The sequence below is a fragment of the Trachypithecus francoisi genome, unplaced genomic scaffold (genome assembly GCF_009764315.1).
Source record: "Trachypithecus francoisi isolate TF-2019V2 unplaced genomic scaffold, Tfra_2.0 Lachesis_group15, whole genome shotgun sequence".
Taxonomy (NCBI): Eukaryota; Metazoa; Chordata; class Mammalia; order Primates; family Cercopithecidae; genus Trachypithecus; species Trachypithecus francoisi.
In genome coordinates this window covers 46,357,634-46,429,722 of record NW_022681460.1, presented here as the reverse complement: position 1 = coordinate 46,429,722, position 72,089 = coordinate 46,357,634, and positions in this window count along the sequence as shown.

Genomic DNA, 72,089 nt, shown 5'->3' with positions numbered 1-72,089 from the left:
GAGTCAGCCTCATATTAAAATAATTAGATTCTTCCTCAAGTACCAGATTTCTTAGTTTAATATCCTTGGAGGTTTTTAGGTGAATTTGATTTGTGTTAGACGAATCATAGTTTAGCACAGTTTTAATTAATAAAGCAGGAAAATATTATTTGTCTGTAATAGAGTAATAGGGATCATGGCCAAATACAATTACTGAATTTAACCATCCAGAAACACTCACACACACACACGCGCATGCACAAAGGGACACATATATATCTAAGTAGTGAGATGTTTTATTTAAAAAACTAACAAATCTTCAAATTATGTAATAGAAAATAGCTGTATATTATTTTCTCTACATATATAATTGTTATCACTATATGTAAACTGTATTGAATTAATATGTAAGAATATGATATATTTATTATTGTAATAGGTTAGTATGCACACAGCTTGTTTCTATGATAAATCTGTGTAATGTATTAATATAATTTTTCTGAAACAGACAATTCTAATTGCAATGCTTTGCCTTGTAATACTTCTTTGTAAGTTTTTTTCTTAACTCCTTAATATTGGAGTTGTGCTAGATAATATTCAGTAAAGCTCATTTCATTATTAATATATTGATATATAACAATCTATCTAATTATCATTTTGCATTTTTTCCTGTTTTTACAATTGTGAATTTTGCCTTTCTTTTTGACTCACTTCAGTGTTCAGAAACTATATATTTTGATACTTTTTCTTTGACCAAGGTATAGATATGCCTCAGTTCTACAATTTTCTTTCCCATATTCAATTACAGACATCAATATTGTATCATTGGTTGATACAGTGATATGGGTATCCCTGCATGGCAGATACTATATGGGGGCCTGTAGTTACAGTAGTGAAAAATTGATTAAGCTTCTGCTCTCATGGAGCACATTTTCTAGTATGAGAAACAGACTGAAAACAAAGACATGTGCTCATCTTTTTACTTAAGCCTAATTAATATAGAGATCATTTTTAATCATGCAAACTCTGAAATATGATTTATAGTAAACAATACAAGTCTCTGTTAATAATCCATGGTGGTGTAGTATGAATAGTGTGAGGGGCATTTATATAGATGGCATGGTTACCAAAAGCCTCTCTGAGGTTTTGACAACTAGCAGTTGGGAAGGGTGACTCATGCTGAGAAATGGAGAAAAAACATTGATATTATAAAGGAACGGAGGAACTGCAGCTTAGAGAGTTGTGGCGATTTGCATGCTTATTATTAGTTTGAAAAAAACTGTTTTGAAAGTGCCACTGCAGTGCAACGCTGGGCGCGGTGGCTCACACCTGTAATCACAGCACTTTGGGAGGCTGAGGCAGGCCAATCACAAGGTCAGGAGTTCAAGACCAGCCTGGCTGATATGGTGAAACCTCGTCTCTACTGAAAATACAAAAATTAGCCAGGCGTGGTGGTGGGCACCTGTAGTCCCAGCTACTTGGGGGGCTGAGACAAGAGAATAGCTTGAACCCTGGAGGCAGAGGTTGCAGTGAGCCGAGATCGTGCCACTGCACTCCAGCCTGGGCAAAAGAGTGAGACTCTGTCTCAAAAAAAAAAAAAAAAAAAAGAAGAAAGAAAGAAAAGAAAGTGACTTGATTGAATTGATTGACTTGATGCGCACTCTATAGATTTCATTTCAAACTTTTTCCCAACAATATCTTTATTTTCCTTTTTCAAATTTTCTGCTCCCCATTTTCACCCATAAAATTTGGATAGGTTTGACTTCTGGAGTGTAACATGAATGTCTTAAACCAACTATTTAATTCTATTATCTTGTTCACAGTGATTGGTTTAGGAAAGGTATTACCTGGTTCTGGTAAATGAGAGAGAATCTCACAATATCATGGGTACTAGAGGAAGAAATTTGTTTTATCCTTAGATAATGGTTACTGTCTTGTGAGAGACCACAGAACTGCAGCAAATCTAGAAGGGGTGGATGGAGACTTACTTAGAAGAGCCATAATACCTTTTGAAAAGAAAATTATCTTTATATTGAGCGTAATATACCTTAGTGTTTTATACAGATTTTTGTTTATATGGATTATCCTTATGGTTTATTTATATTGATTATATGGACGTTACAAAATACTATAGCAGAATGGACTTTCACATAATTATTTGTTTAGCCTATCTGTTTAATTTCAATTTTTAATTTTGTAGATACATAATAGTTGTATAAATTTGTGGGATAGATGATATATTTTGATACAGGCATACAATGCATAATAATCATATCAGGGTAAGTGAAGAATTTATCACCTCAAGAATATATCCTTTCTTTGTGTTACAAACAATCCACTTATATTTGTTTAGTTACCTTATTTTATTTATTTCATTTTATTTTGATACAGTGTTTCGCTCTGTCACTCAGGCTGGAGTGACACAAACATGGCTCACTTTAGCCTTAATGTCCTGGGCTCAAGTTATACTCCCACCTCAGCCTCCTGAGTAGCTGGGACCACAGGTATGTGCCACCATATCTGGCTAATTAAAAAAAAAAAAATTGTAGAGACAAGGTCTCATCATGTTGCCCAGGCTGATCTCAAACTCCTGACCACAAGCAATTCTCCTGCCTTGGACTCCCAATATTCTGGGATTACAGGCATGAGTTACCACACCTGGACTTTTAAAGATATTTTAAATGTACAATAAATTATTGTTGACTAGAATCATCCTGTTGTGCTGTCCAATCCTGGATCTGATTCATTCCACTCTTCCCCTCAATATTCTTTCCAGTCTCTTGTAACCATAGTTCCACTATCTCCGAGGGTTCAATCATTTTAATTTTTAACTCCCACAAATAAATGAGAACATGTGATGTTTTCTTTCTGTGCCTGGCTTATTTCATTTAACATAATGACCTCCAGTTCCACCTATATTGTTGCAAATGGCATGATCTCATTTGCTTGTATGGTGAAATACTATTTCATTGTACATATGTACTATATTTTGTTTGTTCATTCATCAGTTGATGGACAGTTAGGTTGCTTCCAAATACTTACTATTATATTAATTTCCTTTCTTTGTGGTATATAACTAGCAGAGGGATTGCTGGATTACAAGACAGCTCCATTTTTAGTTTTTTTCGGGAGCCTCCAAACTGTTCTGCATACTGGTTGTGCTAATTTACATTCCCACCAACAGCATATGAGGGATCCCTTTTCTCCACAACCTGGCTAGCATTTGTTGTTGCCTGTCTTTTGGATAAAAGTCATTTTAACCGAGGTGAAGTGGTAGTTTTGATTTTCATTTCTCTGATAATCAATGATGTTGAGCACCTTTTCATATGCTTGTTTGCCATTTGTATGTCTTCTTTTGAGAAATGTCTATTAGGATCCTTTGCCTAATTTTTTATCAGGTTATTAGATTTTTTCCTGTACAATTGTTTGAGATCTTTATATATTCTGATGATTAATTCCTTGTCAGATGGACAGTTTGGAAATATTTTCTCTCATTCTGTGGGCTGTCCCTTCACTTTGTTAATTGATTCCTTTGCTGTGCAGAAGTTCTGAACTTCATGTGTGATCCCATTTGTCCATTTTTGCTTTGGTTGCCTGTGCTTTTGGGATATTGCTCAAGAAATGTTTGCGCAGTTCAATGCCCTGAATATTTTCCCACAAGCTTTCTTTTAGTAGTTTTGCAGTTTGAGGTTTTGGATTTAAATCTTTAATCCATTTTGATTCTACTTTTGTATATGTCAGGAGATAGGGGTCAAGTTTTATTCTGCACGTGGATATACTGTGTTCCCAGCAACATTTACCGAAGAGACTATCTTTTCCCCAGTGTATGTTCCCTAAAACTTTGCTGAAAAGGAGTTCACTGCAGATGGATAGATTTATTTCAAAATTCTCTATTCTGTTACATTGGTCTGTATGTCTGATTTTATGCCAGTAACATGCTGTTTTGGTCTCTAGCTTTGTAGTACAAAGTGAAGTAAGGTAATCTGATCCCTCCAGTTTTGCTCCTTATGCTTCAAAGAGCTTGTACCATTCTGAGTCCCTTGTGGTTCCACATAAATTTCAGGATTTTTTTTTCTATTTCTGTGAAGAATGGTATTGGTATTTTGATAGGGATTGCATTAAATCTGTAGATTGTTTGGGATACCATGGACATTTTAACAATATCTATTCTTCCAATCTATTAACATAGAATATATTTTTTAAATTTTTTTGGTCTCCTCTTCAATTCCTTTCATCAATGCTTTAAAGCTTTTATTACAGAGATCCTTTACATTTTTTATTAATTCCTATTTTATTTATTTACAGCTATTGTAAATAGGAATCCTTCAATTTTTTTTACAGATTGTTCACTGTTAGCATATAGAAATGTTGCTGATTTTTGTATGTTGATTTTTTTTATCCTGCAAATTTACTGAGTTTATTTATTTGTTCCAATAGTTTTCTTCTGGATTCTTTAGGTTTTTTCAAATACGAGATTATATCTGCAAACACACATATAATTTGATTTCTTCCTTTTCAATTTGGATGCACTTTACTTCTATCTCTTGTCTGATTGCTCTAGCCAGGACTACCAGTATTATGTTGAATAACAGTGGTGAAAGTGGGCTTCATTGTCCTGTTCTAGATCTTAGGGGTAAGGCTTTCAGTTTTTCTTTGTTGAGTATGATACTAGCTATGGTTCTGTAATATATGACTTTTTTTGTATTGACATATGTTCCTTCTATACTCAGTTGATTTGATGATTTTTACCATGAAGGGATATTGAACTTTATCAAATTTTTTAAATTATTGATTGAAATTATCATATGGTTTTTCTCTTTCATTCTGTTTAATAGATTGATTTGTGTGTGTTGCATCATCCTTGCATGCCTGTGATGAATCCCACTTGGTCATACTGAATAGTCTTTTTAATGTGTGAAATTTGATTTGCTAATAATTTGTTGAGGATATTTGGAAGTTCATAAGGAATATAGATATGTAGTTTGCTTTATAAATGTATTTTTATCTGGGTTTGATATCAGGGTAATATCAGCCTGATAATGTGAGTTTGGAAGTGTTCCCTCACCCTCTTCTTTTCACTGAGTGGAACTGGTAGTTCTTAAAATGCTTGGTACAATTCAGCAGTGAAGCCAAGGATCTCAGCCTTTGCTTTATGGGACGATTTTTACTATGGCTTCTATCTTGTTAGTTGTTGTTGATCTTTTCAGGTTTTGGATTTATTCCTGTTGAGTCTTGGTAGGTTGCATGTTTCTAGGAATTTATCAATTTCTTCTGGGTTTTCCAATTTATTGGCATGTAATTGCTGATAGTCTATATTGAGTCTTTGAATTTCTGTGGCATTAGTTGTAATGTACCCTTTTGTGTTTCCGATCGCATTAATTTGGGTCTCTTCTCTTTCTTCTTTATTCGGGCTAAAAGTTTATCAATTTAATTTATATTTTCAAAAAAAATAACTTTTCATTTTATTGATCTTTTGTCCTGTTTACATTTATTTCTGCTCTGCTCTTTATCATGTATTATTTTCTACTTCAGTTCTTTAGTTTGATTTGCTCTTTCTATTCTACTTATTTAAGATGAATTGTTAGGCTATTTATTTGAAGTGTTCTTACTTTTTTGATGTAGGTATTTATAACTATAACTCTCTTCTTTGTACTGCTTTTACTGTATTTCATAGGTTTTGGCATATTTCCATTATCTTTGTTTCAAGATAAAATTTCCTTCCTAATTTCCTCGTTGACCCACTGGTCATTCAGGAGCATATTGATTAATATCCACATATTCATATAGTTTCCAAAATTATTTGTGTTATTGATTTCTAGTTTTATTCCATGTGGTAAGAGAAGATTCTTGATATGATTTCATTTTTTTGAATTTTTAAAGACTTATTTGTGACCTACAATTTGATCCGTTCTTGAGAGTGATCCATGTGCTGGGCAGAAGAATGCATATTCTGAACCTATTGAACTAAATTTTCTGGAAATTTTACTCTACTAGGCCCATTTGGTCTATAGTGGAGATTAAGTTAGAAGTTTCTTTTTCGATTTTCTGTCTGGATGATTTGCCCAATGCAGAACGTGAGGTGTTGAATTCTCCAGCTATTATTGTATCAGAATCTCTCTCTCTTTACCTCTAAGAATAAGAATCATTTTTATTTCAACATTTGCTTTGTCTTATCTAAGTATTGCTTCTGCTGCTTTTATGGTTTCCATTTCATGGAATATCTTTCCATCACTATATTGTCAGTCTATGCATGTCTTTATAGGTGTAGTGTATTTTGTGTAGGCAATGAATGTTTGGGTCTTGTATTTCTATTCATTCAGCTATTCTATGTCCTTTGATTGGAGAACTTAGTTGCTTATATTTAATGGTATTATAGCTAAGTCAATAGTTACTCCTGCCATGTTGTTATCTGTTTTCTGGTTGTTTTGTGATCAACTGTTCCTTATTTCTTTTCTTCCTGTCTTCCTTTTAGTGAAATAATTTAAATTTCACTATTGTGGTGGAATATTTTAAATTTTGCTTTTTATTTTTTGTGCATTCATCGTATGTTTTTATATTTGATGTTACCATGAGGCTTACATATATTATAACCCATTATTTAATACAGATAAACACTTACCACTGATTGCATAATCAAACAAAAAATCTAAACAAGAAGCAAAAGAAACTAATAAATACTGTACAGTTTAACTTGTCTTCCTGCTTTTTAACTTTTTGTTGTTTCTATTTATATCTTATTTTACTATCTGCATCTTCAAAAGTTGCCATTGTTATCATTTTTGATTAGGTCATCTTTTATTTTTCTACTTTGCATATGAATAGTTTACAAACCGAAATAACAGTGTTATAATATTATGTGTTATTCTATGTACTTACTATTGCCAGTGAGTTTTATATTTTTAGATGATTTCTTATTGTTTTTCTTAATATATTTTTCTTTCAGATTGAGTAACTCCTTCTGGCATTTCTTGTATGACACATCTGGAGTTCAGAAATTCCTGACCTTTTCTTTGTCTGGGAAAGTCTTCATTTCTTCTTCATGTTTGCAGGGTATTTTCACAGGATATAATATCCTACTATAAGTTTTCTTTTTCCATTTACACTACAATATGTCATGTCACTCTCTCCTGGACCCATAAGGTTTCTACTGAAAATCTGCTGACATATATGTTGGCACTCCATTGTATGCTATTTTTTCTTTTATCATGTTGCTTTTTAGAATTTATTTTTATACTTTACCTTTGAGAGTTTCACCATTAAATGCTTTGAGTTAGTCTTGGTTTATATCTTCTTAGTGTTCTATAACTGTCTTTTACTTGCTTATTGATATCTTTCTCTAGGTTTAGGAATTTCTCTGTTATTATCTCTTTGAATAAACTTTCTACCTCTATCTATCTGTCTCTTCTTTAATGCCAATAACTCTTAGATTTGTCCTTTTGTGGTTATTTTCTAGAGCTTGTAGTCATGCATTTTTCTTTTAATGATTTTTCTTCAATGTCCTCTGTGTATTTTGAAATAGCATACTTTCAAACTCACTAATACTTTCTTCTGATTGATCAATTATGGTATTAAGAAATTCTGATGCATTCCTCAGTATGTCAGTTGCCTTTGTTAGCCCAGAACTTCTGCTTGATTCTTTATAATTTGTTCAATCTCCTTTTTAAATTTATCTGATAGAATTATAAATTCATTCTCTGTATTATCTTGAATTTCTTTGAGTTTCCCCAAAACGGGTGTTTTGAAGTCTCTGTCTGAAAATCCTCATATCCCTGTCTCTCCAGGTTTTGTACCTTCTGCATTATTTATTTCATTTGGTGAGATGATGTTTTCCTGAATGATCCTGATGCCTGTGGGTATTAGTTTGTGTCTAAGCATTAAATATTTCAGCTTTTATTGTTATCTTCAGTCTGGACTTGTTTGTCCTCATCCTTCCTGGGAAGGTTTTCAGGTATTTTGAAGGGACTTGAGTATTAAAATGTAAGTTTTTGGTCACTGTAGCCATATCTGCATTAGGGGTACCTCAAGGCTAGTAGCACTGTTCTTCTTGCAGACTTGTAAGGATTGCACCTTGGTGGTCTTGAATAAAATCCAAAATAGCTCTCTGGATTGCCAGGTAGAGACTCTTATTCTCCTCCCTTACTTTCTCTCAAAGTAGCAGAGTCTAACTCTCTCTGTGCTGTGCTTCCTGGAGCTGAGGGAAGTATGACACAAGCACTTTTCTGTCTACTACCAGTGGGACTGCACTGGGTCCCACCTGAAGCCTGAAGCCAGCAGAGCACTGGGTCTCCCCCAAGGCCCTTATTAACCACTACCTGGCTACCACCTGTGTTTACTCAAGGCTCCAGGACTCTACAATTAGCAGATGGTGAAGCTAACCAGTCTTACGCCCTTTTGTATTAGTCTGTTTTCACACTGCTATAAAGAAACTACTTAAGATGGGATAATTCATAAACAAAACAAGTTTAATTGATTCACAGTTCCACATGACTGGGGAGGCCTTGGGAAATTTATGGTCAGGTGGAAGGCAAAGGAGAAGCAAGGCACATCTTGTATGGTGGCAGGAGAGAGAGTGAGAGACAGAGGAAATGCCACCCTTCTAAATCATCAGGTCTCCTGAGAACTTACTATCATGAGAACAGCTTGGGGGAAACTGCCCCCTAATCCAATTACCTCCCACCAGGTCCCTCCCTCAACATGTGAGGATTCCAATTTTAGATGAGATTTGAGTGGAAACACAGAGCCAAAACATATTATCTTCTCTTTACAGTGTCAAGTTTCCCGTTACCCTGGGCCCCAAGCAGATCCAGAGACGGTGTCTGGGAGCCGTGATGGGGAGCTGGAAACTTTAGAAATCTACCTGGTACTCTTCTGCTTCACCTGAGCTGACACTGAAACCACAAGACAAAGTTCTATCCACTCTTCCCTCCCCTTTTCACAAGCAAAGGAGTCTCTCCCTTTGCCCACCATCACCACAGGTCCACAGTGAGTATTGCCAGGATACTGCCAATATTCACTTATGATCCAAAGGCTTTTCAGTCAGCTTGAGTTGAACGCTTCCCATCCTCTGGTTCATGCTTCAGGACAGTGGGTTCTCATCTGGCTTAGGGTTGGTTCAGAAATGTCATCCAAGAGCCAAGTCCTGCAAAAGGGGAACCCAAAAACCCAGTTGGTGCTCTTTCCCACTGTGATCGAGCTAGTATTTAACCTGCAAGACACAGTCCTGTTAACTTTTTAATTGCTTTTTCTCAATTGGAAGGAAGGAGACTTTTCAACAGTTTCTAGCTACATTCCCTGGGGTTGGGAGAGTGGTGTCACAAGCACCCTCTTGGCCACCCAGGCTGGTTTGTCACCACTTTGCATGCACTGCAAGTCCCCTGCGTCTGAGTCCAGCACAACTCTGGGACTTGCTGAGTAGTTGCACTTCTTATGGCCTAGACTGCCTTTAAAGTTTATTTAGAACCCCAGAGCCCCTTAGCCTGTGGTGGCGAGGCTTGTCAGAATGTAAGTTCCAACTGCTGGGGTGGGCAATTCCTCTCTGACTAGGGATGGTCTAAATGTTCCCTATGTGGGTGTTAGCTGATTTCTGCCAAGTGTTGCTTTCTGTCATGACAGGGCAGCACTGAGTTCAGTGCAAGTCCCACAGTACCCTTTTTCCCTGAGGTGAACAGATTCTCTCTCCAAGCCATGTAGCTGCTGCTGGGATATAGGAGTGAGGTGGCATCAGCAATACAAGATTGACTTTCTTACCCTCTTCAGTGCCTCTTTCTGTGATCTGAAGATAAAACCAAGTACTGTGATCACTCATTAGATTTTTGGTTCTTATACAGGTTCATTGTTGTGTGGATAGTTTTTCAATTTGATGTTCCTATTGGCAGGGGCATGGTTGGAAAAAGGCTTCTACTTCGTCATATTGTTTTACCTGCTTTCAATCTATCTGTCTTTAATACTTAGTGTGGTTGATGTAATTTTTAACCTAGTATCATTTATGTTTTTATTTGCTAACTTATTTTTTATTTTGTATTTATTTTTTAATTCATGCATTATAATTACACATATTTATAGGGTACAATGTGATGTTACTTTACATATCCATGTTGTATAATGATCCAATCAGGGTTGTTAGTGTAACTGTTACCTCATGCATTTATCATCTTTTGGTGGTTGGAACATTCAAATTCCTCTCTTCTAGCTATTTTGTAAAATACAATATTTTACTGTTAACCATAGTCACCCTAGCATGCAATATAACACTAGAAATTATCTATCTGACTGTAATTTTGTACCTTTTGACCCACCTCTCCCCATCATTCCCTCCATCCTCCACTCCTAATCTCTGGTAACCATTGCTTTTATTGTGAAACACATTTTTAAGTTTTATTTATAGATTTTCACATACAAGTAAGTGTTTCTGTCTCCGGTTTATTTCATTTAACATTATGTTCTCAAGGTTTAGCCATATTTTCACAAATGACGAGATTTCATTCTTTTATATGGCTGAATGGTATTCCATTGTGTATACATACACCGTATTTTGTACCCATTAATCAATTGTTGGATACTTAGAATGATTCCATTTACTGACTCATTTTTAATTGAATCAATCAAGTGTACAATTTACAGGTTGGACTATAATTATTGTAATAATATGCCTAGGTATCTACCTTAATATCCTTCTATATATAATTCTAAACTTTAGTATGCACAATCTAATGCAAATAAAAAGCAAACATTTCATCAGTTTATCAGTAGAAAAAAATGGCTTCCTTATTAAAAGCTATCTTCTTCAAACTTATAGCACCAATGATACTAAAAGTTGAGACATTAAATGTATTTGCAGTTCAAACAAAGAAGACAGTATTTACTATTATGGTTCAGTACTGAACTAAAGGTTCAGGAGTAAAAAGACAAAATAAGTAAAATGTAAGAAAAAAATAATATCAAAAGCTATAAAAACTAATGAAAATTAACTCAAATGTAGTAAAATCTTACTCATGAATACTATTATAAAAATAATAAACAACCTATAATCCAGTGAATCCAAATAGTGCTTTAAAGTACATATCACATCCAAAGTTTAACCTAGCAATGTTTCAAGGTTAATTAGATCACTTACAGTGTAACTGGATAACTTATTCTCTATTTGCCACTTCAGAATCTTTTCTTCCCTTCTGTGCCATATCCTAGATCCTGGAAATCTGACCTTCATTGATTGCATGACTTGCTCCTTGCACTGTGGCTTCAAGTTGAGTTTGTCTAATCAAAGCAGGTGACAAGGGAACAAGTGTGCTTATTTCCCCAATTCTTTTCTCTACAGTTATGGTTTTAGCAGGCTTTATTCCTCTTTAAATGACTGCAGCTCTCAGCAAGGAGTCAATTTCCTAGACTTGAATTTCTTCCCTGGTTCTAGTAACATCATTCCTTCTGCTTTTCACCTAGGAGAGGTAATGGAGTCCCTTGATTTCTAGTCTTTGGAGGCTTCACTGACCTTTGTTGCTTCTGTTAATCCTAACCACAAATCTATGTATTGAATAGTTTTAACAATTCTTATGAATGCTGTTATAAATTATTAGTGTATTAATGTACTTTATTCTTGAGGATTATTTTTGCTGAATTTAGTCATTTTATTCTATCTTAACATTTCATTTATTTTGTAATTTTAACTTTTATTTTAGATTCAGGGGTACATGTGCAAGTTTTTTACTTGAATGTACTTTATGATACTGAAGTTTGGGACACCCATGATCCTGTCATGCAGGTAGTGAGCATAGTAACCAACAGTTAGTTTATTTCCATGTTTTCACTCCCCTCCACTCCCCTTCTAGACGTCGTCGGTGTCTTTTGTTGCCATCTTTATGTCCACGAGTAGCCAACACTTTGCTCACTTATGCATGAGAACATATGGTATTTGGTTTTCTGCCCCTGCATTAATTTACTTAAGATACGGCCTCCAGTTTCATCCTTGTTGCTACAAAGAAGATGATCTTGGGCTTTTTAATGGCTATGTAGTATTTCATGATCTATTTGTACCACATTATTTTTATCAAATCCACCATGGATGGACACCTAGGTTGATGTCCTATCTTTGTTACTGTGGATAATGCTGCACTAAACATATAAGTGCATATTTATTTTTGGTAGAATAATTTGTTTTCTTTTAGATATATACCTTTTAAAGAGGTTGCTAGGTAGAATGATAATTCTGTTTAAAATTCTTCGGGAAATGTCCAAACTGCTTTACACAGTGGCTGAACTAATTTACAGTTCTCCTGACATGATTGGCTGTGTTCCCACCCAAATCTCACCTTGAATTGCAGCTCCCACAATTCTCATATGTTGTGGGAGGGACCCAGTGGAAGGTAACTGAATCATGGGGGTGGGTCTTTCCTATGCTAGTCTTGCAATAGGGAATAAGTCTCATGAGATGTGATGGTTTTATAAAGGGGAGTTTCCCTGCACAAGCTCTCTTTTTGCCTGCTGCCATTCATGTAAGACATAACTTGCTCCCCCTTGCCTTCCACCACGATTGTAAGGTCTCCACAGTTATTTGGAACTGTGAGTCTAGCAAACTTCTTTATTTTATAAGTTGCCCAGTCTTCGGTATGTCTTTATCAGCAGCGTGAAAATATACTAATACAGTTCCCAACAGTGTATAAGCATTCCCTTTGCTCTACAGTGTAGCCAGAATCTGTTGCTTTTTGACTTTTTAATAATAGCTATTCTGACTAGTGTGAGATTATACCTTATTATGGGTTCAATTTGCATTTCTCTGATTGTTGGTGATGAGCATTTTTTGTATGTTCATTCATCACTTGTATGTCTGTTTTTTTTTTTTTTTTTTTTTTTGTTGTTGTTGTTTTTGTTTTTTTTTTTTTTGAGACGGAGTCTCGCTCTGTCACCCAGGCTGTAGTGCAGTGGCCGGATCTCAGCTCACTGCAAGCTCCGCCTCCCGGGTTTCCGCCATTCTCCTGCCTCAGCCTCCCGAGTAGCTGGGACTACAGGCGCCCGCCACCTCGCCCGGCTAGTTTTTTGTATTTTTTAGTAGAGACGGGGTTTCACCATGTTAGCCAGGATGGTCTCGATCTCCTGACCTCGTGATCCGCCCGTCTCGGCCTCCCAAAGTGCTGGGATTACAGGCTTGAGCCACCGCGCCCGGCCTGTATGTCTGTTTTTGAGAATTGTCTATTTATGTCTTTTGCCCACTTTTTAATAGACTTATTTGTTTTCATTTGCTGAATAGTTTAAGTTTCTTATACATTCTAGATATTAGGCCCTTGTTGCATGCAGTGTTTGTGAATATTTTCTACCATTATACAGATCATCAGATTACTTTGTTGATCTTTTTTTTTTTTTTTTTTATAGTTCAGAAGCTCTTTAGTTTAATTAGGTCACATGTCAATTTTTCTTTTTACTGCAATTTCTTTTGAGGACTAGTCATAAATTCTTTCCCAAAGTTGATGTCCAGAGTGGTGTTTCTTAGGTTTTCTTCTAGGATTCTTATAGTTTGTGATCTTGCATTTAATTTTTTTCATTAAGTAATATTTATTTTTTAAATTTTTATAGGTAAATCATAGGTATATATATTTATGGGGTACATGAGATGTTTCGATTAAGACATGCAATGCAGAAGAAGCATATTATGGAGAATGGTGTATTCATGCCCTCAAGCATTTATTCTTTAAGTTACAAACAATACAATTACACTTTTCAAGTTATTATAAAATGTACCATTAAGTTATTGCTGACTTGAGTCACCCTGTTGTGCTATAACATAGTAGGTCTCATCCATTCTTTCTATTTGTTCTTGTATAAATTAACCATCCCCACCTCCCACTGCACCCCTCACTACCCTTCTCAGCCTCTAGTAGCCATCCTTTCACTCTTTCTGTCCATTAGTTTAATTATTTTCATTTTTAGATCTTAAAATAAGTGAGAACATGTGATGTTTGTCTTTCTGGGTATAGCTTATTTTATTTTACATAATGGTTTCCAGTTCCATTTATTTTGTTGGAAATGACTAGATTGCAATATTTTTTATGGTTGAATACTACTCCATTGTGAATATGTACCATATGGTATCACATTTTCTTTATCCATTCATCTGCTGGTGGACATTTACGTTGCTTCCAAATCAGCAGTGATGCAACAAACATCAGAGCGCAGATACATCTTCAATATACTGTATAATTTCTTTGGGTTATACACCCAGCCAGGAAATTGCTGAATCATATGGTAATTCAATTTTTAGATTTTTGAGGAACCTCCAAATGGTTTTCCAAACTCACCTCCTTTGATTAGTTTGTCTAATCTATTAGTTTGTCTAATCTAATCACGATTCTCCATAGTGGTTGCACTAATTTACATTTCTACCAACAGTGCATAAAGGTATTTTGCCTCCACATTCTCTCCAGAATTTGTTATTGTTTGTCTTTTGGATAAAGGGCATTTGAAATGGGGTGAAAATAATATCCTCTTGTTGAACTGACCTCTTTATCATTATGTAAACCACTTTGTCTCTTTTTATAGTTTTAGTATTGAAATCAATTTTTTCTGATACAAGAATAATTATTTCTGCCCTCTTTTGGTTTCTGTTGGTCTGGAATATCTTTCTCCATCCCTTTATGTTCAGTCTATGCGTGTCTTTATATTTGAAGTGTGTTTCTTGTAGGCAATAGACCAATGGATCTTGTTTATTGATCCATTCAGCCAGCATGTATCTTTTGATTGGAGGCTTTAATCCATTTACATCATTGCTATTATTGATAAGTAAAGGCTTACATTTTGTTATTTGTTGTCTGGTCTTTACTTTTTTGTTTTATTTCTTTTTATATTCCTCTAGTGAAGGTGATTTTCTCCGGTGATATTGTTTGCTTCTTGCTTCTTATTTTTTGTGTATCCATTGTATTTTTTTGTTTCAGGTTACCATGAAGCTTGCAAATAATATCTTATTATCCATTATTTTAAGATCATAACAACTTTTAATGCTATTTACATAAACAAGCAAAAATAAAACTAATAAGGGCCCTATGCTTAACTTCATTCCTCCAATTTTTAACTTTTGTTGTTTCTATTTATATCTTATTTTATTGCCTAGGTCTTGAAAAGTTGTTGTAGTTATTATTTTTGGTCGGTTCATTGTTTAATATTTCCACTTAAGATAACAGTAGCTAACACACTACAGCAACAGTGTTACAGTATTCTGTGTTTCTCCGTGTACTTATTACTACCAATGAGTTTTATACCTTCAGATAATTATTTATTGCTCATTAATGTCCTTTCCTTTCTGACCAAAGTACTCTCTTTAACATCTCTTGTAAGATAGGTCTGGTATTGATGAACTCCTTCAGCTTATCTGGAAAAGTCTTTATTTCTTCATTTATGTTTCAAGAATATTTTCACGGGATATACTATTCTAGAGTAAGGTTGTTTTTCCCCCTTTCACACTTTAAGTACGTTATGCCATTTTTTCCTGGTCTGTAAGGTCTCCACTGAAAAGAATGCTGTCAAATGTATTGGAACTCCATTGTATGTTATTTATTTCTTTTCTCTTGCTGCTTTTAGAATCATTTCTTTATCCTTAATCTTTGAGAGTCTGCTATGTCTTTGGTTTTTTTTCTTGCTTTTTCTTTTTCTTTTTTTTTTTTTTTTGAGATGGAGTCTAGCTCAGTCACCCAGGCTGGAGTGCAGTGGCGCGATCTTGGCTCACAGCAAGCTCCGCCTCCCAGGTTCACACCATTCTCCTGACTCAGCCTCCTGAGTAGCTGGGACTACAGGTGCCCGCCACCACGTCCAGCTATTTTTTTTTTTATATTTTTAGTAGAGACGGGGTTTCACGGTGTTAGCCAAGATGGTCTCGATCTCCTGACCTCGTGATCTGCCCTCCTCGACCTCCCATAGTGCAGGGATTACAGGCATGAGCCACCATTTTTTCTTGTTTTTAAGAGCACATATTTTATTTAAAAAAATTTTTTATTATATTTTAAGTTCTGGGATACATGTGTAGGTTACGCAGGTTTGTTACATAGGTAAATGTGTGCCATGGTGGTTTGCTGCACCTATTAATCCATCACCTAGATATTAATCCCCACATACATTAGCTATTTATACTGATTCTCTCCCTCCCCCTGCATCCCCTTCCACTGACGGGCCTTAACGTGTGTTGATCCCCTCCCTGTGTCCACATGTTCTCATTGTTCAGCTCCCACTTACAAATGAGAACATTTGGTGCTTGTTTTTTTTTTCTGTTTCTACGTTAGTTTGCTAAGGATAATGACTTTGAGTTCTATCTATGTCCCTGCAAAGAAAATGATTTTATCATTTTTTGTGGCTGCCTAGTATTCCATAATGTATATGTACCACATTTTCTTTATCCAGTCTGTCACTGATGGGCATTTGGGTTGATTCAATGTCTTTGCTATTGTGAATAGTGCTGCAATGACATATATGTGCATGTATATTTATAATAGAATAATTTATATGCCTTAAGATGTATACTTAGTAATGGGTTTGCTTGGTCAAATGGTATTTCTAGTTCTGGTCTTTGAGGAATCACCAAACTGTCTTCCGCAATGACTGAACTAATTTACAACTGTGTAAAAGTGTTCCTATTTCTTTACAGCCTTGCCAGCATCTGTTGCTTCTTGACTTTTTAATAATTGCCATTCTGACTGGCTTAAGATGGTATCTCAATGTGGTTTTTATTTGCATTTCTCTAATAATTAGGAATGCTGAAGTTTTTTTTTTTTTTTTCATGTTTTTTGGCCATATAACTGTTTTCTTTTGAGAGAAATGTCTGTTCTTGTCTTTTTTTCCCTACTTTTTAATGGGGTTGGGTTTTTGGTTTTTTTTTTTCTTTGTAAATTTGTTTAAGTTTCTTATAGATACTGGATATTAGATCAACTTCAAACTATACTACAAGACTACAGTAACCAAAACAGCATAGTACGGGTACCAAAACAGACATATAGATCAATGGAATAGAATACAGATCTCAGAAATAAGACCACACATCTACAACCACCTGATCTTTGACAAACCTGACAAAAATAGCAATGGAGTAAGGATTCCCTTTTTAATAAATGGTGTGGGGACAACTGGCTAGCCATATGCAGAAAGTTGAAACTGGACTTCTTTCTTACATCTTATACAAAAATTAACTCAAGATGGATTACAGACTTAAGTGTAAAATCCAAAACTATAAAAAAGCCTACAAGAATGTCTAGGCATAGGTACACACAATGATTTTATAATGAAAATGTCCAAAGGAATTGCCACAGAAGCAAAAATTGACAAATTGTATCTGATTAGGCTAAAGAGATTGATTTTTGAATGCCTTGAGGTAGTCTTCTTTGGGTTAAATCTACTTGATGTTCTATAACCTTCTTGTACTTTAATATTGATATATTTCTCTATGTTTCAGAAGTTATCTGTTATAAACTTTGAATAAACGTTCTACCCCTGTATCTTGATCTATCTCTTTTTTAAAGCAAATAACTCCTAGATTTGCCCTTTTGAGTCCATTTTGTAGATCATATTAGTATGACTTTTAAAAATTATTTTGTTTTCTCTGACTGTGTATTTCAAATAGCTTGTCTTAAAGCTTACTATTTCTTCATTTTGCTTGATCAAGTCTGCTATTAAAGAACTCTGACGTATTCTTCAGTATGCCAATTGCATCTTCCAGCTCCAGTATTTCTGACTGTTTTTTCTCATATATTCTTTTCATCTCTTTGTTAAATTTATCTGATAAAATTCCGAATTTATTCTCAGGGTTATCTTAAATATCTTTGAGTTTCCTCAACACTGATATTTTGAATTGTCTGTCTGAAAGGTCACTTATCTCCATTTCTCCTGGATTGGTCCCTGGTCGCTTATCTAGTTCATTTGGTGAGGTCATGTTTTTCTGGATGCTGTTGATGTTAATAGATGTCTGGGTATTGAAGGATTAGGTATTTATTGCAGTCTACAAATATTGCAGGTATTTGCAGCCATCCTTTTGGGAAGGCTTTCCAGATACTTAAAGGTACTTGGGTGCTGTGATCTAAACTGTATATGCTTAGGGGGCACCCCAAGCCTAATAATGTTGTCATTTTTGCAGTGGCATAGAGGTACAACCTTGATAGTCTTGGACACAATCTGGGAGAATTATCTGGGTTACCAGGCAAAGACTCTTGTTCTTACTTTACTTTCTTCAAAACATACAGAGTCTCTCTCTCTCTCTTTCTCTCGGTTCTGTGTCACATAATTCTGGGAATGAATTAACACAAGAACTCCTGTGGTCATCACCACTATGACTGTGCTGCATCAGACCTGAAGCCAGCACAGTACTGGGTCTTGCCCAAGGCCTGCTGTAACCACTCTCTGGCTACTGCCTATGTTTGCCCAAGGCTCTGGGGCTCCACAGTCAGTGGTGACAAAGCCATCCATGTCTGTGTCCTTCTTTTTAGTGTAGTAAGGTCCCCCAGTTCCTAGGTGGGTCCAGAGTACTGTTTGGGAGTCAGGTAATAGATTTAGTAACCAAGAAGTTTACTTGGTGTTCTATTGTACTGTGGCTGAGCTTGCACTCAAACCACAAGACGCTGTTCTTCCCACTGTTTCCTCCCCTTTCCAAAGTCAGAGGACTCTCACCTCATAGCCATCATCATCCCAACCCATGAGGAGTGCTGTCAGACTGTGGCCATGGTTCCATGAAGGCCTACGGTCTCTTAAGTCAGCTTGTGGTGAATGCTGTATGGCCTGGGACTCACTCTTCAGAGAGGTGGGCTCCCCTTTGTCCATGTCAGGTTCAGAAATTCCATCCAAGGGTCAAGTCCTAGAATCAGAGGCCCCAAGAACCTGCTTGGCGCTTTACCCCATTATGGCCATGCTAGTATGTAAGGTGAAAAACAAAGTCTCCTTTACTCCTTCCTCTGCTTTTCTCAAGCAGATGGTGCTTTGTCCCATAGCTACTACAGCTGGTAATGTGTTGAGTCTAACCTGAAACCAGCAAGTCTCGGAGGCTCAATCAGGGCTCTCACTGTAGTACCTGGGTAAGTTGCTTGTTACTCAGTACCCAAGAGCTCTTCAGTTAGCAGGTGATAAATGCTGCCAGGAATGGATTCTTTTCTTCAAGCCATCAGGTTCCCTTCTGGGTCAGTGTGTCCAGATGTTTTATCTGGGAGCTAGGGCCTTGAATAGGGGTCTCAGGACTCTGGCTGGTGTCTAATTCTGCTATGGCTGAGCTCATATTCTAGATGCAAGAAAAATTTCTCCCCCTGTTCCATCTTCTCTTCCAAGAAGAAAGAAGGAGTCTTTTAGGGGGTAGTGAGCTATGCATCCTGGAGTTAGGGGAGGGATGATTCTAGCACTCCCTTGGCGGCCCAGCTGGTGTCTCAGTGTGCCATATGACCCCCAAAGTCCACTGTCTTTGGGCTTAGTTGATTATTAGGGCTCAATAAGAGTTGGAATCCTTATGGCCTAGATTGCTTTTGCAGGGACCATTGAAAACAATATGCTAAGAATGGATAAGGCTCAAGGACAGTATCTCTAGCTAGTTGCACTTTTAATGAACTCCAGTAGTCAAGGATACTATCTCTAGTTGAACTTTTTAATGAACTCTAGTAGGCGCCAAGAAGGCAGACAAAATAAGAAAGAACTTAGAGACAAAGAACTAAGCAGAAGGTTATATCTGGGTGCAGAAAGTTTGTTTTGCATTGTGTTATTGCTGCTGACGTGGGATTTATGGAGTATAAATAAAGTGAGGCGGAGGCTCTAGGCGCGGCCGCCATGTTCTCTGTTTGTCTTTGTCTCTTGTGTCTGTTCATTCTCCACCACCCCCGGCCGGGCCCCAAGAAGTGGCGCATCGAGCAGGGTGCACAGGGTGAGTAGTGGGGAACAAGAAGGGGAACCCCCTAGGAGCGGGTAAAACCCGGGAATTGTTAAGGGGAACCTTCTTAAGCTTTCATTATGGGGAATTCCACTTCCTTGGCCTCAGAATATTTAAGATTATTACAAGGGCTTCTACTTTCGATTGGGGTTGATGCAAAAGAGAGAACTTTGCGGAAATTGTTTGCTCATGTGGAACAACATTGCTCTTGGTTTCAATATCAAACTGAAGTACAATTAAATAAGCGAGAGTGGCAACAGGTTGTTAAGACCCTTCGTCAAGCGCATCAGCACGGCGATGTAATGTCAGCACCTTTGTGGGCCTTTGTGCCTCTATTACTCAGGCTTTGGAGCTCTTAGAGACAGACTCTGAAAAGGGAGAAGGCAGGAATGAGGAGTTTTTGAAGTCTCCGATAGCCGTTTCCCCTCCTTTAGATAATTCTGTAACTGAAGGAGAAGGTCCTTTGTGTGATAATGTGTCTCATGAAAAGGAATCAGAAATTCAAAAGGAGCTTCAGTGGGTTGTTCAATTGTTACAACAAATTTTACAATTGCAGTTATCTCTCCCTCAGCCTTCTCCTCCACCCACTCCTGTTTTTACTTTTCCCGTGGTTCATCCACCCCCATCAGTACCTAAGGCGGAGGAGGAGGACAGTTTTCCCCTACTGCCACCGCCACCGCCACCACCGGTGGAAATGCTGCCTCCTTTAGGCACAGTGTTTGCTGTTCCCACTTCTACTGCCAAAGCTGTAATTAAAGTATTGGATTCTCAAGAGGATGAGGATCCTCTACAATTGTTCCCCATTATTAGGCAACCTTTTGGTCCTAATGACCAATTTCCTCAAGGGGTATAAATGTGCAGTATAATGTTCTTCAATTTAAATTTCTTAAAGAAATGAAGGCAGCTGTTGCTAATTATGGCCCTCAATCTCCTTTTGTCATGGGGCTTCTAGATTCTTTCTCCTCTGATAATTTGTTTTTGCCTCTTGCTTGGGAGACTTTGGGGAAGGCCGTTTTGGACGGCTCTCAGTGGCTTCAGCTATGCAGTTGGTGGCTGGAAAATGCCAAAGAACAGGCCCGCCGTATTGCTGCTAAAAATCCTCCAGGGCCAACAGAGGAGCAATTAACAGATACTGGTCAGTTTGCTACCGTAAGGGCTCAATCTGGACTCGATGATATGGCATTAGCACAAGTTAAAGGACTGTTTTTAAAGGGTTGGTGTAAAGTAGAATCATCGGGGAAAGCTGCCTTGTCTTTTGTTAAGGTTTTGCAGAGTGCCAATAAACTTCATCTTGATTTTGTTGCTCGGCTCCAAGATGCTGTAATAAAGACTGCGGGTAACGGGGCAGCAGGCAAAATCCTGGTAACCACACTAGCTTTTGAGAATGCTAATCAGGAATGTCAGAGGTTGTTGTGTCCTCTAAAAGCTGCTGGAAACTTACAAATAGAAGATATTATTAGAGCCTGTGCAGGAGTGGGAGGGGCTGCCTACAACGCTCAGTTGTTTGCTGGAGCTTTATCTAAGGCATTCATGGGAAAAAAGGAAGTTTGCTTCCAATGTGGAAAGACCGGTCATTTTAAAAAAAAGGAGTGCCGTAAGTTATCTAATAGGAGTGACTCCTCCAAAGTAGAATTTTAAAAGCTTCCTACTGAGCCCTGTCGTCGTTGCGGCAAAGGGCGACACTGGACTAATGAATGTCACTCTAAAGTGGACAAAAACGGTAATTCTCTCACCTCCGGATCAGGAAACTTGCAAAGAGGCCCTTCAGCTTGGGGCAACAACAACAATACAAGCCCTCTTCATTTGCAATTTCCAGTCAGCTCGGGGGTCCAGCATCAGCAAGCCATTCAATCAATGTTAACTCCCAATTTTTAGTAGCTCAGCTTTTTTCTGCTACTTCTGGTAGTGCTGCTGCTGATGTTGTTACTTTGCAGGCCATTGAACTCACACCAGAAATGGGGATTGTTAAATTGGCTACAGGTGTTTTTGGGCCATTACCTCCACATACTGTTGGATTGCTTATAGGACGCAGTAGTAGCATTTTACAGGGTTTACAAGTTCATTTGGGTGTTATAGATTCTGATTATAAAGGGGAAATTCAAATTATGGCTCAGGCTCATAAACCTATATCCCTGAAAGAGAGGCAGCGAATTGCACAACTCCATGTACTACCCTATTTTCAGTTTCCTTCACGGAGGCAAGAAAGAACCGGAGGTTTTGGAAGCACGGGTAAACATATTTTTTGGGAAACTTTAGTAACTCAACAAAAACCCTTATTTCCCCTCGAAGTAGAGGGACAAATTTTTCAGGGCTTGGTCGACACTGGAGCTGACGTTTCCATTATTGCTTCTGATCAATGGCCTTTGCAGTGGCCTAAACAGCCTGTTGCTGTTTCTCTTACAGCATTAGGATCCGCCTCTGAGGTTTATCAAAGTTCTCAATCCTTAAATTGCCGAGGGACGGATGGCCAAGTGGCCCAAGTTCAGTTTTATATTGTTCCTATTGCCCTAAATTTATGGGGGTGAGATTTATTGCAACAATTTGGAGCTTTTGTTTCCATTCCTCATGTCTCTAATTCTGCCAAGAATATGATGTTCTGCATGGGCTACAATCCCCTTGAAAAATCTTTAAACATGTAAACACTGTTCAGCAGCCTCAAGCCCTTCCCTTGACATGGAAAACTAATATTCCTGTATGGGTTGAACAGTGGCCTTTAACACGTGAGAAGCTGGAGGCCTTGGAAAACTTGGTTCAGGAACAATTATCCCTAGGTCAGATAGAACCTAGTACTTCTCCATGGAATTCCCCTGTCTTTGTGATTAACAACAAAAAAAAAAACACACACACACACAAACAAACAAAAAACCACAAACAAACAAACAAAAGAAACGGTAAATGGAGACTATTGACAGATCTTCGTGCTACTAATGCATGTATTCAACCCATGGGATCCTTACAACCTGGCCTTCCTAACCCTTTTATGATTCCTCAAGATTAGTTACTCATGGTTATTAATATAAAGGATTGTTTTTTCTCTATTCCTTTGGATCAAAAGGATTGTGAGTGTTTTGCCTTCTCTGTCCCTGTTTTTAATAATTTTCAGCCACTTTCTCGATATCAGTGGGAGGTTTTACCTCAAGGTATGTTAAACAGCCCTACCTTGTGTCAAGAATTTGTCCATCGGGCTCTGGATCCTGTTCAAAAGTGTCACCCTTCTGTTCTTTTATATAATTATATGGATGACATTCTTCTTGCTCCCGATATATTATTGCTTGTGTCCAAAAGCCTTACCTATTGTTAGCAGGGAATTTAACATGGGATAATGATACGGGGATTGTTAATTGTAAAGATACGTGTACATTTTTGTCTTGCCTCAATCATTCCTGGTGGCGCAGTTTTCCAGGGGATATTTATATCCTCAGGGCTCGTAAGGAAATTTGGCTACCTGGTGTCCCGACCTGCAGGACAGTCGAACGGGCCCTGGAAGGGGGAGTGGGAATGGAGGAGACAAGAAAACACAAGAAATGGAGACAAGACAAGTAGCCTGATCAAGTCTCGTTTATTGAATGCAGGGTCATGCCTTATATAGGCTGGCAGAGGAAGAGGTTGGGCCAGGGCGGTGACGGGGGGCCGGGTCTTCTCAAATTACAATCGCGCATGCGCCGTGGGTTTGTACTTTTCCCGGGCGCGGGATCGCGCCTGCGCCCTAGGCTGCATATCTTCCTGGGCGGGAAAATGTTTCCGCGCGCGCGGGAACAGTTTGGGCGCACGCGGGAACAGTTTGGGCGGCGCGGGAAAAACTTAGGCGCGCACGGGAAAAGCTTTGGGCGCGCGCGGCAACAGTTTTGGCGCGCGCGGGAAAACTTAGGCGCGCGCGGGAAGGGTTTGTAAATAAAGAACCCGGGAATGTGCCGTCCTGTCTCCGCTTTGCGGAGATCAAGCAACAGAGGTCGGCTAATTCCGGGCCTCATGGCTCCGGACAGGGGCGCCCAACGTGGGGCTCGAACCCACGACCCTGGGATTAAGAGTCCCATGCTCTACCGACTGAGTGTATGGCTGTAGCCACATATTTTTGACACAAGGTGGGACTGTTGGCCATACCTTGAGGTAACACTTTCCATTGGTATCGCTTCATTGGTTCTTTGAAATTTATAGATGGTAAGCTAAAGGCGAATCTTTTTTGGTCAGTAGGATGAAGGGGAATTGTAAAAAAGCAATCCTTAAGGTCTATGATAATTTTAAAATATCCTTGAGGGATTGCTACCGGAGAGGGTAGCCCTGGCTGCAGAGCACCCATAAGTATCATAGTAGCATTTACTGCTCTTAAATCTTGTAAGAGTCTCCACTTTCCGGATTTCTTTTTTATGACAATATGGGGGTGTTCCAAGGAGAGTTGCTTTCTATAATGTGTCCTGCCTCTAATTGTTCCTGCACTAGCTGTTGGGCAGCGGCAAGCTTCTCATTGGTTAGTGGCCATTGATCAACCCAAACGGGTTCATCTGACTTCCAAGTGATTGGATCAGCAAATTTTTGGGGTGCAGGCATGTCAATGGCCACGGTTAAAAATTTCCAAGCCCCCTTTTATCTAATTTTCCTATGGCTGGGATTGGCTGCAAAATGCCATCTTCTCTTCTTCCTAACCCTTTCCCAGGGTGGTAGCCCTGAGCCAACATTTGTGCAGTGACTATATCATTTGGGCTACCCATCATGACCCTCATTTGGGAGAGAAGATCTCTACCCCAAAGGTTTACAGGCAAATCAGGGATAACAAATGGCTTAATGAGACCGGAGTTACTTTCTTGATCTCTCCAGGTGAGATATTTGGAACTTTGTCTAGGGTTATTACTTTGCCCGATTCCTCGTAAATTTGTTAAGGTCTCTGAAGTGGGCCAACTGGAGGGCCAATCTTGTTGTTTAATAATTGTTACATCAGCCCCTGTGTCTATCAGTCCTGTAAATAACTTTCCGTCTAGCCACAAGGTGAGAGAGGGTTTTTGATTAGTAATGGGCTGTACCCAGTAGATGTCTGAGGATCCGAATCCTCGCTTTCCCCTTAGGGGCGATTGGACTTTATTAGCTGTTTTTAGCAATGGTAACAGGAGTAACTGCGCTATTCTATCCCCTTGAGGAATGATAATGATGTTGTCAATAGCCTTGGCCATGATTTTGATCTCTCCTATATAATCACTATCAACTATTCCCGGAAAGACCTGTAGGCCTCTCATGGTGACGCTGCTCTTCCCTAGGATTAATCCAAACATGTTTGAGGGTAGGGGCCCATATATACCCGTACTTAGGGCCTGGGGTCCCATTTCACGGGTTAATACTGTGTGGGAGGTGGAACAGAGGTCCAATCCTGCGCTTCCTGGGGTTGCTCTATTAAGCTGTGAAATGGATTGTGGTTGGTTGGTACAAAACTGACCGCCCCATAAGCTTGTTTTGGGGCCTGGGGCTGGCCCCTCAGTCCGTTTCCCTGTTGAGGTGTTAGGGGATTTCCTTGATTGTCAGTTTTAGATTTACATTCGTTGGACCAATGTTTTCCTCTTTTACACCTAGGGCAGAGGCCTGGAGCTTTTGCCTCTAAGGTCTTAGCTAGTTCTCCCTTACAATCCCTAGCGAAGTGTCCCATTTTTCCACACTTAAAGCACCCCCTGCTATTCTTATTCTTACTAGCGAGGAAGTCTTTTACGGTTTGTCCACTAAAGGCAGCAGCCATAGCCAAGCCCTGCTGATATGAGGGCCCTATGTCTGAACAGAGGCGGATGTAGCCTGTTAAGTCTGTTTTCTTTCTATAAGGTCTGATTGCTGCCTGACAAGCTGGGTTAGCGTTTTCGTAAGCTAGCTGTTTTACATAATCCACCCCTGCCTCGGCATTTCCAAATATTCTGCTGGCCGTGGTTAAAAGTCTATGTACAAAGTCTGCAAATGGCTCATCAGGTCCTTGTTTGACCCCCGTGAGCGAGGCTCCTGGATCCCCCTTAACAGGAAGTTTTCTCCAGGCTTTGGTAGCCGCTGCTTGAATTTGAGAAAACAGTCCAGGATCATACTGCATCTGAGCATCGGTTTCTGTGTAATTACCCAAGCCAGTTAGCATATCAAAATCCCAACCATTTCCGGCTTGTTGGTTTCTCTTGGCCGTATCTCTACAATTCTCATAAAATTCTGACTTCCAAATCAGATGGTCGCCTCCGGAAAGAACTGCTCTAACTAAGGTATTCCAATCTATGGGAGTGAGCCAATTTTCAGCCACAGATTCGACTATGGCCAGGGTGTACGGGGCAGTAGCTCCGTATTGCGAGACAGCAGTTTTTAGTTCTTTTATTACAGTAAATTCAAACCCATTGTGGTGTCTCCAGGCTCGGCCCTGCGCATCTGTAGTTTCTGTTACCGGAAAAACATCTCGAGGAGAGGAATCCTCCCTATCCCTACTACCAAGTGACCTTCCTTTTGGGACATGCTGTCCGGGTCTCTGAGGGTGAGAGTGTTTCTCTATTCCTTTAGGGTATTGAACGCTCTCACTTCCTGTCCTTAATTTCTGCAATCTAGTGATTAAAGACTGATGTAGTTCTTCGAGCTTTATTTGCTCTTCAAGTTGTGCAATTTTTTCTCTAAGCTCCTCTTTTGGGTCTATTACTGCCATAACTGTGGAGGCAGAAGCCTTATTATAGGGAGGGGGATAAGTAAGAGTTTGTGGCCAGTCAGAATTATGATATTTTGCTGCCTCTTCCTCAAAATTATCCCAGTTTACTTCTGAAGGGTTAAGGTTATTTTTACTTTTGCTTTCATTAGTTGTAGGTAAAACTGGGTATTTTTTAGCCTTTTCCTTATTTGATGTTTCTATGTTTGTTATTGAGGGGACCCCAGCCTCTTCCTCGTCGCTTTGTAGCGATATAAGGTCTGTTTCTTTATTAGGTATGGATTTTTTGAGGTCGGTTTGGGAACTGCCTCTTAATATTTCCTCAGTCTGAGTAACCACCGCCATTACCTCAGGATCTTTTTCTTTTTCCTTTTTATCTATTATATCTTTGATTAAGTTCCAATAGGAAAAGGCTGTCACCGGGACCTTCTCTGGTCCAAAAGTACTATAATAATCCTGAAAACAATCTCCCACTCTACGCCACCTCTTTACGTCAGTGGTCCCCTCTTGTGGAAACCAAGGGCAGGTTTCTTTTACAAAATCAAAGAACTTAAACAAATCATTACTTTTAACCTTTACTCCTCGTGTTTTTAAAGCCTCTTTTAATTGCCCTACATAAATCTGATGCTGGCTTAATTCTTGTCCCATAATCAGACACTATTACTCACCTCTGGTTCCAACGCGGCAGGCTCCCGCGACGTCCTGAGGAATTTCTTCCACTTTCACTTTCGGCCGACTTTAGTGCCTTCTTCCTCACTATTTCCCCCATGTCCAGGTCCCTGTTCGGGCGCCAGGTGTCCCGACCTGCAGGACAGTCGAACGGGCCCTGGAAGGGGGAGTGGGAATGGAGGAGACAAGAAAACACAAGAAATGGAGACAAGACAAGTAGCCTGATCAAGTCTCGTTTATTGAATGCAGGGTCATGCCTTATATAGGCTGGCAGAGGAAGAGGTTGGGCCAGGGCGGTGACGGGGGGCCGGGTCTTCTCAAATTACAATCGCGCATGCGCCGTGGGTTTGTACTTTTCCCGGGCGCGGGATCGCGCCTGCGCCCTAGGCTGCATATCTTCCTGGGCGGGAAAATGTTTACGCGCGCGCGGGAACAGTTTGGGCGAGCGCGCGCGGGAAAAACTTAGGCGCGCGCGGGAAAAGCTTTGGGGGCGCGCGGCAACAGTTTTGGCGCGCACGGGAAAACTTAGGCGCGCGCGGGAAGGGTTTGTAAATAAAGAACCCGGGAATGTGCCGTCCTGTCTCCGCTTTGCGGAGATCAAGCAACAGAGGTCGGCTAATTCCGGGCCTCATGGCTCCGGACAACCTGTCAACCTTACTCGACCGTGGGGGGCATCATCTCTTGAGACTTATATTTGGACTTCCCTTCAGCGGACCCGTCGTGCCCTTGGACTTATAATTGCCTTGGTGATGAGCCTTGTTGCCATTGCCTCCACTGCAGCTGTGGCAGGGCTCGCGCTACATCAAAGCATACAAAATGCTGAATTTGTACAGCAATGGCACGGACAATCTCACCGGTTGTGGCTGCAACAACGGAACATTGACTCCCAACTTGCTGAAAGATTGGACAACGTGGAACAAGCCTTAACGTGGCTTGGAGATCAGCTCACTGTCCTCAGTACTCGAATAACACTGCAATGTGATTGGAACTCCACTCAATTTTGCGTAACACCTGTGCCTTTTAATGTTTCTCAGAATTGGACCGAAATCCGAAGATTATTAATAGGCCATAAAAATATTAGTTTGGACATCCAAGAACTCACTCAAAACATTTCTGAAGCATTTCAAAAACAATTACATGTATTGTCCGGAGCAGCTACTATGCAGGAGCTGGGTCAACTCCTTGCTGCTCTTAATCCATGGACCCAGATGAAAACACGGATTTCTACAATCTCTGGAAGTATATTGCTTTGGGCGCTTGGATTGAGTCTACTTCTCCTGGTAATCCGATGCTCCCTCCGTCACATCCAAAAACAAAGGAAAAAACAGGAACAAGTATGGGCTACCTTTCTTAGATTGAGGCAAAACAAAAAAGGGGGAAATGCAGGGACCATTGAAAACAATATGCTAAGAATGGATAAGGCTCAAGGACAGTATCTCTAGCTAGTTGCACTTTTAATGAACTCCAGTAGTCAAGGATACTATCTCTAGTTGAACTTTTAATGAACTCTAGTAGGTGCCAAGAAGGCAGACAAAATAAGAAAGAACTTAGAGACAAAGAACTAAGCAGAAGGTTATATCTGGGTGCAGAAAGTTTGTTTTGCATTGTGTTACTTTTGCTGACGTTGGATTTATGGAGTATAAATAAAGTGAGGCGGAGGCTCTAGGCGCGGCCGCCATGTTCTCTGTTTGTCTTTGTCTCTTGTGTCTGTTCATTCTCCACCACCCCCGGCACGGGCCCCAAGAGCTTTTTCAGTTTACTTGTAGACACAGTGTGGTAGCTGTTGGTGGCAACTAGGTGTGTAGGCACTCAAGTTCAAAACCCTGGGATCTGTGATTCCCCGCTGGCTAGGATGGATTTCAATGCACCCTCTGTAGGTGGGCATCAGCTGAATTTAATCTGTTTTTCCTTTCTTCTGTAACAAGACAGCATGGAGTTTAATGCCTCACAATTGCTGTGTTCCTCCTCCTGCACCCAGAGATGCTCTCCATGCCATGTTACTGCCACCAGGGGATGGAAGAGGGGTGGCAACCATGATCCAGGACTGGCTTTTCTATATCCTCAGTGCCACTTTCAGTGTTATGAAGTTAAATCCAAGTACTGTGTGTGCTCATTTAATTTTTGTTCTTAAGAAGGTGCTTGGCCAGGAGCAGTGGCTCACGCCTGTAATCAAAGCACTTTGGGAGGCTGAGATGGGTAGCCCACAAGGTCAGGAGTTCGAGACCAGCCTGACCAACAGGATGAAACTCCATCTCTACTAAAAATGAAAAACTTAGTCAGACATGGTGGTCTACACCTGTAATCCCAGCTACTTAGGAGGCTGAGGCAGAAGAATCACTTGAACCTGGGAGGCAGAAGTTGCAGTGAGCTGAGATCATGCCACTACTCCAGCTGGATGACAGAGTGAGTCTCCTTCAGAAAAAAAAAAAAAAAGGTGCTTTTTCTGTGTAGATAGCTATTAACTATTTTCTTTCTTTATATGACTAGCCATGTATACCAATACCATTTATTGAACAGAAAGTCCTTTCCCCTTTACTTATTTGTTTCAAATTTGCTGAAAGTCAGATTGCTGTAGGTGTTCAGTTGTATTTCTAGGTTTTCCATTCTGTTCCATTGGTGTACATGTCTGTTTTTGTACCTGTACCATACTGTTTTAGTTACTGTAGCATTACAGTATAGTTTAAAGTTGGGTAATATGATGCCTCTGGCTTTATTCCTTTTGCTTAGGATTTATTTGGCCATTCAGGATCATTTTGTTTGTTTGTTTCCAAATGAATTTTAGAATAGTTTTCCTTTTCTAATTCTGGGAAAACATGACATTGGTAGTTTTGTTGAAATAGTGTTTAAGCTGTTGATTGCTTTGACTAGTATATGTATTTCAGTGTTATTGATTCTTCCAATACATGAGTAGAAAATATTTTTCCATTGTTTGTCTCATCCATGATTTCCTTTAGCAGTGCTTTGTAGTTCTGTTTGTAGAGACCTTTCAACTCTTTGGATAGATGTATTCATAGGTATTTTGCTTTTTGTCACTGTTTTAAATGGGATAGTGTCCTTGATTTTACTCTCAGCTAGAACATTATTTGTGTATAAAAATGCTACTAATAATTTTTGTGTATTAATTTTGTACCTTGAAACTTTACTGAAGACATTTATTAGCTCCAGGAGCCTTTTGGTGAAATCTTTAAGATTTTCTGGATGTAGAATTACATTGCCGGTGAAGAGCAATGGCTTGAGCTCTTCTTTTACTATTTGTATGTCTTTTATTTCTTTCTATTGCCTGATTATTCTGGCTAGAATTTCCAGCAATATGTTGAATAGGGGTGGTAAAAGTGGGATCTTTGTCTTGCTCCAGTTCTCTAAAAGACTAGTTTTAGCTTTTGCCCATTCGGTATGATGTTCGCTGTGGGTTTGTTATAGATGGCTCTTATTGCTTTGAAGTATGTTCTATTAACACCTATTTTATGGAGTTTTATGATGAAGAGATGTTGATTTTATTGAAAGCTTTTTCTACATCTATTGAGACAATCATGGTTTTTGTTTTTAATTCTGTTTATGTGATGTTTTATTCTGTTTGGTACTATACCCTCCTGTGGCCATGCTGGTACCTAATTTGCAAGAAAATGTACCCTTTAATTTTTCCTCTGCTTTTCTCAAGCAGAAAGAGTTTTCTGTCTTAGCCACCCAAACTGGTAATGTTTGGGGTCTCACTAGAAGCCAGCAAGTCTCAGAGGCTTACCTAAGGTCTTCAATGTTGTCCCTAGGTATAGCTACTGGTAATTCAGGACCTAATAATAATAATAATAAACAAAAAGCATGTCAGGTGACATGATCTTATATCTAGAAAACCACATCTTCCCAGCCCAAAAGTTTCTTAAGTTGATAAGTACCTTCGGCACAGTCTCAGGAAAAAAATCAATGTGCAAAAATTGCGAGCATTCCTATAAACTAACAACAGGTAGAGAGTCAAATCATCAATGAGCTCCCATTCACAATTTCTACATAAAGAATAAAACATCTAGGAATACTGCTAACAAGGAAAGTGAAGGACCTCTTCAAGAAGAACTAGAAATCACTGCTCAAAGAAATCGGAGAGGATACAAATGAATGGAAAAACACTCCACTGTGGAACATTCTATTGTGCTCATGGATGGGAAGAATCAGTATCATGAAAATGGACATACTGCACTAAATAATTTATAGATTAAATGCTATTCCCATTAAACTACCATTAACATTCTTTACAGAATTATGAAATCTGAGAACAAAAAAGAGCCTGAATAGCTAAGACCATCCTAAGCAGACAGAGCAAATCTAGAGGCATTAGTCTATCAGACTTCAAACTATACTACAAGATTACAGTAACTGAAACATGGTTCTGGTACCAAAACAGACACATACACCAATGGAACAGAATAGAGATCTCAGAAATAAGACTGTATACTTAGACCCCTCTGATCTTCAACAAACCAGACAAAAACAAGCATTGAGAAATAATTAATAAATGGTGCTGGGACAACTGGCTAACTATATGTAGAAAATCGAGACTGGGCCCCTTTCTTACACATTGCACAAAATTAACTCAAGACTGATTAAAGATTTTAATGTAAAACACACAAATATAAGAACCCTAAAAAATATCTAACAGTACCATTCAAGACAAAGGCATGGCCAGAGAGGCATGGGCAAAGATTTAATGATGGAAACATCAACAGCACTTGCAACAAAAGCAAACATTGACGAATGGGATCTAATTAAACTAAAGAACTTCTGCACAGCAAAAGCAACTATCATCAGAGTGAACAACCTACATCAGACAACCTACAGAATGGGAGAAAATTTCTGCAATCTATCCAACTGAAAAAGATCTAATATCCAGATTCTACAAGGAACTTAAGCAAATTTACAAGAAATAAATAAGCAACCCCATTAGAAAGTGTTTGTTCAAAGGACATGAATAGACACTTCTCAAAAGAAGACAAAAATGCACTCAACAACATGATAAAAAGCTCAACATCACAGATCATTACAGAAATGCAAATCAAAACCATAATGAGATACATCTCACACCTGTCAGAATGGCTATTATTAAAAACTCAAAATACAACAGAAGCTGGCAAGGTTGTGGAGTAAAAGGAACACTTTTACACTGTTGGTGGGGGTGTAAATTTGTTCAACCATTGTGGAAGACAGTGTGGCAATTCCTCAAATTCCTAGAGGCAGAAATATCATCTGACCCAGCAATTCCATTACTGGGTATGTATTCAAAGGAATATAAATCATTCAATCATAAGGATACACGCATATGCATGTTCATTGAAGTACTATTATGATAGCAAAGATATGGAATCAACTCAAATGCCCATCAATGATAGAATGGATAAAGTAAATGTGGTACATATACACTATGGAACACTATCCAGTCATAAAAGAGAGATTATGTCTTTTGCAGGGACGTGAATGGAGCTGGAAGCCATTATATTCAGCAAATTTACACAGGAACAAGAAACTAATCACTACATGTTTTCTCTTATAAGTGGGAACTGAACAATGAGTACACATGGACACATGAATAGGGAACAACACACACCAAGGCCTGTTGGAAGTGGGTGGGTGGTGGTAGGGAGACCATCAGGAAGAATAGCTAAAGGATGTTGGCATTAATATCTAGGTGCTGGAATGATCTGTGCAGCAAACCACCATGGCACACATTTATTTGTGTAACAAACCTGCACATCCTGCACATGTAAACTGAAACTTAAAATAAAAATTGAAGGGAAAAAATGTATCCCAGGAACCAATCTTGCATCCCAGGGGGAAAAAAAATCTACTTGATCATAGTGAATTAAAGTTTTGACTGACGTGCTGCTGGATTTGGTTTGCTAGTATTTAATTCAGATGCTTTTCATATGTTAATTGGGAATATTGGCTTCTAGGTTTTTTGTTTGTTTGTTTTTGTTTTTATCTTACTGTATCTTTGCTAGGTTTTGGTATTAGAGTGAGGTTAGCTTCTTAGAATGTATTAGTGAGGACTCCTTCTTCTTTGATTTTTTGGAATAATTTCAATATAATTGGTACCAGCTCTTCTTTATATGCCTGGAATAATTTGGCTGTGAATTAATGTTGTCCAGGGCTTTTTTGGTTGATACATTTTTCCATTAGTGCTTCAATTTCGGAAATCAATATTGGTCTGTCCAGGGACTCATTTATTTTTTTTTTTTCCTGATTCAATCTTGGGAAGTCTATTTCTAGAAATGTGTTAATTTCCTCTAGATTTTCTAGTTTGTGCACATAAACGTGTTCATAATAGCCTCTGAAGATCTATTTTATTTCTGTAGGATCTTTTAAAATTTCACCTGTCATTTCTAATTCTGCTTATTTGAATGTGAAATTTTATGTTTTATTATCTTGAAATCTCATTGGCATCAATTTATCTGTTTTCTTTTTGGCAATGTTTATTTTTTTCTTCCCTCTTTTAATTTTATTCAAATTTTTACATAATGATTTTATTTATTTCTGTTTCCCAATAAAAATATTTTGACTTCATCAATGAGCTATTCTCTGTTTTTTTTTTTTTTCTTTTTGCTTCATAATAACGTGTTTATATAAGGATTATTTATTATTTATTTTTAAGTTTATTTTCTTACATTTTTCTAACTTCTTGAGTTGATGTCTTTGCTGAGTAATTTTAAGTTTTTTGTATTTTTCAATAAATATATTTAGTCTGTAAATTTCTCACAAGCTTTGTAATAAATTTTTATTTCTTTCTAAACATATTTCAAAGTCTCTTTTATTTGATTTTTAAACTATATATTTATTTGTCTTAATGTTGGTTTCTTAAATTACATATCTGGGTAGTGAGCTTTTCTTGTTTCTTGGCTATCCTTTTGTTAATATTTCTCATACTAGTCAGTTCTTGTCAGTAAATGTATTCAGTAAGAATTTTCTTATTTAGAGTTTGAAGATTTATCTTCATGATAAAATACACTGATTTATTGGAATTTCTCATATGTTTGCTAGTTTTGCATTTATCCTGTAATTATTTATCAATTTAGTGTTAGTTGAACTTTTTCTGAGAATAATATTCAAAGTTTTCTCCTCATATGATTATACGTTTTTCAGATTTGTCTTTATTTTACTACTTTAGAATTTGTCAAAACTTTGTAACTTAGTAAACTAATGTTTTCCTGTCTTATATTATGATAAGTATTTTATTTTAGCATCCATTAATGGTTTTGTTTTAAATTTATTTTCAGTAGAAAGCCCTTGCTTCACATGTTATTTCTTCCTTATTTTTGTACTTTAAGTTCAGTTTTTTCTTTTTTTCTCTTAAAGTACATATAGTTGAATTTTTCAAGCTATTACAAAAATGTTTGTTTATTAAAATTATTTAAAACTTTTAGATTTATGGTCATTATGTATAGGTTTGTAATTAGTTGTGCATAGCATTTACTTGCTTTTTACTATGGTTTAGTACTACCTTTTGTTTATTTTTATGTTTTTTTAAACAATCACATTTTCATATACTATTTTCATTCTGTCATTACATTACATACAATTTTTCTTAATTTCTCAATGCAATTGTTTATATATTACTTTGAAATATTTTGATCTGTTGATACTTTATACTAGTGATTAAATGACCTAATTTAAACTTTGTAGTTCTTCCAAAAATGGCATTACTTAATAAGAAATAATGAAAAAGTGGCCGGGCGCGGTGGCTCAAGCCTGTAATCCCAGCACTTTGGGAGGCCGAGACGGGCGGATCACGAGGTCAGGAGATTGAGACCATCCTGGCTAACATGGTGAAACCCCGTCTCTACTAAAAAATACAAAAAACTAGCCGGGCGACATGGCGGGCGCCTGTAGTCCCAGCTGCTTGGGAGGCTGAGGCAGGAGAATGGCGTAAACCCAGGAGGCGGAGCTTGCAGTGAGCTGAGACCCGGCCATTGCACTCCAGCCTGGGCGGCAGAGCGAGACTCTGTCTCAAAAAAAAAAAAAAAAAAGAAAGAAATAATGAAAAAGTAAAAATTCCAACTAAAAAATTAAGAAGACTGAGAAGTTAGTTTGTAACACAGTAAGATTCTAAATACAAACTCCACTTGACATTCTAACATAGAGTCACAATGTGCAGTCCTCTGTAAATGACAGATGACGCTATTCTGTCAACATTCATGGACTAGCCCTTTAAGTCAATTTCTTAATATTTAAGATGAATTTGTGTTGAATCAAGCACAAGTTTCCATTCAAACTCTCCTATAACACTTAGCTCTCATTTTAGGGTTAGCTGGAGTTGTGTAATCTCTGGCCATGACTTGATTTGTCATGGTATTGGGGTATACTTGATTTTTGTAGTTTTGTTAAAATCTATTTTTTTCATGATTTATACTATTCTACAAAAGGATAATAGAATGCCATTAACAAGTGGGAAAATTTTTGAAAATTAATACTTTGATGGCTTCAAATTGTAATATAAAAGAGATAGTTATAAAGCAAGACTTAAATATTAGTAAAACTAGTTCAGTTCTCTAACTTAAAAACACAGAAATAGAAGCTTCTCATATATTATATATACACACATATATATACACACATACACACACATATATATATATACACACATATATTCAATCTAAAACAAATATATCCAGAGCAGAAGATAATTTTCTACCAAATATATTCTCAGAAGAAGAAAAAATTGCAGATAAATTGAAAGTCCTGGCAGTTTTACTCATATTTCTATCTCTGTAAAACTTATGAACCCTGGGAACTGTTCATTCAAATTAGCAATAATACAGATAAGAATACGGTAGTCTAGAGGAAATGATTACTCATGTAATTTTCTAGGCATCTTGAATAAAGGCATAGGAATGTGAAACCTTGATATAAATTCTACTTATCATTTTCTCTCAAGCTATGACATGCCCTGCCTCCAGGGAGACTTGAGAAATTTTGCAGAAGTCCCTTCTGTGTCCTGAGACCCACACAATACCCATTTGATATAATAGTGGTGCCTCTTCTAAAATTAATTTCTAGATTTCAGAGAGAAAATAAGATTTTTGATATATTCTAATGAAAGTGTCAATGAAAAACATTGTTTCTTAGTTGATGCTAGATTAACATGTTCTAATTTACCAAGAAATTTCATTGAAGAAGAGTAGATGCATTTTATGTCTAGTACACTCTGTGAATCTCTTCTACTCCATTTTCATGCTGCTGATAAAGACATACCCGAGCCTGGGCAATTTACAAAAGAAAGAGGTTGCTGGACTCACAGTTCCACGTGACTGGGGAGGCCTCACAATGAGGGCATAAGGTGAAAGGAACTTCTTACATGGTCTCGGTAAGAGAGAAGAGAATGAAAAGGGTCTCCACCTATAAAACCATCAGATCTCGTGAGACTTACTCACTTCCACAAGAATAGTATGGGAGAAACCACCCCCATAATTCAATTTATCTCCCACTAGGTCCCTCCCACAACACATGGGAATTATGGGAGTACAATTCAAGATGAGATTTGGGAGAGAACACAGAGCCAAACCATATTATGGTTTAAGTCATATGCTGAAGCCAATAAGAAAATGTTTACTGATAGATTCCAGTGAAATATTCCAAGTCTTTAAAAGACTTGCTTGTGCCTTTCTAATATTTGTATATTACCTTATGCAATATCAGAATGAATACAATCATTTATAAAACACTAAGAAATCTTTTACTATAACATGACCACAGTATTCACATACACACACACACACACGCACACAGAGACACAATGCATGATTGGCATTTTAAAAGTATTGACTTCTTGTCCATTCATGCCATGATCCAAGCGTGTATGCCCCCCCCCCAAATTCATGTAAAATCCTAATGCCCTATGTAGTGGTATTAGGAGGTAGAGATATTGGGCGGTCTTGAGGGTAGGACCCACATAAATAAGATTAGAACACTTATAAAAGAGGCTCCAAAGAGATCTCTCACCTCTTCCACCATGTGAGAACACAGAAAAGACTTCCACTTACAAACCAGAAACAGGTCCTCACCAGATACTTAATCTGCTAGAGCCTTGACCTTGGCCTTCTCAGCTTCCAGAACTGTGAGAAATCAATTTCTGTTGCTTATATGCTACCCAGTCTATAGTATAATTGTTATAGTGATGTGATTAGAACCGAGACTGGCAGTGTGAAAACAGAGAATTTTGACAGCCAATATTTAAACTGTCAGGGAATGAGTAAGTGAAAAAAAATATGTATCTCCTGAATAATGACATTACTTATGTATTTTTAAATCTTTTTACATAAACCCATACTCATACAAAATTGGCATTCAGTGAATTCTTATTGAATAAATGAATGGATCCAATAAGTAATCTTGTATGTTTGCAAGTTTTGTTATTGATAATGTCAATAATAAGAAACAATTTTTAAAAGATTGTGTAAGAATAAAAGAAAATGCAGTCAATGTAGTAGGAATAGAAGTATCGAGATAGTTTAGTCTAATGTAGTAATAGAATAAATTATTTTTTAATGTTTAGTATATTTTTTCATGATCATTGAAATGAACATTAAGTACAACTAAGTGTAAATATTTGTGATTAAATTATCGTGCATTATGCATGTCTTAGTCCAGTGTTTTCTTCCTACTCGTAGAGAATATGAATTTTGGCTTTATTATAAAAATAGAGTGATTTTTTTTCAAGTGGCATGCAAATATTTATTTTATGTATTTATTTCTTATTACTTTTTAAATTTTTGTTGGTACATAGTAGGTGCATATATTTATGGGATACATGAGATGTTTTGATTCTGGCACGCAGTGTGAAAAAGCACATAATGAAGAATGGGGTATCCATCCCCCTGTTGCTCAGACTGGGATGCAGTGGCACAATCTTGGCTCACTGCAAGCTTGCAAGCTCCGCCTCCCAGGTTCACGCCATTCTCCTGCCTCAGCCTCCTGAGTAGCTGGGACTACAGGCGCCTGCGACCACGCCCGGCTAATTTTTTTGTATTTTTAGTGGAGACAGGGTTTCACTGTGTTAGCCAGGATAGTCTCCATCTCCTGACCTCGGGATCCGCCCATCTCGGCCTCCCAAAGTGCTGGGATTAAAGTTTTGAGCCACCGCGCCATTCCAATTATACTCTTTAAATTATTTAAAAATGTGCAATTAAGTCATTATTGACTATAGTCACTCTACTGTGTTATTGAAGAGTAGGTCTTATTAATTCTTTCCATTTTATTTTGCACCAATTAACCATCCCCACCTCCCTCTGAGCCCCTCACTATGTGTTTCAGGCTCTCTGACAATCATTCTTCCACTCCCTATTTCCATGAATTCAATTGTTTTGATTTGTAGATCCCACAAACAAGGATGAATATGCAAATTTTTATTATTTGCCTGGCTTATTTCATTTATTCACTTCCATCAATGTTGTTGCAAATGTTGGGATCTCATTCTTTTTATGACTGAATCGTACTCCCACTATGCATATGTACCACATTTTATTTATTCAAGCTATTGTTACAGCTTCTATATGGCAGTTCCTCAAGGATCTAGAACTAGATGTACCATATGACCCAGCCATCCCACTACTGGGTATATACCCAAAGGATTATAAATCATGCTGCTATAAAGACACATGCACACGTATGTTTATTGTGGCACTATTCACAATAGCAAAGACTTGGAATCAACCCAAATGTCCATCTGTGACAGACTGGATTAAGAAAATGTGGCACATATACACCACGGAATACTATGCAGCCATAAAAAAGGATGAGTTTGCATCCTTTGTAGGGACATGGATGCAGCTGGAAACCATCATTCTTAGCAAACTATCACAAGAACAGAAAATCAAACACCGCATGTTCTCACTCATAGGTGGGAACTGAACAATGAGATCACTTGGACTCGGGAAGGGGAACATCACACATCGGGGCCTACCATGGGGAGGGGGAAGGGGGGAGGGATTGCATTGGGAGTTATACCTGATATAAATGACGAATTGATGGGTGCTGATGAGTTGATGGGTGCAGTACACCAACATGGCACAAGTATACATATGTAACGAACCTGCACGTTATGCACATGTACCTTAGAACTTAAAGTATAATAATAAAAAAAAACTGTATGTTACATACAATTAATTATATACCCTATGTATAGATGAATATGTAGAGAAAAGAGAGTGAGGCCGGGCGCGGTGGCTCAAGCCTGTAATCCCAGCACTTTGGGAGGCCGAGACGGGTGGATCACGAAGTCAGGAGATCGAGACCATCCTGGCTAACATGGTGAAACCCCGTCTCTACTAAAAAATACAAAAAACTAGCCGGGCGAGGTGGCGGGCGCCTGTAGTCCCAGCTACTCGGGAGGCTGAGGCAGGAGAATGGCATAAACCCGGGAGGCGGAGCTTGCAGTGAGCTGAGATCCGGCCACTGCATTCCAGCCCGGGAGAAAGAGCGAGACTCCGTCTCAAAAAAAAAAAAAAAAAAAAAAGAGAAAAGAGAGTGAGAGAGGGATAAAGAAGGATGTATACGGCCGGGCGCGGTGGCTCAAGCCTGTAATCCCAGCACTTTGGGAGGCCGAGACGGGCGGATCACGTGGTCAGGAGATCGAGACCATCCTGGCTAACACAGTGAACCCCGTCTCTACTAAAAATACAAAAAACTAGCCGGGCGAAGTGGCGGGCGCCTGTAGTCCCAGCTACTGGGGAGGCTGAGGCAGGAGAATGGCGTAAACCCGGGAGGCGGAGCTTGCAGTGAGCTGAGATCTGGCCACTGCACTCCAGTCCGGGCGACAGAGCGAGACTCCGCCTCAAAAAAAAAAAAAAAAAAAAAGAAGGATGTATACTATACTGTAAAATAAAATGAAGGTACAAGGTAAAAAAAAAGAACAATTGATAGCAGTTTGTAGAAATAGTAGTTTTTAAAGTTTAAAAAATTTATATTTTCATTTTGGCAATGTGTTTAACCTAATTTTAGGTGGATAGATTTAATCAGTCTATGGGCATAATAGAACCAACACACCTATGCACAAAATAGCATTTTTGGTAATAATTTTAAAAGATATTTTTAGATATCAGTATTTTACATGAGAGACTACTAATTTGTTTTTCCCAATGTAAATAAAAATAACATAGAGTAATTTAAAGAAAGATTCCTTATTTTCTAAAACAGTTGATGAATTAAATATTTGTCACTAAAGGTGTGGTACAAAAATCTCAAATTTGTTTATATAAACAGTATAATTGCATATACATTTATTTTATACAATAATATTCAGGGTTTTTTTCTAATGAAGTAACTAATATTCTACCCTAGGAAACTAAGAAAAAATGAGGTATTAGTTAAATAAAACAAGTCAGATAATTTTAATTCATATTGACATGTTATAGGTCCTATTTAAGTTGTTTTGTCCAAAATTAATATGTTTTTGCCCAACATTGTTATGGTATCTCAGGATAATATTTTATCCAATGTTAATATGTTGTGTCAGGAAAACAATTAAGTATAATATGCCCAATTGTTACCACTTGAGATTGTATAGGTTCTTGGCATTTTACAAAGAATTGGACAAAATGCACAAACAAAGCAACAAAAGAAAAGCATAGATTTATTGATATGAAAGTACACTCCACAGAGTAATAGTGGGTTTGACCAAGTGGTTCAAGAACACTGGTTTCAGAATTTTCTGGGGTCCATATCCCTCTAGAGATTTCCCATTGGTTGCTTGGTTTACACCCTATTTAAATAAGGTGGTAGCCCACAAGAAGTCTGATTGGTTGCAGAAGGCAACCAATGAATGAGAGGCTGAAGTGAAGTTACAAAGTTACACGTGAAGTCTTGGCCTGTGACCAGTCTGATTGGTTGCCGGAGGGTGCCCATAGAGGTAATTTTATTTTTCGTCTCTAATGCAGACACGGTAGGTGGGTTGCAAAGCAAGTAGCCTCTGATCCTTTTGTTACTTGGGTGTGAAGAGGTGGATTTTCCTTTTTTTAAGTTTTAGGAAGTCAATATGAATCAGCCTGAGGTTCCCTGCCTCCAGACCCTATTCTTCTGCCTCATTTCCCCACTACGAGACATGATCTCCATAAATCTCTATGGGGGGAAGAGGGACCAAGGGTATTTTTTTAGTAACTGCTTCCTGCTGACTTGGGGGTGCAATACCTACCTATTGGGGATCATAGAACTCTTGCCAAGCTCTGTCTAGTGGAAACAGGGGAGCTTCTTGATGGCTGGTAGTGTTTTCATCAGGAACTGGCTGGAAACCTTTTCTCATGACTGTCTGAAGCTTGATGGTCTCTTGGTGAGAGGAAATTAACTTGGTTAAAAGATTTAACAAACATGGTCCAAAAAACAAGGCAATTGTAATTATTAATAATGGGCTGGCCAAGGGAAGGAGCCATGAAGCCCGACTCAGTGCCCTTCACCAGGAGCCTCATGACTCGAACAGCTGTTGTGATATTTCAGAGGCCCAATCGGCTAGTTTTTGGGTGTCATATCTTATTAATCTTGATTGGTTGACATTAAAACAGCATTTATTCTCTAGGAAAAACTCATAAGCCACTTTTTTCAGCATTAGGAGATCTAGTCCCATTCTATTTTGCAAAGTGGCCACTGCCAAAGAGTCTATTTGATTTTGTATGGTAATGATACCCTGGGAAATGACATTCAAGTTTTTCATAAAATCAATGGACAAGCTTTAGGAATAGGATAGGGAAGCTGCAAGCCTGCCAACTCTTATTCCTACTCCTGCTGCTATTCCTAGCTCTACCAAAGGGGTATGAGTTGGATGGCTTCTTTGTGTCCATTGATTGAAGTCAAAAGTATAATGAGGGATTGATTGTTGGTTGCTATGTTAATTTTGAGACCTACAATATTTCTCTCTCTGCTCTGCCATTTCCTCCAAAGACAAATCATGGCAGAACCAATCTACCTGCAAAATAAGCTTCAGTCTCAAATACTTGGCATGAGTACCCACACAAAGTGCAACAAAAAATATTGTTCATGTAGACTCCTCTAAATTGGCTTTGCTGAAACAACTCCCAAGGCCACTTCAGTCAGAGCTCTGAGAAAATAACCAGTTTCTCTAATTGTGTCCCATTACAAAAGAAAACATGTGGTTATTAACTGTATGCAAACAAGCACATGGCCATGAATTAAGAATATTCACAACAGCCATACTTAAAGACACAGTTGACAAGGAAATTTGATGATTTCTGTGATATACAACAATTTAACATAATAATCATATATTACTGAAAATGTATATTAAGACATATCACAATTTTAGGAATCTCATCCAATCCTGGAACACATACTAATAACACTTCTATATAAATATAAACCAAAGGAAACTAAACACCACCTCAGATTTGACAATGCTTGTTGTATAATTATAACATTACAAATATACCTAATAAGCCCAGTGTGTCTTTACTGAACTTCAGGTAGCCTAATATCCAAAAAGTTTAGTTTGAGGTCAAAAGACCCAATTTAAGACTTGAAATTTTTCTGTTGGAAAGTTTTTCCAATTTCAATTGTTCAAGAGACTCGATATCACAAAATATTATCACAAGTTACTAAAAAATTTCATTTAGCCAAAATTATAATACAAAAACGTTTACTTTTCACTAATGAGGAAAATGCAGTTTAGTTTCCCAAACAAATAAGACCTAATACTTAAGACAGCCTGAGACAACCAGATTCATCTCTCCCCCTCCATTTTCTTCCTGAAGTTTATTCAAAAGGTAAACAAATATTTGTATTACGCAAATATTTTGTTCAAAAGAGGAAACCAAAATTTTATTTTTGTATAGTGTATTATGAATTTTAAATCTAATTTTAATCAAATCTTATAAACAAATTTGTCTAATTTTCATTAGACTGGCCATAAGGTAAGAGTTCCATAAACTTTTTAATTAAAAGTATCAGTTTTGGAAATTCAGTGTGAGAAAAAATCTCCTTTCATTGAAATATGATACAACAAAACAAGGACAAAGTGAAACAGGCACACAGTTTCTTTTCAGCTATTTTTAAAAGGTCATCACATATTTCCAAGATTGGTTTCTAGATACAGTACTGACAACCAATTAGGTAACTTTCACCATAAAAACTTTTATACCATTGAAACAACTGCACACATTTTGTTTTCAAGTACACACATGAAGGCTCATCACTGATAGACAACTTGAGATCAAAAATCACTAGAAAGTCTCACCTTTGTTATTACTACATAATCCAGGTGAAGGTAATATTAATTTGATAGTAGTAAACAAAATTGAATTAGCTTGAGAGAAATTCTAGTCACTATAATTTTCTTAAGGACAAAGCCAATCTTTCCTAAGCATTAAAATTTTGTGCCCATATCACAGTGTTTCTTCATCAAAGGAAAAGATCTGAAACCACCCCAAACTATTGATTCAATGTCACCCTGGAAACACACACCACTCAGACATTTCCACTCTCATTTACCCCTCCAAACAACAAAATGTATAATGTACTATTTCTGTTCAGAACCTATAAAAATAAGTCTTTTATTTTTTAGTTCTCTAGATTATCAGAGGTAAGCAAAACCAACAAAATTCCAAATGGCTGGTGTGCTTCATGAGTTCCTGCAGGCCTGACTAAAGGAGCCTAGGAATTCCAGATAAATAGAACAAATGATGGCTTGCTACAGCTGCATAGGGAAAAAAATAACTATTCACAGAATCAAATAAAATTCTTCCATTAGAAACTAAAAAGCATCATATGCATACAAAAACCCAAGGAGAACAAAAAACAAACAAATAAAATTTAGAAGCAAAAACAAATAAACAGAAAACAATGCTAAATATTTTCTACTCAGTCTACACTGGAGGTTACATTGTTATCCAAAGCCCCCCCAAAACCCACGTAATGAATGTTTTATTGCTGATACACAACTTAATATCCTTAGTTTGTACCAATATCACCATAACTCCTGTGCAATCAAGAAATTCACTGTAGGAACATGACCAGTAAGTACTACAGTGCTAGTACAATCCATGCAAAACAGTAAACATAGTGTGAAGCAATGCAAGTATGTATGTGAAATTTGACTCCACACTAAATCTGGCTTCATGCTTAACAATATTAAAAAAGAATTGCCAAACTGCTGATGCATTTCTTTAAAATATTTCTTATATTACTTTAATCAAGACTAAGAGCTTTAAATATAAAAATGTTAATTAGCCAAATGTATCCAATTCTTTATCAGGTTTTAAATAATATTTTCTTATCTAAACTTCCTCAACTTTCTATTTTCTCTATATGTACTTGAAGATAGACATACAGAGAAACATGAAAAATTACATATGACTTAGACAGACAATCTATGACATGCATGGGCTTTTTGTTCAGTTCCAGATTTTCTCTTTCTTCTTCCCTTCCTTCTTGTTCTTCTTTAAATAACCTGTCATTTTACTCTAGGCCAAAAAAAAAATCACCATACAAGATCCTTTCTCATACAGAATGATTATTTTCTTTATAATCTTCCTTACCAAAAATACATTTTCATATACATAACTATCTTTACATCTCTCTCCCTTACCAGTTTTTCACTACTGTGTTTTACAAATAACCTTTTCAAATCTGTAATTTGAATTAACTTTTAAATTAATTTTTAATTCTTTTCCTCAATAATAACATGACCCTTTCACAATTTGTATACCGAATTGTGTGTTAACTAGAATTTTTATACTTAGCAACCTAAAACTTTAATGAAACCCTAAAAACCAACAAACCCTGAACTATCAGATATGGGCATTTATAGACAAGAACAATTTCACAATTTTTAGAACGATATTTCCCGTCACAACCCTTTCTTAGAAATGACCCAGATATTCAATGAGCATCAAAAATAATTTTAGAATTTTAAATTACACGAGAAATTTACCTAAAGCATCTCATTTACATGGACTCAACTCTTTCATTTTTAACAGTTTATCTAGATTACTTCTGAAAACTGAGATATTAGACAGCATAATTTAAAGTGAATCATTACCTTGTTTACCATTCAATAATTTGTGAATATCAGGTGTTCACTGAAATTAGAACCTTAAAGTGAAATACATAGGCTTTTCACAAATAACTCAGAAAATTCAGTTGTTTTCATTAAATCATAACATCAGTCTTACTAATTAAATTACAACATTAATCTTATCAAAAATCTGCACAAAGATCATTTTGTTTTGGTTAGATTTATAGTTTTATAACCTTCTATACCAAACCCTGACACCTCAAAATATCTACCAGAGACAAAGATAAAATCCAGACAAAAATATATGCTGACAATTCTGAAGGCATTTCTATTTTCATTTTACCAATCATTTTAAAGACAGCTTGTTTAGTAAGTTATACTTAAGTCACCTGAACTTGAAAATTGCTTAGGCTTATTTACTTAATTTATGAGTACTCTTTTACTTATAAGCCAGTTTGGTAGACACAATATATGACAATAAGTGTACATACAAATAAACACATCTAGACATGTATGAACATGCACAAATAAAGATCTGATAAGTTTTACCTTGGAATTCTAGCCATGACATAGCAATATAAGCTCACCAGGTTTACATTGTTTGCCCCAACAGGTAATCCAACGAAGGCTGTGAACCAAAATTTTGGGTAAAGCAATTTCCATGGCAGTTTGATTTTTAGAGTTCAAACCTCCTCAGGCTCCAAGGAACACTGGGGCCAAATAGCACCAAAGGAGAACATCACATACTAACCAGGCCTGACCTTACTTAGAATAGCAACACAAAAGCCTAGATACATGTAATTCCCTCCCACTTTCCCATTCAAGAGCAAGCTCCAGATTCCAAACAATATTCTGGCCAAACAGTATAATCTTCTTTAGATTATCAGGGTCAAACTGATTCTGATGAGGATGTGGCCAAATAGGGCACCAGATGGAGTAAATGGAGTGTTTCCCATTTTCATACATGGGAGAAAATTCTAAGGAGGGCTTAGAACTAGACTGCAGAACCTCTGCAGAGGGCATCCCTGCTGGAGAGGTTGAGGTCTGGAGTTGGATCCGCTGGGGCATTCTGTTTGGAATACAGCCTTAGAGAGTCAGATATCTCTGACCTTAGCTGGGCACTGGTGCCACTTTTTATGTTTTCCTACCAGAGGCGATGGCCTAGTAAAATCTTTCCTTTTGTCCCTAAATGAAGGCCTTGACTTCTAATATCCATATAATTTAATAAGACCACACTTTTCCATGCTTTCCATTCCACTAGAATGATAGTCATGAACTTTAATGCAGAAAGTGGAGGCTAGGTGGGTTTCTTTTGTCCTTAGCCAGTTGAATAGATCTAATAGGAGAAAAGAGGTCAAAACACCTGAGAGACGCTATCTTTTGCCATTATGGGTTAACTGTAGAGGAGAATTTAGCATACAAAAAAAAAGTTTACATCACCTGTTATGTGTGCAAATTCACCCTGGACGAGCTGCCAAAGCCAATTGTGTCACATGTAGGAATCAGGGACTATAAATGGAAAATATAGAATGAAGTCCTTCCCTGTTATGGGCAGGGCAGCTATCCCTGTTAACTCCTTGGCCTGCAGGTAACATCAGAGAGTGGTCCTGGCTAGTTGCCTTCAATTACCAAGGAGTTGCCAGGAAACAGCTGTTGAAAGACTAAAGGAAAAATCAAAAAAAAGGAAAAGGTTCTTCACCCAATCCAGGTGGTGGTAGTCAGGTGCTTCCACATGGAAACCTTTCAGCTTCACCAGAGAATGACCCTGGGTGGAAACCTGCAGTTGCCTCTGGGCTTAGGGGCTGTCTACTGAGGGTCCTGATTTGGAAAGAGAAGTAGAGAAAAGTGTTCCCCTGTATGGAGCAAAGAGGAAAAGGGGAAAAAAAAGAAGAAGAAGAAGAAAAATAAATTCCAAACTTTGAGGTTACCTCCTAGCTGGCTCGCTAAAATATATTACCAGCGGAGGGCGTTCAGGTTCGTGGTGCTTTGAACAACTAATTGGAAAAAAACACACAAACAAAGCAACAAAAGAAAAGCACAGATTTATTGAAATGAAAGAACACTCCATAGAATGGAAGCAGGCTCAAGCAAGTGACTCAAGAGTACTGGTTACAGAATTTTCTGGGGTTTAAATATCCTTTAGAGTTTTCCCCTTGGTTACTTTTGTTTACACCCTACATAAAGGAAGTAGTAGCCCACACCAGTCTGATTGGTTGCAGAAAGTAACCAATCAGAGGATGAAGTGAAGTTACAAAGTTACATGTGGAAACTTGGCCTGTGACCAGTCTAATTGTATACAGTCGGAGACCAATCAGAGTTACTTTCATTTTTTGTCTGCAATGCAAAAAAGGCGAGTTGCAAAGAGAGTAGCCTCTGATCCTTTTGTTACTCCCGTGTGGGGAGCTGGGGTTTCTTTGTGAGTCATTTCTAAGAAGTCAGCATGAATTGGCCTTAGGTTCTCTGCCTTCAGACCCTATTCTCCTGCTTCATAATAATTTATTTTTCTCCTTTGATATGTAATTGAAAATCATCCATCCCAGCAGTAGGAATCTGAGTTCCGGCAAGCTCCATTATGTTAGGCTAAGAGGCTCTGAGTTTCTAAATATACTTGAAGGGGAGCTGAAGCCACAAGGAGTGCAATTTCTGGGTAAATTCTGCTTGTAACCCAGAGAGCTGGCTCAGAGCCAGTGGACTTGGGGTGCATGTAACCCAGAGAGATACCATTTGTGGTGGACAAAGGAGTACTTGTGTCACCCCTCTCACAACCCCAGGTGGTATAGCTGGCAATTTTGCAACTTGGATACCATCTCAGCTACAGTAAAATAAAGCACAATACAGAGTCCTACATCTCCTATTTCAGGCCTTAGTTCCCAGACAACCTTTTCTAGACCCACCCTGGGCCAAAAGGGAACCTACTGTCCTGAAGGAAAGCCAGTCCTGGAAGAATTTACCACAGTTCACTTAAAGGGCCCTTGAGCCTCTAATAAACTTTAGTGGTAGTCAGGCAGTAGTTACTATGGGCCTTGGACAAGACCTAGTACCAATCTGGCTTCAGGTGTGACCCAGTGCACTCCTAGCTGTGGCAGCTACAAGGGAGATACTCCTGCTTGAGGAAATAAGAGGGAAGAGTGAAAATAACTATGCCTTGCAACTTGGGTACAAGATCAGTCATAGCAAAATAAAGCACCAAGCTGATTCCAGGCCCTCTCTCTCAGTCAACATTTCTAGACTTACCCTGGACCACAGGGAATGTGATGCTCTGAAAAGAAAGACTGTGTTTTGGCAGAATTCATTACCTGTTGATGAAAGAGCCCTTGGGCCTTAAATAAACATCAATGGTAGCTGGTAAACAGTTATCACAGGTCTTGGGCGAGACCCAGAATGGTGCTGGCTTCAGATGTGACCCAGTATAGTCCCAGCGGCGGTGACCATAGGAGTGCTTGCATGACCCCTCCCCAAATTTTAGGCAGAGCAGCACAGAGATAAAGAGATTTTATTTCTGTGGGAGAAGGAAAGGAAAGAGAACAGCTGACTCTGCCTAGTAATCCAGGGAATTTTCTTGGATCTAATCCAAGAACACCAAAGCAGTACCTCTACAACTCTGAAAAACATATATTATTACTGGGCTTGGATTCTCATTCTCATCTAATGCACATCTGGCTGCAGTAACCAAAGACATATCACAACATTCAATACCCTTTGAATACTTGGAAAGACATCTCAAGAAGAATGAGTACAAACAAGCCTTGATTTAAAAGACTACAGTAAATACCTTACTCTTTAATATCCAGATGTCAATACACATCCACAAGAATCAGTATCATCCAGAAAAATGATACCTTACTGAACAAACCAAACAAAAGAGCAGTAACCAATTCTGGAGTGATGGACATATGTGACCTTTCAGATAGAGAACTCAAAATAGATGTTCTAAGAAAGGTCAACATAATCCAAGATAATGGCAAGAAAGCAATCAGAATACTATAATATAAATTTAACAAAGAGATTGAAATAATTTAAAAAATCAAGTAAAACTTTTGGTGATGAAAAATTCAGTTGACAAATTGAAGAATATGTCAGTGTCTCTCAACAGCAGAATTGATCAAGCAGAAGAAAAGATTAATGAGCTTGAAGAGAGGCAATTTGAAAATACATGGTCAGAGGAGTCAAAAGAAAAAAAAAAAAAACACATTTTTACAGAATCTAGAAAATAGCATCAAAGGGGGGAAATCTAAGCGTTATTGGCCTTAAAGAGGAGGTAGAAAAAGATATATCGGTAGAAATATTTTTTCAAAGGATAATAACAGAGACTTCCTAACCTAGAGAAAGATATCAACATTAAAGTACAAGAAGGCTATTAAATATCAAGCAGATTTAACTCAAATTCACTATGTCTGGCAGTAAACTTTTCAGTGCAGACCTTACAGGTAAGGGGAATGACATGATACATTTAAAGTCTTGCAGAAAAAATAAAAATAAAAAACAAAAGAAAAAGAAAAAAAAAGACACTTTTACTCTAGAACATTATATTCAGAAAAAAATCATGCCAATATGAAGAAGAGATAAAGACTTTCTCAAACAAAAGCTAAGAAATTTTGTTAAAACCAGACCCATTCTATAAGAAATGCTAAAGAGATTTATTCAATCTAAAAGAATAGTCTCTTAACACAATAAAATTCATCTGAAGGTACAAAACTCACTTGTAACAGTAAGTACAAAGACAAATAGAGAATAGTATAACACTGTGATTGAGATGTGTAAACTACTCATGTATTGAGGGAGAAGAATAAAATATGAATCCATCAAAAAATAATAACTAGAACAACTTCTTAAAACATAGTACAATAAGATATAAATGGAAACAACAAAAAGTTGATGAGTGGGAGGAAATGGAGATGAGGTGCATAATTTTTTTTTTAATTATTACACTTTAAGTTCTAGGGTACATGTGCATAACGTGCAGGTTTGTTACATATGTATACATGTGCATGTTGGTGTGCTGCACCCATCAACTCGTCAGCACCCATCAATTCGTCATTTATATCAGGTATAACTCCCAATGCAATCCCTCCCTCCTCCCCCTCACCATGATAGGCCCCGGTGTGTGATGTTCTCCTTCCGGAGTCCAAGTGATCTCATTGTTCAGTTCCCACCTATGAGTGAGAACATGCGGTGTTTGGTTTTCTGTTCTTTGCTTGTGCATTTATCTGCTTGCTTTTGCATTAAAGTTGTCATCAGTTTAAAATAATGGGTTATAGGATGTTATTTATAAGCCTTACAATAACTTCATAAAAGAAACCTTATAATAGATACACAAAAAATGTATAACAAGAAATTAAAACATACCACCGGATGAATTCACTTTCACTAAAAGGAAGTCAGGGAGAAATGAAGAAAGAGAACACCAGAAAACAAATAAATTGCAGGAGTAAATGCCTACTTATCAATAATAGCATTCCATGTACATGAACTCAACTCTGATCAAAAACATAGAGGGGCTGAACGGATTTTTTTTTTAAAGACACAATGATAACGATCTGTCACTTGCAAAAAACATGAATAGACTGAAAATAAAGGGATGGAAGAAGACATTCTATGCAAATGAAAACCAAAAAAGAAAAAAAAAGATCAGGAGTAGCTATATTTAGATCAGACAAACTAGACTTCAAGACTTAAACTAAAAGAAGACACAAAGAAGGCTATTATATAATAACAAGGGAGTCAATTTTGCAAGATAATGTAACAATTGTAAATATGTTCGTGCCCAACACTGGAGCACTCAGATATATAAAACAAGTATTCCTAGAGCTAAAGAAAGAAATAGACCCCAATACAATAATGGCTAGAGATGTCAGCTACCAACTTTCAGCATAGGACACAGCACCAATGGCATTATTCACAGAAAAAGATAAATAATTTTAAATTTATGTGGAACTACCAAAGACCCAGAACATCCAAAGCCACCCTGAGCAAAAATAAAACAATGGGAGGAATCACATTACCTGAGTTGGTATTATACTACAGAGCTATAGTCAGCAAAACAGCATGGTACTGGTATAAAAACACACATAGACAGTAGAGCAGAATTAAAATACCAGATATAAATCCATACATCTATAGTAAACTCATTTTTGACAATAGTTCCTATAACATACACTGGGGAAATGATAGTCTCTTCATTATATAGTGCTGGCAAAACTGAATATCCATATGCAGAAGAATGAAACTGCTACTCTCACCATATACAAAAAATCAAATCAAAATTAATCAGACTTAAATCTAAGCCCCCAAACTATGAAACTACTATGAGAAAACATTGAGAAATCTCTTTAGGACATTAGACTGAGCAAAGATTTCTTGAGTAACACCCCCAAAAGCAGAGACAATCAAATCAAAAACTAACAAATGGGAACACATCAAGTTAAAAAGCATCCGCACAGCCAAGTAATTAATTAACAAAGTGAAGAGATGACCCACAGAATGGGAGAAAATATTTGTTAACTATCCATCTAATGAAAAATTAATAATGACAATATGTAAGGAGCACAAACAATTCTATTGTGAAAAATCTAATAATCCAGTTCAAAAGTGGACAAAAGACCTGAATAGATATTTCTCGGAAGAAGACATACAAATGACAAACAGGTATATGAAAAGTTGCACAACATCATTGATCATCAGAAAAATGTAAATTCAAATGACAGTTGTTTTTACTCCAGTTAAAATGACCTTTATCCAAAAGACAGGCAATAACAAACACTGGAACGGATGTGAGGAAAGAGGAATCCTCTTACTCTATCGATGGGAATGTAGATTAGTATAGCCTCTATGGAGAACATAATGGAGGTTCCTCAAAAATCAAAAAATAGAATTGCCATATGATTCAGCAATCCCGCTCCTAGGTATATATACCCCAAAGAAATGAATTCAGCATACTGAAGATGTATTGGTACTCCCATGAAGATTGCAACAGTATTTACAGTAGTCAATATTTAGAATCAATCTAATGTTCATCAACAGTTGAATGAATAAAGAAAATGTGTTACATATACACAGAAGAATATTATTTCGCTATAAAAAGAAAGAAATTCTGTCATTTGTAACAACATGGGTGAAATGGAAGACAGTATGTTAAATAAATAAGCCAGGCACAGAATGACAAACTTTGCATGTTCTCACTCATTTGTGGAAACTAAAAATTAAAATAATAAAACTCATGGAGATAGAAAATAGAATAATGGTTACCAGAGGCTGGGAAGGGTAGTGGGTGGGAGGTGGGGCAGAAATGGGAGTAATTGATGAGTCCATAAATATAGTTAGATACAATGAGTTAGATTTAGTATTCGATAACACAACACGGTGACTATAGTCAGCAATAATTTGTTTTCCATTTTAGAATAACTGAGGCAGTTTCATTGAAATGCTTGTAACACAAGGAACTGAATGCTTTAGGTGATGGATACCCCATTTACACTGATGTGATTATTACACACTGTATGCCTATATCAAAATATCTCATTAACTCCATAAATATATACACATATAAAAATTAAAAATTAAAAAATTAAATTTATACACACACTTCCAACTGAGGCTGGTAATCAGAGCTCCTAACCCACATGTTGTTCAAGGGCCAGGTGTACATTCTTGCATTTCGACTTCCCAAATGTGCTGTTACCTCACACACACTGCTATTTCATCTAAGTACCCCACTCTATTTATATACTAACGCTTTAAATTTGCTTGTGGTTAATTTTTTTACCTGTTTCCTTTTTGCTTTACCTACTACAAAATAAAATAAATAATATTTCAATGAATGTATATAATTTCAGAGAAATTCCAGAGAAATTTCAAAGAAAGCAAACATTCTAATTTTTTTTTTTTTTTTTTACAACTGAATGATCACTGGCCAAACATAATAAACATAGATAAACTAATGAAAATTTTAAAATTCTGAAATTTTTGGTACACTTAAAAGGTGTATATGGGGAAGTGGGGTGTGGCACTAAACTGATGAAAATGCAAAACAGAATAAATGTTCAGAGAATTCACATTTCTGTGATCCACTGTTATTCCTTCAGCTTATTCCTAATATAAGACTTAGGGCAGAGCTGAGATTCTCAAGGTCTCTCTTGGATGCTTAATACTGAATTAATACTGACTTGAGATTCAGTTGACATCTGTTAAAATAGTTCTGCGTGGAAGTCCTAAAGAAAGGGGGCATATTGCTATTTGTGTAGGATAGAATTGAATTCCAACTAATCTGGGAAAACTCTATCCTTATCTCTGGTAATCCTGGATTTTGACTTTGACTCTCGGCCAAGATAAGGGCTCAGGAATTTATAACCTGCACTTTAAAGTCTAAAACTCCCCTGAATACTGCCAAGATCAGTTTGTTTACTGATGGTTTTCACCTCGTGTAGCCTGTTAGACACCCTGGCTTAGCTACACGGCAGACATGCCTAATACCCCTTCCCAACTTCTGCCTTGAGCTCTCAAGAGGCCAAAAAATTTCAGGCACAGGTCTTAACTACATAAAATTTCACGCATTAAGAAGCAGATAAAACCAGGTAGTCTAAAAAATTATCTTAATGTTAAGAGCAATTAAACATTTGGTTAAAACACGGACATAGTATTTAGTTGTTGATTATGATGTATTAAAATAGAGAATATAATAAACTTTAAGAATTTGTAAAATATGCTATATATTTGTAGTTTTTCTGAGAATTTTAGGTTTGAAATATTCTGTGTAACTTCTTTTGATATCCTTCTTGAGTAAGCAGCCACAAGGAATGACAAAACTAAACAATTCATCTTAATTTTGATGGAATTTTCCAACCATGACCTGGGTTCATTAAAATCACATTGAGTCAGAGGAAGGATAAAATGCTCAGATGTTGGTGAATTCTTAAGACAAGATAAAATTACATAAAATATCCTGCTATGACTTAAAGTAATTATCTAAAATGCTAGTCAGTGAAATTTGAGCTGTTCTGTGCTTTTTTAAGATCTTGGCTTAATGTCTAACACAGTAGTATATTTTCTTGTCTCAGTTTTAATTTTTAATAAAAATTATGCACCTTTAGGGAGCATAGTATTGTGGATTATAACATATATATTGAAAAAGGATTACTAGTCACGTACATTTTTAATTTGATAAAGCGTTCAAAATAATTTTTTTGTTTCTTGAGACAAGACTTCATTCTGTCACCTACTCTGGAGTACAGCAGCACTATCTCAGCTCACTGCAGCCTCAACCTTCTAGGCTCAAGCAATCCTCCCACCTCAGTCTCTGGTAACTGGTACTACAAGCATAAACCATTACACCCGGCTAAGTTTTGTAGAGAGAGCCTAGGCTGGTCTTGGAAACCTGAGCTCAAGCCATCTGTCTGCCATATCCTCTCAAAGTGTTGTAATTACAGGTGTGCTCTACTGCACCTGGCCCAGAATAAAATTCCTGAAAAATATATTTTTTGGTTTCAGTAATAAATCTATTCAACAATAAGAACTTCACTTACTCAATTTTTATTTTTGCAAGTAAAAGGACAAGAATCTAAAAAATTACATTATTGTTGCCTAAATATTTATTATCTATATACCTCATCATTTGCTAATGATAGAATCAAATAAACACATTTGAGATCAATATTCATGACATACCACATGGTGTTCATATATCCAGATTAGAGCATTTACCACTCATAAGGAACTGTATATGCTCAAATAACTCGTAAGTCAGATATAAAGTCTGATAGTGAATTTCATATTAATCAATTTTATAAACATACTGTTATACTTTCAATGTTTGTCTTTAGTATATTTGCAATGTACTGTTACATAAAGCATAAAATAAGTATAGAACAAAACATGTATTTCTGGAAGCAGGAGAATTTAGTAGATTTACAAACTTCAATGCACATATTCTTGATCAACATTGTCAAAAATTGTTTTCTTTGAGCTTCAAATTTCTTCATCTAAAAAAAATGAGAATGCTTCTCTCATATGGGAATATTGTGAAAATAGCTTTCCTATTTTGTAAACCATAGATTCTATGTAAGTGAAACTCATGAAATATGTTACATTTCAAAGAAAACAAATGGTGAAAGAGTTTTCTAATACAATAGGTAAAGTTCACTGAAACCAGTCATATATGGTTGACAGACTGTATACCAATGTCTCGAATTTGATAAATACTTATCAAAATGTGTATATACTTCTGAGATCAGATGAGGCTGGGCACACACATGCATGTTTGTAGCAGCACAATGCACAATTGCAAAAATATGGAACCAGCCCAAACTGTGCCTCAATCAGCGAGTGGATAAACAACTTGGGAAATATATATATATATATATGTATATGTATTTTTTTTCTTCTCCCCAAGCAGGAATTGCAATACACACCACACACACACACACACACACACACACACACACACACGATGGAATGCTACTCGACCATAATCAAGAATGAATTAATGGCATTTACAGCAACCTGGATGGAACTGGAGACTATTATTCTAAGTGAAATAACGCAGGAATGGAAAACCAAACATCATATGTTCTCACTCATAAGTAGGAGCTAAGCTATGAGAATGCAAAGGCATAAGAACGATACAATGGGCTTGGGGGACTCAGAGGAAATGGTAGTAAGGGATGAGGGATAAAAGACTACAAATTGGGGTCAGTTTACGCTGCTCAGGGGGTGGCTGCACCAAAGTCTTAGAAATCATCACTAAAGTACTTATTCATGTAATCAAATACCACTTGTTTCGCAAACACCTGTGGAAATAACAAATTTTTAAAAAAGAAAAAAAATATATAGACTCCTATCTTTCATTGTGATGAGAGAGCTGGAATCAGTATTGTGAGCAGTCTTCTCCTCCCATCAAAACATAATAGAACAATGATTAAAGTGATGATTTTTTTTAATACTTCTGAGCGCACTTAGTTAGCAGAAGAGTAAACTATCTCAAAATCTAAGGGGAGACAGTGCCTGAAGGAAATAAAAGACACGAACATGAACTCACATGGCTTAGATGGAACTGGACACCAGTAAGGAAGAAATCTGTGCAACTGTGGCCTTGAGAGTGATTTTTTAAAGATACAACACCAAAGGCATAATTCATGAAAGAAAAGATAAATTGGACTTTATCAAAATTAAAGCTTTCGTCTGCAAAAAAACTTCATAGTTAAAAAGATCAGTTACACATGGGGAAAACATATATGAAAATCACATTTCTAATAAAGAGGTTTATAACAAGAAAATATAAACCTCTCCCAAAACTCAACAATAAGAAAACAATCAACTGAAAAATGGGCAAAAAATAAGAACAAACACTCTACCAAATAAGACATATGGGTGTCAAATAACCACAAAAAAAATGCAAATTTTAAACCACAATAAGATACCACCACAAAGTTATTGCTACCTGTATACGATATAAAATATATAATTACTATATATAATTTACTATACATATATGTGCACAGTTTTGGCTGTTTCTGTCAAGAAATCAGAGCAAATAGAAATCTCTTACATTGCTTACTGGTACATAGTATAGTATAGTATAGTCACCATCTAATCAGCTAAAAACTAATTTGTTAGTTTCTTATAAAGTTAAATATATGCCTACAATATAATTCATAATTCAGTGACCCTACATCTAGATATCACTCCATAAAAAATAAAAACTTAAATTCATCCCCCAAATGGTACACAAATGTCTGTAGTATCTTATTCATAATTACCAAAAACTTCAGACAATCCAGATCCCCTTCAAGTGGTAAATTGTTAAACTGTTATAATCGGTAAAATGAAATGCTACTACTCAAAGATACAGAGGAATGCCCCAAAGTTAAATTGTTATTAATTTATCTTCGCCCATGTCTAAAGCTAGAGGGCGCTAGAGTTATGTATGTTTCCCCCCCACCTCCTTTGGTTACACCAGTAAAAGCCAAGGTTGTTGAGTTTAGTAAAATAGTTTCTTTTGAGGGAAAACCTTTATTAAGGAGAATGGAATTATCTGGGCATATTTCAGAGCATTATTTTTCTCCTCCCCAAGCAGAAAAAAAATTTTCTCCAGTTTTATATGAGAGCATGGTGGACTTCTTGAAAATAAAACTCATTTGTGGCTGGACTCCTCAGAGTCTGACTATCTGAAGATGGCTCACAGTAAGCCTCCTATAAGTCTTCAATTACAGTTTAAGTGTTTCTACTGATATTGGCCCCAGCAGCAGCTTCTGCTCCTGGGCTTTTGCTCCAGGTAAGTTGTGTTCTCTGTATCTGCTTCTATATTCAGTTTTGAGGGCATCTGCCTGCCCTGTAATCTCAATAGATGCAAGAACACTTGTTTTTTAGCTTGAACTGTTCAGCTGTTTTGTTATTTTAAGGATACGAGTGCTGACTTCCAAACTACTAACATGTCAGAGTAGAAACATAGCCTCTTATTTCAACTGCTTAATAAATCTGTATTGCATCCAATATGACACTGCCTGATAATCTCAGAATTCTCTACTGAGATGGACAGAGATTCTACATAACACTCTTATCTTCCATAGACATATGTAGTTTTGTGGCATTTGCAAAATTAGATGGTTCAAGTGACAGCACCACTTACTGCCATAGTTTGAAACTGATACAGGCTCTTCTCTTGCTCTTGGCCCCAGTCAAAGCTAAACAATGGATTTAGGTATTGTCAGTACAGAAGACCAGCATGATGATCTCTACACTACCCACAGGATCTAGCCTTCTTTACACTTTATTGTAACACAGAGGTGGAGAAATAATATAGCTGTTGAAGTGTAAATTCATGAATGGGTGAAGTTAATGTGTACTACAGTCTGTTCTAAATGAATGCAAGCTGAATTTGATTCTCCTGCTGGATTGAGATTATTAAGAATACACCAATGACCACATGCCAAGTAGTTGCGTGATCTGTTTTAGTAAATATACCATATTCGTTAGAGCAGCCACAGCTGAGATTATCACACAGTTAAGGTTAGGATAGACCACTGTCATCTATTTTGATCTATATGTTTTCCTATGAAGTTTATACTATACTGAATGTTGCTTCTGGTACACTCTTTTGATTGGGAGTTAGAGGTATCATGGACTTATATGAGCATTTTTCTACTGTAGTTACTCTTAATTCCACAGTTTAAGGAACCAAAGTCAGGATACTGTGAGCTCTTGAACATATCCTTCTTGATTATGCACTCGAAGACCAGAGAAACAGACTGGGCCCACAGACCTATTGCAAACATTGTGAGATGGGGTTGGGCTAGGATTTGAATAATCAATCTAACCAGAAAGTGAAAGAATGAGGAGGGTTTACGGCCTTTGGATTCCCTGGTATCAGTTCACTCTCAGCAAAAACTCTGCATCCAATAGCCCTAGGAAGATCTGACTATTTCCTTTTCCTAGTATTTATTTACTATAAAAAAAACCGTGTTTTTTTTTTTTTTTTTTTTGTCTCTGGTGGAGGGTCTTGAATACGAGTCATCCAGGTTCTTGGTGTTTTGAACAAAGAATTAGACAAAATACACAAGCAAAGCAACAAGAGAATGAAGTAACAAAAGTGCAGCACTATGGAAGCAAAAGTACCCTCTACAGAGTGGGAGTGGGCTTGACCAAGTGGCTCAAGAGTGCTGGTTACAGAATTTTCTGGGGTTTAAATATCATCTAGAGATGTCCCATTGTTTACTTGGTTACATTCTATGTAAATGAAGGAGTGGCCCACAACCGGTCTGATTTGTTGCAAAATGTGGCCAATCAGAGGCTGAAGTAAAGTTACAAAGTTACATCCCTATGAGAATAAAGACTAGGTCTATGATCAGTCTGATTGGTTGCAGGAGGAGACCAATTAGAGGTACTTTCCATTTTTCATTTGTGATGCAGAAAGGGGGAAGATGGCAAAGGGAGTATTCTCTGATTATTTTGTTATTTGGGCATGGAAAGGTGGGAGTTTTCCTTTTGATTCAATTCCAGAAGGCAGTAAGAATCAGCCTTAGGTTCCCTGCCTCCAGACCCTATTCTCCTGCCTCATTTGCCCTTGGAGAGACATGATTCCCATAAATTTTCATAGGAGGCAGAGGGACGGATGATCCTTTTCCTGTGACTGCTTCATGTGGACTTGGGGTGCAGTCTCTACCTATTGGGTATCACAGAACTCTTGCCTTGCTCTGTCTAGTGGATACATCATTATGTCTATGTGGATACATAGCTTCTTGATGGCCAGGAGTGGTGTCTTAACCTGAAACTGTCTGGAAACTTTGTCACATGATCATCTGAAGCTTGATGGTATCTAGGTGAGAGGAAATGCATTTGCTTAAGAGATTTAACAAACATGGTCCAAAAACCAAGGCAAGTATAATATTAATAGTGGACTGGCCAGAGGAAGGAGCCATGAACCCAAAGTTATCATTTTTTACCAGGAGCCCCATGACTCAGATGGTTGTTGCCATATCTTAGAGTCCCGATCAGCTTGTTTTCAGGTGAAATTTCTTATTAATCTCGATTGATTGACATCAAAACAGCATTCTTGCTCTAGAAAAACACATAAGCCAGCTTTTTTGGCAGGTAGGAGATCTAGTTACCTTCTATTTCGCAAAGCAACTGCTGCCAAGGAGTCTATTTGATTTCAATGGTGATGACACTTTGGGCAATGTCATCCAAGCTTTCTATAAAATCCTTGGGGAAAAATCAGTAATAGGAGAGAACTGTTGCAAGCCTTCTAACTCCCATTCCTGCTCTTGCTGTTATTTCTATCCCTAGGGTTGTAGTTTGATGGCTTGTTTGATGGGTATGAGTTTGATGGCTTGTTTGTGTCTGTTGGTTGCAGTTAAAGGTATAATGAGAGATTGTTTGTTGGGGGCTATATTAATTTGGGGGGTTAAACAAACAAGTGTACAGATTCCAGTACAATTGACTGGTAATCATAAGTAGGAACTGGTTCCAAACAGAAAAAAAGGCTTCTTGATTTTCAAGATAAAAATTGTTTTCTATGGTGAACATGTGGGTTAGCTTGTTGTTTGCACATTCCCAGGTGGTTAAGGTCCCTACTAAGGTGGCTCTGGTTAAAGGTTGGAAAGAACCTTGGAAAACACCCTGAGCTTCCCCAGCAGTTCCATTTTCCCAGTGGAGGTAGTTATGCTTAGTGTGCACTGATAACCACGCAGGGGTATTTTTATACTGAACAACCAAAAGGCAACTAGATGTCTCTTGACAATATTTAGACTGTATATTATTTAAAGTGGCCTTAATAGTACGGATTTTCCTGAAAAATGTACAGGTTTTCTAAATGATGTAGTCTGGATATTTGCATAGTTATTGGTGGTATTCATTGGACTGGTGGTATTTAACAGTCTTTGGGTTAAATTTAAAGTTCTTGATAAATACCCAGAATCCATTAATTGCCAGGAGGATAAAGTGACTTCTGTTGTAAAATAAAGCTGATTCCAAGTATTCATAGTCCCAGTATACACAGGTTGTGGGTGACCATTATGAAACAAAAAGTACTTATTTATTATTTTGTTCTATAGAATGGGAAAATAGGGAGGTGGATTTCTATGCTGTCAGGAATGTTTGTTATAACAATAAATCAGAACATTTTTCTTAATTATTAAAAAGGAAGTAATTTGATCCATTTGGAAGAAAGCAGTTAAATTGTAAAATATAAAACTGGCTACTATTATCCAGCCTACAGTAACTATGCAACAAAGCTGCCAAGAAAAGTTGGTAGGTATTTACTTATCTTTTGGCTGTCTTTTAACAGGTACTTAAGGTATTCCACAGATTCACAGGAGTAGTGGATGATGGGAGCTTCAGGTTCTAGGTCTAGGGCTTCAGATATTGCAATTTTGACTATGGAAAGATACACCAGCTATCTCATCCTAGTGTGCTGACAGCAGAAGCCTTGGCCCGTAGCACTGAAAATGGTCCATTCCATTTTGGTTGTAATTGTTATGCAGATGATCCCTCCTTCCGTATTTAAAAAAGTACCTTATCTCCTGGCCTGGTTTTGATTTGCAGGTTAGTTGCTGCTGTGGGGAGCCTTTGAGGTCCAAACTTTTGTAAAGCAAAGATAGGCCATTATCACTTTGGACACTCTTGGTTAACCCAAACTGGGGAATTATTTTCTTTAGGAGAACCTTTATAACTTCATTAGCCTTCTCTGTTCTGATAAAGTAAGCTTGTATACTTTGTATGCTGGCATATGGGTGAAAGCTATGTCAGTCTTCTCCTTTAATTTTAGCCCGTGTTCACATACAGAATCTATTTTACAATTAGTTATTCATAAACCTTCCACAACTTGTTCAAACCTTTAGATTTTTCTGATCTCACTTAAAACAATCCTTCACCACTCTAAATTTGGGCAAGAAATCCACATTCCCATGACTTTTATTCTACTTTCATTCTAGTTCCCTAATAACAAATGTTTTGGCAAAATTTTGTATACAGAATTATGTGTTAAATACAACTATTATCCTTTATAACCTTAAATGTTAGTGAAATCCTAAAATACAAGAAATTCTGAACTATAAAATATTAGCATTTTATACATGAGGAAAATCACACAATTTTTAGAAACATATTTTACCATATCATAACATTTTCTTAATTGGAAATAACTCAGATATCCAATAAACATTGAAAATAATATTAAGATTTTAAATTGCACAAAAAGTATACCTAAAACATTTATCCCAGTTACAAGTACTCAATTCTTTCATTTTTAACAGTTTATCTAGATTAATTCAGAAAACTGAGATATTAAACACCTCAAAATATCTAGAAAAGACAAATATAAAGCCCAGACAAAAATGTATGTTGATAATTCTGAAGACATTTCTGTATTTATTTTGCCAATAATTTTAAAGCCAGCTTGTTTAATAAAGGTTTACTTAAGTCACATGAACTTGAAAAATGCTTGAACTTGTTTACTTATTTTATGAGTGCTCTTTTACTTATAAGTCAATTTGGCAGACACAACATATAACACATACAAAACTATGAAATAATGAAGCAACAAAAGCACTTATTTATTGAAATAACAGTACACGCCATAGAGTGGGAGTGAGCTTAAGTAAGTGGCTCAAGACTGTTGGTTACAGAAATTTCTTTTTTTTTTTTTTTTTTTTTTTTTGAGACGGAGTCTCGCAGTCGCCCAGGCTGGAGTGCAGTGGCCGGATCTCAGCTCACTGCAAGCTCCGCCTCCCGGGTTTACGCCATTCTCCTGCCTCAGCCTCCCGAGTAGCTGGGACTACAGGCGCCCGCCAACTCGCCCGGCTAGTTTTTTCTATTTTTTAGTAGAGACGGGGTTTCGCCGTGTTAGCCAGGATGGTCTCGATCTCCTGACCTCGCGATCCACCCGTCTCGGCCTCCCAAAGTGCTGGGATTACAGGCTTGAGCCACCGCGCCCGGCCGGTTACAGAAATTTCTGATGTTTAAATACCCTGTAGAGGTTTTCCACTGGTTATTTGGTTACACCCTATGAAAATAAATAAATGGACTGCAACCAGTCTAATTGGTCATGGGGGTGAAGTGAAGTCACAAAGTTACACCGCTATGCAAATGAAGACCACACCCATTATCAGTCTGACTGGTTGCAGGAGGAGACCAATTAGAGGTACTTTCAATTTTTCATCTGTGCTGCAGAAAGCGGGAGGGTTGCAAATGGAGTAGCCTCTGATTCTTTTGATACTTTGGCTTTCAGAGGTGAGATTTTCATTTTGTTTCAGTTTTAGAAAGTCAGCATGAATCAGCCTTAGGTTTTCTGCCTCCAGACCCACTTCTCCTGCCTCACTTTGGAGAAAACTTATTGAACAACGTGGTAAATATTTGCTGTGGTGTTATGCAATCCTCTTTAAGAGGATCCAGTCTCTCAGAAGTGACTTATATCTGGAAAATGTAAATAGAATTATGCCTTTTAATTTTTAGCAACAGACATAATGATTCAATTACCTCCTACGAGGTGCCTCCTACGACACGTAGGAATAATCCAAACTGCATTTCAAGATGAGATTTGAGTGGGGACACAGTAAAACTATATCAAATGGGCTTCATATATTTAAGGAAAAAGCTTAAAATTTTAACTTAGTCTTCAAGTCCATTAAGGACTGGAAAATGAATTTTTTTAGCTAGAACTATTATTCAGGCACTGCCCTAGAAGTACATTTCCATTGCATTTTCATGGTCCTTTTATTTTTATTGTAAATTTCCAGAAGTGTCATGACATTTTATATCTTTATTTTCATGTATGCAATTTTCTCTGATCATTATATATGACACCTAATGCTTCCTTTGATCAACTCTTAGACATACTTCAAAATTCATCCAAGCAGTCCTTGCATAGAGAACTTTTTTAATAGTACTTATCTGGTTAAAATACTCCAAACATTTGGTGATGTATCCATCAGAATATTTGTTGTTGTATGAAAAATAATTGTTTTTGATACAGAATATATGTACCTTTATCGTACAGACTACACTAGGTCTTACTCATTCCTCAGTGTCTACTGTACAGTAAAGTGCTGATATGGTATAAGTGATTATGACCCCGTGGGTGAATTAAATGAATAAAAGAAAAGCTATGGTGAATATTTTTGTTGATTTGTGTGAGAAACTCCTTAGAACTTCTCCTTTCTACACAATGCTAGTTTTAATTGTGATCATATAATATAATATAACTTCTCTTAAGTTAAAGAAGAATAATTGTATTTTTAGGCAAAAAACTGACTGTCATCATGGGTTTCCTAGACAAACCAATTTTAGTTTAAATTGGGGTTATACATCTTTACAAAATGTACTAACCTTAGAGGTTTATGTGAGAATTTAATTATTAATAAAACTATTCCTAAAATGCTTAGAAGAATATCTGGTAAGTAGCTATTAATCAATAAATAATTGTTATTATTATTGTCATGTCTCAAACTTCCTAAAAGGGTTTTTATTGATATTTCAGAATCTTTCAAAAATTGAAATGTGTTTAGCCATATGTTTAGATAGTGAAGTGTTTTTAAAATTATATCATCCATAGATATATAAAATATTTATAATTTTGCATATTATACATTCGTTGTTTTTATGATACTTAAAGTTATTTACATATATGTCATTTATAATAATTTATAAAGTCTTTTATTGTGTTTAGTAGAGTGCCTGGCATAATGCAGGCACTTCTATAAAATTTTGGTTCTTAATATTAAAACTATTTAATTTCAAAGTTCATGCCCAGTTTAATATAGTAAATTGTATTATTTTTATATTTATTTAACTGATTTACGGTTGCAAGCATGTCATTACTGGGGATGTATATTGTCATGTATTAGAGTTATCTAGAGAAACAACCAACAACTAATGGGACATATGTATCTAAACATATAGGTATATATACACATATTTTCTATTATTACATATAATACATGGTAACTATTATATATTGTGTATATAATTAAATACAATTATTTATAACATGATCATTACATATTGTATGCACAATCATATAATTATTAATAATATATAGCTAATATATTGTATGTATGATTCTATATTATTTATATATCTGTTATATATTGTATGTACAACTATATACAATTATTTATAATATATAATTATGTAGTATACATAATTATGTATATTTATAATATATAACAATATATATTATATATTGTATGTATTTTAATTATAAAATATTTCATGTAATGCCATATATTTTTCTATTATATATTATCTATATAGAGAAAGGTTATATTGTTTTTCATAAAACAACAGAAAGAGGAAGTTTAAGGCGTTAGCTCACCTGATTGTGAAACGTTGGCAAGTTTAAAGTCTGCACTCTAAACCAGAAGGCAAGACCCAGCGAAGAGTTGCAATTTAATTCCACAGACAGTCTGTTGGCCGAATTCTCTCTTTTTCCAGGGAGGGCAGTCTTTTTCTTATAAGGCCTCCCTTCAACTGATTGGATGAGCCCACCATATTATGATGTGCTTCACTCAAATATACTGATTTAAACTTTAACCTTAGTTAAAATTACCTTCTCAGAAATATCAAGAATAATATTTGACTAAATATCTAGGTACCTTGGCATAGCCAAGTTAACACATATCACTTTATATGGTTAAAAAGAAAACATATAAAGTGATAAAAGCATAAATTCTGAAACCATATTTCTCTGGATTCATAACTCAGTTTCCCTGCTCAGTTGCATTACATCTAGCATCTTACTTCACTTTTCTTTAAAGCAACTTACTTTACTTTTCACAATTTCAGATGCCTCATCTGTAAAATGAGGATACAGACAGTATCTGTTTCAGAGGCTCATTATGAAGACTAAAGGTAATAAGAATAATGATCTCAACACAGTGTATCTTGCATACTAAATGCTTCAAGATTGGAAGCTTCATTATTAGTGTCAAAAATAGACCTCTGGTAAGAATCTCTTTTTGTAAACAAAAATATCAAGTTTTGATATTACGGTTTTAATAACTCCATATTAAACCTGTTTCTGTGACTTGTGTCTCATCTTTAAATACATAGGAACAATTCACCAATGGAAACAAATAGACTAAGATGTTTGAGAAGATTATTCTCGAACAGTTGATTCCATGCTCAGTTGTATTTATACTAGGATGAGTACTTACATATTATTCTTATTTTGATTTTACATTTATAATCAATGTAGGTAGTTTCATAAACATTATTCAAATTATTAACATTATAATTGTGAATAATATATTTTTAAATTTAAAATTACCTCCATAACTTTTACTAATCACCTTGAAAATTTATATTATGGGAATTTCTTTTATTTATTTATTTATTTATTTATTTATTTATTTATTTTGAGACGGAGTCTCGCTCTGTCACCCAGGCTGGAGTGCAGTGGCCAGATCTCAGCTCACTGCAAGCTCCACCTCCCGGATTCACGCCATTCTCCTGCCTCAGCCTCCCGAGTAGCTGGGACTACAGGCACCCGCCACCTCGCCCGGCTAGTTTTTTGTATTTTTAGTAGAGACGGGGTTTCACCGTGTTAGCCAGGATGGTCTCGATATCCTGACCTCGTGATCCACCGTCTTGGCCTCCCAAAGTGCTGGGATTACAGGCTTGAGCCACCGCGCCCGGCCTTTTTTTTTTTTTTTTTTTTTTTTTTTTTTGAGATGGAGTCTCACTCCGTTGCCCAGGCTGGAGGGCAGTGGCGCGATCTCGGGCCACTGCAAGCTCCACCTCCGGGTTCATGCCGTTCTCCTGCCTCAGCCTCCCAAGTAGCTAGGACTACAGGTACCCGCTACCACGGCCGGCTAAATTTTTGTATTTTTTAGTATAGACGGGGTTTCATCATGTTAGCCAGGATGCTCTCGATCTCCTGACCTGGGGATCTCCCCTCTTGGGCCTCCCAAAGTGCTGGGATTACAGGCATGAGCCACAGCGCCAGGCTGTGAATTTCTTAAATTTACCATTCAACTTTGTGTGGAGAGAAGGAAGAAGTATTATTTAAATATTTCAATTCTTCTGTCTTTTTTACAACATTCATTTAAACAGCTGAGATATCTCACTGTGGTTTTGTTGTACATTTTGCTTATGATTAGTGATGTTTAACATTTTTTATATGCCTGTTGGACATTTGCATATCATTTTTTGAGAAATATCTTCAGGTTTTGTCACTGTTTTTAATCAGATTATTTATTTATTTTCCTATTACGTTGGTTAAGTATCTTTTTTTTTTTTTTTTTTTTTTTTTTGAGATGGAGTCTCGCTCTGTCGCCCAGGCTGGAGTGCAGTGGCCGGATCTCAGCTCACTGCAAGCTCCGCCTCCCGGGTTTACGCCATTCTCCTGCCTCAGCCTCCCGAGTAGCTGGGACTACAGGCGCCCGCCACCTCGCCCGGCTAGTTTTTTGTATTTTTTAGTAGAGACGGGGTTTCACCGTGTTAGCCAGGATGGTCTCGATCTCCTGACCTCGTGATCTGCCCGTCTCGGCCTCCCAAAGTGCTGGGATTACAGGCTTGAGCCACCGCGCCCGGCCGGTTAAGTATCTTATATCTTCTAGGAATTAATTCCTTGTAAGTTGAATAGTTTGCAAATATTTCCTCTCATTCTGTAGGTTGTCTCTTCATTTTGTTTATTCTTTTTTTTTTCTGTGCAGAAGCTGTTTAGGTTGCTATAATTCCGTTGGTCCATTTTTGCTTTTCTTGGCTGTGCTTTTGAGGTCTTACTGCATAAAAGTTTGCCCAAATCAATATCCTAGAGTGTTTCCCAAGTAATTACTTCCAGAAGTTTTATAGTTTTATGTCTTACATTTATGTCTTTAACCTATTTTGACTTTATTTTTGTATATGATGAGAGACACAGGTCTAGTTTCATTCTTCTGCATATGGATATCCAGTTTTCCTAGTGCCATTTTTTGAAGAGACTGCTCTTTCCCCAATGTATGTTCTTGGTGCCTTTATAAAAAATGAGTTAACTGGAAATACTTGGATTTATTTCTGGGTTCTGTATTTTGTTTAATTGGCTTATGTGTCTTTTTCTATGTCAACAAATATTGCAAGAATGCAGAGAAAGGTATTCGAACACTGTTGGTGAGAATGTAAATTAGTACAGTCACTACCAAAAGAGTATGGGAGTTTAAAAAAAAAATGAACTAGAACTAGAACTAGAACTACCATATGACCTAGCAATCCCACTGCTGAATATGTGTGTGTGTATATGTATTTTATATATATATACACATATGCATGTATATGTATATGTATATGTGTGTATATATATGTGTGTGTGTATATATGTGCATTTTTAATAAGGCAATTAACATATCAAAAAGATATCCGCATTCCCGTGTTTATTGTAGCACTATTCACAATGGCCAAGATGTGGAATCAATCTATCAATTGATGAATAAAGAAAATGTGGTGGCCGGGTGATCAATACTATTTTCCATATATTCTAAAAAATATCAGTATATACCTGGCATTAAAAAATACTGCACTAACTCCATGTAAAATCAGGTACCGATCTGAACATTTTGCTCTGAAATTATACAACTTTAAGGAGCCATGTTTTCATGTCTCTGAACTAGTGACTTCACTGATTTTCATCTGACACCTGAAATCTATCTATTCTGTTGTATTTCTTTTGCCTATTTAAATTCCCAATAATATATGCTTTTTTCTTATATGAAAAACTGTCAACCATTTCCATTTGGTAAATTATTAGTGTCAAAAATAGACCTCTGGTAAGAATCTCTTTTTGTAAACAAAAATATCAAGTTTTGATATTACGGTTTTAATACTCCATATTAAACCTGTTTCTGTGACTTGTGTCTCATCTTTAAATACATAGGAACAATTCACCAATGGAAACAAATAGACTAAGATGTTTGAGAAGATTATTCTCGAACAGTTGATTCCATGCTCAGTTGTATTTATACTAGGATGAGTACTTACATATTATTCTTATTTTGATTTTACATTTATAATCAAATGTAGGTAGTTTCATAAACATTATTCAAATTATTAACATTATAATTGTGAATAATATATTTTTAAATTTAAAATTACCTCCATAACTTTTACTAATCACCTTGAAAATTTATATTATTGGGAATTTCTTTTATTTATTTATTTATTTTATTTTTATTTTCTTTTGATGAGTTCAGTATCACTTTTTTTCCCTTCAAATTTTATTTTACGTTTCTGGGTATGTGTAGGATGTGCAGGTTTCTTACATAAGTAAACTTGGTCCACGGTGGATCACTCAACAGATCAATTCATTACCTGGGTATTAAGCCCAACATCCATTAGCTGTTCTTCCTGATGCTCTCCCTCCCCCAACCCCCCTTGACGAGCCCGAGTGTGTGTTGTTCCCTGCTGTGTGTTCATGTGTCCTCATCGTTCAGCTCTCACTTATCAGTGAAAATAGTCTGTGTTTGGTTTTCTGTTCCTGCGTGATTTTGCTGAGGATAATGGCTTCCAACTCCATCTATGTCCCTGCAAAGGCCATGTTCTAATTCATTTATATGGTTGCATAGTATTCCATAGTGTATGTGTATTATACATTTTCTTTATTCAGTCTATCATTGATGGACAGTTGGACTGATTCTGTGTCTTTGCTATTGTGAATAGTGCTGCAATAAACATATGCATGCATGGATCTTTATAATAGAATAATTTATATTCCTTTGGGTATATGCCCAGTAATGGAATTGCTGGGTCAACTGGAATTTCTGCTTTTAGATCTTTGAGGAATTGCCACCACACTGTCTTCCACAATGGATGAACTAATTTACACTCCCACCAACAGTGTAAAAGTGTTCCTTTTTCTCTGCAAACTTGCCAGTCTCTATTGCTTTTTGACTTTTTAATAATTGTCATTCTGACTAGTGTGAGATGATATCTCTTCAATATCGTGAACATGGCCATGCTGCCCAAATTAATTCATAGATTCAATGTTACTCCCACTAAACTACCACTGACATCCTTCACCAAATTGGAAAAAAAAATTAAAATTCATGTGAAACCAAAAAGAACCTGAATAGCCAAGACAATTCTAAGCAAAAAGAACAAAGCTGGAAGCATCATGCTACCAGACTTCAAACTATGCTGCAAGACTACAGTAACCAAAGCAGCATGGTACTGGTATCAAAACATACACATAGACCAATAGAAGAGAATAGAGAACCCAGAAATAAGACCGCACACCTACAACCATCTGATCTTTCACAAAGCTTACGAACACAAGCAATACAGATAATAAACGGTACTTGGAGAACTAACTAGCCATATGCAGAAAATTGAAACTGGACTCCTTTCTTATACTTTATACAAAAATTTACTCAACATGGATTAAATGCTTAAATGTAAAACCCAAAACTATAAAATCACTATAAGAAAACCTAGGCAATACCATTTAGGACATAGGCACAGGCAAAGATTTCATAATGAAAACCCCAAAAGCAATTGTAACAAAAGCAAAAATTGGCAAATGTGATCTAATTAAACTAAGAAGCATCTGCACAGCAAAAGAAATTATCTTCAGGGTGAACAGACAAACCTACAGGATGGAAAAAAAAGTTGCAATCTACTCATCTGGCAAAGTCTACAAGGGACTTACATAAATTTACAAGAAAAAAAATTCTCCAAGGGTCTTACATAAATTTGCAAGAAAAAAACAAACAATCTCAATAAAAGTAGTCAAAGGACATGAACAGATACTTCTCAAAAGAAGACATTCATGTGGCCAACAAACATGAAAAAAAGCTCAACTTTTTTTCACTGATCGTTAGAAAAATCAATATCACTTTCAATAAAACTTGCAAGTATTTTTTTCTGTAATTGTTGCCAATTTCTCATTTTCTGATGACCATAAATTCTACTTCATATGGTGGAAATTATAAATAATGTATGTAGGTACAATAACAGTATGTGTTTTTCAAGAGAAGTCAGGAAATAAACATGAAGTGCAGTTTGGGATTGAAGGAATAAAAAGGAGCTACCCTGAATGAAGGAGAGATTTGTGGTTAGATAATGTATATAAATTTACAGATATGAGTATTTCCTGAAAGAAGAAACTATATATGAAGGATACCAGAAGGAAAAAGCCATATCTTTCATGGTGGTTGATTTTATGTGTTGCTAAATGGAAAGGGAAAAGGTAACTGCTTCTTAGTTACTATTGTCGGCTTCTTTTTCTTAATCTATTCCTAAAATTAGGTTAATGTCTCCCAAGAATCTGTTTTTGATCTATTTATTTTTCTTAACATATCAGCAGGCAATATCATGTGCCCCTTTGTTTCATATCATTTTGTACTTTCATACCCCCAAGTTTGTATTTCCAGCCTAGATCCTGTATTGATCCCTAATCAATTGAAACTGACCAACCAGTGGTCATTTTTACTTGGGTTTTTATTTAGACTTCAAATGGAATACTTAACCGAGTTTATTACTTATCCTCCAAGCTTAGTGTTCCTTCAGTATTATTTTCTCAGGGTCTAGCAGTAGTATTTATTAGAGATGAGGAAAACTTTCTGTCACATTTATTATTTACTTTCACATTTTGATTTTCATCCTCACTTCTTTGCATGTGTTTCTGTATGCATGTTGAGTTTTAAAGTTATGATAAATCAACAATAAAACTTACTCTTTATGTAGAAATAAATAGGGGTTTAAAATGAGTGTGGCTGAATTGTGATATTATTTGGTGTTAATAGTGCATTAAATTAGAATAGTATTTCAGTAAAGATTGGAAATAGTAGACTCTAAAAATCTCTGTATTCTGTACATATTGGATGACATAACATTTTTCAAGAGAGTTTATTCAAACTTTCAAAAGTGAAATTACTGATCCAAATTATTGTTTCATCCATTCTTATATCCATAACATTAAATACCAACTCTAATATTAGTTTAAATAGTCTTGGCTGCAAGTATTATGGTATTTTATCTGATATTAAACATTTTATTAAAAATAAAAACATCACAGTACTATACAGCTTTTCTTGGTTGCCCACTTTCAAATGCTGTTTAACAAAGATTAGGTCATTATCTTTGAGGATTGAGCTGTCACACTGTGACCTGACTACAAGGAGATGAAAGAGTGTTTGTTATATTGACAGTTAATTAGCAGCCTTAGTACTGAAGAGGTCTGGAGATATTTAAGAACAAGGAAAACAAGTATGGAAAATATTGTTTTTAAAGGATATTGCAGAAACGTCTTCACTATACTTAAATGTTTCTATGGTTTTTTACATTGCATATGAAGTCAAATGCTGGTTCTATTTACTATGCCATCACTGCTCATAATATAATATGTATTCCAACTCCTGAAAACTACAAACTACATAGCCATTATCAATTGTAGTCTAATTGATACATGATTTAATTTTGCCTTTGGAAATGTGAAATTCAGCAGTAGTGTTGACTTTTTAAAAACATTTTTCAAGACGTGTCAAAGAAAATCA